Raw genomic sequence first — 65,083 nt, 5'->3', positions numbered from 1 at the left:
TTCTAAATTTAAAAAAGGGGGGCCCGAGGATTAATTTGGGGGAAAACCCCAAGGATTTCAAGTATTTTTTTAACCAGCCCCAAAAAAGGGGGGGCCTAACGCCAATTTTTAAGCCCCCAATTTTTTTCTGTTTTAATATGGGGAAGAATTTTACTCAGGGGTAAAAATACGGCTTTTCCCCGGGAAAAATTTAAAGGGAGGCGGGGGGTTTCAAGGAAATTTTTATTGTGGAAACATTAAAAATGTCGGGTTAAACCCCGGGGTTACAAAAGCCCCCCCAGAAAAAATTTCTTTAAACTTCAGCAAACCAAACTAAAAAACAAAAAAAAATTTTTTTCTTTAAATTAAAAGGGCGAAGTTACCCCCTTTCTAGTCATAAAAAACAGGAAGTTTCGAGGAAAATGCTTGTTTCACGCTCTTGGGGCGCAAATTTTATTTTTTTTTAAAAGAAAACTCTAAAATTTGCCCCTTTTTTTTAATGCTGAAAATTTTCTTAAAAGTTCCAAAGGAATGGGTTTTTTTTTGGGATTTAAGTTATCCCCCTTTTTTATTTAAAAGTTTTTTTTTTTTTCCCTTCTACTTTCATGATTGATTTTTTAACACGCAACAAAACCAGGGGGAAAAAAAACTGTTTTTAACCCCCCCGGGCACAAAAAAATTAACCTTAAAGTTTGCCCAACTTTAACAAAATTTTTTTTTTTTTTTGTTTAAAAATCCTTTCTTCCCCGGAAAACTGTTTATTATTAAATTTAAAGAAAGAAAATAATGGTATGGGGTTCATTTCTGAGAAAATTGGGGGAACAGCCACAAAATGCTAACAAGCCTTTGACTCTTTTACTTTCCCTTTTGGGGGCCCCCGGGTTTTCGGCAGGATTCAAACCGGGGGGAGACCCCGTTTCTAGTATGCTTTTCCCCCCCCACATAAATAGCTCAACTATATTTTTAATTTTAAAAATTTTTTTTTTTTTTTTAAATTTTTTTTCTTTCCTTTAAAATTCGAAAAGATTTGGGAAGGCACGGGGCCCATCAGTTTATTTGTTATTTACTTTTTTAAAGTTTTTTTGGTAATTCTTTGGGAAAAAAAATTTCCCCCCAAAACCCGGGAAAAAAAAAAACACAGGTTTGGATTTAAGGAAAAAAGACCTTACTTTGCAAGGGGGGGCCTTTTGTTTGTCAGTTTTTTTACTTTCCTTTCTTTCCTTTGTGCCCAAAATTTTGGGGATTTACTGAGTTTTTTTGTTTAATAAGTAATTTTGTTTTTTAACCCCCGAATTTGTAAATTTAACCTTAGCCCGGATATTTTAAAGGCCCGAACAAAAAAAAAGGTTTTTTAAAAAATGGCCTTAATTTTCCCCAAATTGCCAAAAATGTTTTTTAGGCAATCTTTCCCCTTTTTTTAAACTTAAAATTTTTTTAAATTTATTTGGTCATTTTTGGGGTTTTAAAAGGGTTTAAGGGGCATATTTTCTAGATAAAACCAAATGTTTTGCTGAGTCGGCAAAGGACAAACGAAAAATTCAATTTTTAACAGAAACGGGAAAAAAAAAAAAATTTTTCCCCCCTTTTTAAGACTACCTTTTTTTGTTAATTCCGGAGCTGGGGGAAAATTTTGAAAGATTCAGTGGCGTTGGGTTAATAAATTTGAAAATTTTTTAAAAGGGCCCCCTCAATTTGGAAACCAAATATTTAAGAAAATTTCCCTTTTGGCCAAAACTCAAACTACCCTAATTCCCTTCCCTTCCCCCCTTTTTTTTTTTTTCAAAGTCCTGAAAAATTTGGAGGAAAGGGCCCATAAATTACGTCTTTTTCCAAACACCCTTAAGGGGGAGGGTTTTCAACCCGAACGGAAAAAAGTTAACCAGTTTGGGTTGAAAATCCACATTTTTTTTTAACCCGAAAAATTAAAAGATCCCAATTTACCAAATTTAAAGAAGAAAGAAAAACCCCAAAAAACCCTTTTAAATTTCGGGAAAAGGGGAACCCCTTTATTTCAAAAAAAAACCCTTTCTGAGGGAAAATTTTTAAATTCTCCCCCCGGGGGGCTTAAAATTTTGAGTTTAAAAAGAAACCCAAAAATGGATTGTCCTTTTACAAAATTTTAAAAAGTGTTGTTAAAAGGAAAGCAAAATTTTTTTTTGTTTAAACCTTTCTTTCCTTTTACTTTCTTTTTTTTTTTTTTTTTTACAAAAGTCCCGTTCTGTTCTTTTCTATTAAATGTAATGGGGGGGTCTTTCAAAAAAGGGAAAAGGTTTTTTAAACCCGCTGACACGGCAAAAAAATAAAATTCTTTTTAAAAGCCTTGCCAACTTTAAAAAACCTAAAATTTTTTTTTTTTAAAAAGCTAAAAAGTCCTTTTTCATTGCTCTAAAAAAAATTGCTTTAAAATTTAAAATTGGAATTTCCCTTCCAAACGGGTTTAAATTTTGAGACTTGGGGGAACTTCCCAAAATGCTAAAATTAATTGTGAAATTTTTGGTTTTAAGCTTCAACAAACAAAAAAATGTTAAAACAAGGGGGGAAACCCCCAATATTTTAGTATTTCCCACTTTGGGCACGGATGCGCTTAACGGGCAAAAATTTCTTTTTTATTTTTTTTTTTTTTTTTTTCCCCTTTCATTTTAAAAAAATTTTTAATTTTTGGGTTAAAAAAACTAAGTGTCCCATTTTTATTTTTCTTTTTTCGTTTTTTTTTTTTTGGTAATTTTTTTGAGACAAAATTTAGAAACAAAGGGGGGAAAGGGAAAAAACCTAAATTAAAGGGAAAACAACGACGGGACTTATTTGCGGGCCCCTTTGTTTGTCACCTTTTTTATTTCCCCTTTTTCTTTAGCCTTTGTGCCTAAAAACTGGCGATTTTTTTCTGTCCCCTTTTTTAACTTTCCCAACAGGATTTGTTTTTCCCCCCTTTTTAAAAATTTAAGCCCGGGGGTCCCTTTTCCCCCCCCGAGAGAAAAAAAAAAAATTGAGGTTTGTTTTAAAAATGGCCCCCTTTTCCCCTTAAATTCAGCCAACAATGAGAGGAAAAAAACGCTGTTTTTAAATCATGAAAACAAAAATTTTTTTTCCGTTTGGGGTTTAAACGGGGCGTTTAACGGATGAATTTCTCTGTAAAACTTTGCTGAAAATTTGGAAAGGCACAACCCTTTAATTGGTTTGTAAAAATTAATGCCCCGGAATTTTTCTTAGCCCCCCATTGATTCGCTTACCAGTTTTTTGTTTTGGCCCCTACTCTAAAATTTCAAATTTTTTTTTCCAGGGGCAATTAAGGTTTAATCCCTTTTTTCCAAATTTCAAAAGTACCCCGGCAGGATTCCCCCAAACCCCCAAGGACAAGCCTTTCCCCTTTTCCCAAAATTTTAGCGGACCCCTGAATGGCCTTTCCTTCAACCAAAAGGCCCTTTTTCTTTTTCAAAGTTTGAAAATTTTCTGGGGGGAAATTTTAGCTTTTTTGAAACCCTTTAAACAAGGTTTCAACCCAATTTTCCTTAAAAGGGAAATTAACAGAGCGGGCCAAATTTGGGGTTTTCCACCAACCCCGGAAAACTTAATATTACCAAAGCCTAAAAAACAACAAAAAAAAAAAAACCCCGTTTTAACCTTTGAAAACTTTTTTTGTTTTTTTTTTAAAAATAACGGAACTGCCTTTTTTTTTGGAAAAATTTAAGTGAAACTTTTTTGGGTTATAATTTTTTTGTTTTTTGTAAAAACCTCTAAAAATTTCCAAAAAATTTTAAAAAATTTTGGAAATTTAAAAAAACGCTTTGTAGTTTTTGACCCCCAAAGCCTTTTTTTCCCTTTTCTTTCCCCATTTTTTTTTTTTCTTTCCCTCGCATTAGGATGATTACCCCTTTCTATTAACAGTAGTCAATTTAAAAGTTTTCACGGGAAAAAATTTTTTTCCCCCTTTTCCCCCAAGGGGAAACAAAAAAATAAATTTAATTTAAAAACCCTTGTCCCTTTTAAAACGCAAATTTTTTTTTTTTGGGAAAATCCTTTTTATTCTTTAACAAACAGGTTTATTTTAAAAGTTGGTTGGAATATATCCCCTGGGGGTTTCATAATTTAGACTTGAAAATCTTCCCTCATTGCAAAAGCCTAACTTGCAAAGGCTTTAAGAATTCTTAACAGAAAACCCCCAAAAGTCCGGTTTCAATCCGGGGGACCCCATTTTTTTAGCCATGCCAAAATTTTTTCCCCCAAATTGGATCCGAGAAAAGTTTGGGGGTAAATTTTTTTTATTTGTTTTTTTTTTTTTTTTTCCCTTTCCCCCCTTTAAAAAACTTTAATTTTAGTCAGGGGGAAAAACTCTTTTAATCGGGGCTTTTTTTGTTACTTTTTTCTTTTTTAAGTTTTTTTTTTTTTGGCAATTTCTTGAAAAAAAATTTAGGAAAAGGGGTTAAAAAACGCTTCAAAATTAAAAAAAAAACCGGGCGCCTAAAATTTCCAAGGGGGGGGATTTTTTTCATTTCTTTTATTCCCTTTTTTTAGCCGCGCCCCGGGGGGACCTTTTTATTTCCCCGAAAAAGACGTTTTAATTGGAAGCTTTTTACCCCCAGTCTTTTAAAATTAACCCACCCCGGTTTTTCCCCCAAAAAATGCAACTAAAGGGTTTTTGTGTTAAAATACTTGTTTTTAAATTCAACCAAAAGGATTTTAGTTAATTTTTAAAAATTTTTTTAAAATTGTTAAATTCGAAGATGGGGTATTTTTTTGGGGTTTAACTATTTCTTTACCAGGTTTTTTCTAACTGCCCTCAAACTTTGTCCATTTTTGGGGGCTTTCTTTAAAAAGCTCAAATTTTTTGAAAAAAGGGTTTTCACGGTTGCTTATCCTCCCAAAATTAATCTCCAGTTTTTTTTAATTCGGGACACAAAAAAATTTGTTTATTGGGGAGGGCTTACTTAAAACCTTAATTTCAAATTCAAATAAGAGGGAATTCAACCTGGGGGAAACCCGGTTTTTTAAGATCCCCTTAACCATCCCAATTTTGGGGGGGCCCTAATTTTCCCTTGAATTCCTTCAATTAAAAACCCCCTTTTTTTTGTTAAAAGAATTTATACAAAAAGGGGAATCCCCTTTTTCTGAACATTTTAAGGGGAAATTTTTTTTTTATTTTTTGAAAAACGATTTTGGGTTTTAAAGACAGTTTTCAACCCCCAAAAAAATTCAAATTAATTTCCCCTGGGAACCAAAGAAAGAACAAAATCCGAAAAAAGAAGAAACCCCCCTTTTTTCTTTTTTTAAAAAAAAAAGGAAGCGTTTGTTAGGGGAAAAAAGTTAAGCAGCCCTTTTCCTTTTTTTTAAAATTTTTTTTTTTTTTTTTAAAAAAACCAAAAAAAGGGATTTCCATTTTTTAAATTTCTAAAAAATTTGTCTTAAATTCCAAAAGGAATCTTTTTTAGTTTTTTTGATTAAAAGCCTTACTTTTTTTTTTAAAAAAAATTTTTTTTTTTTTTTACACGTTCTCAACGGGAAGGGTTTTTCCTTAAATCAAAAAATTCGTTTTCCAGGATAAATGTTTTTTTTCCCCCGTTTGGGGAAAAAAAAGTTTCCTTAAAGCCGTAATTTAAAAAACACTAAATTTTTTGTTTTTTCTTGCAAAAAAGCCTTTTTTTTCCAAAGCAGATTTTTTAAAAAATTTTAAGAAAGTTGGTTTAAAGGTTGCCAAAAAAGGGGTTTAATTCGGACAATTGGGGGGAATTTCCCAAAAATGCCAACCCAATTTGTTTTTAAAATTTGATTTAAGTTCAACAAAGTAAACCAAAAAAGGGGGGGGGGTAACCCCGGGGGAGCCCAAGGGTTTCATCCATTTAAACCATTTTGGCCCCACAAGGGACCCCAACGCCACGTTCTTTGGGGTAATTTTTTTTTTTTTTTTTTTTTTTAACTTTTTTATTTTTGGAAAATTCTGAATTAGAGCAGGAAAGGAAAACTCAGGGGCCCATCTTTTTTTCAAAAATTTTTGTTTAATTTTTCTTTTTGGCCTAAACCCCCCGGAAAAAAATTTCAGGGAAAAAAGGGAGAAAAAAAAAGAAAAAAAAGGTTTAAAGAAAAAACGGGGGCCCCGGGTTTTAAAATAGGTTTTTTTGGTTTTTTACCCTTTTTTTTGGCCTTTTGCTGCCTGGAGGCTGATATTTTACTATTTTCATTAATTGTTTCAAACTTAATTCTGTATTTTTCCCAAATCAAGAAATTTAAGCCGCCTGGCTTTCTTTCCCCAAAACCCAAAAAAAAAAAAGGGGTTTGGTTAAAAGGAACGTTTCCTCTAAAATTCCCCCCAAAACAAGGATTTTAGGCAATTTTGAACCGCTTTTTTAAACAAAAAAAATAGAATTATTTTCATTTTTTGGGGGTTTAAACGGGGGTTTTGTTTTTCTAATCCTAAACCCCTTTTTTTCCCGCCAAAGGACCAACTTTCAAAGGGTTAGTATTGGTTTTGAAAAATTTCAAGGAAGGTTTCTTTGCCTCATTGAGGGCATCTCCATTTTTGGAATTAGGGAAAAAAAGTTTGAAAATTTCCCGGGCCCGGGCGGGGAACCTTAATTTCTAAATTAAACCCGGCCCGGATTGAACCCTTTTGGGGAACCCCCCAATTTTAAGTTTTAAAAATTTTTTTCCCCAAAATTGGGGGGCCCCGGGGCCCTAATTCCTTAAATCCAAACCCCTTTTTCTTTTTGTTTTCTTTGCCTAAAACATTTGGACAAAAACGAAAAATTTTTTTTTTTGAACCTAAAAAAAGGATTTAACGCCCCGTTATTGTAGGTAAAATTAACGCATGTTTGGGGTTTCCCTTTTAGCCCCCCGCCCCAAAAAAAAAAATTAAAAAACCCCCCCTAAAGGGCAAAAAAAAGAAAAAACTCTTTTTAATCGAAAAATTATATTTTTTTTTTTTTAAAAAATTGGGGGTTTCCCAAAGGAAAATTTTAAAAATTTTTGGGTTTTAGGCTTTAAATTTTTTTTTAGAAAAGTAAAACCCAAAATAAAAGTTTTTTAATTCTGTAAATGTCTTTAAAGTTAAAGGAATGGTTTTTGGGCCCTTTTTAAAAGCCATTTTTCCCTTTTTACTTTCTTTTTTTTTTTTTTTCCCCAAAGACCTAATTGCAGTGTTAGTTTTCATTAACAGAGTAATCAGGCGTTTTAGGCAAAAAAATGCTTTTTCAAGTTTTGCCCCCGGGCCCAAAAAAAATGAATTTTTAAAGTTTAAATTTTAAAAAAACCCTGAATTTTTTTTTTCAATCGCGAAAACCCTTTCTTTACCCCAAAAGGCCAGGCTTATAAATTCCAAATTAAAAAATACCTGCAAAGGGTTAAAATTTTGGAAATTTTTTTGGGTCTTGCCCAAAAATGTTAAACTCTGCAAATTTGGATTTGGGGCTTTTTAACACAAAACAAAATAGGGGCGGATTAAACCCTTCGGGGGCCCCAAGTTTCCCGGGTCCTCCGCCAACCCCGGGAAAAAGAACAACCCCAACCCCAAAAAAGCGGGAAATTTTTTTTTTTTTTTTTTTAATTTTCTTTCTTTTTTAAAAAAACTTTTTTATCTTGGAAAAACTAAGGGGTCCCTCTGCTTTTTTTTATTTTTTTTATTTGTTTTTTTTTTGGCAATTCTATGAGAAAAAAAACCCCAAAAAAAAAAGGGTAAGTAAGAAACCCTATGGATTTAAAAAAAACCCCTTTTATTCAAGGGGGAAGTTTTTTTTTTTTTTATTCCCCTTTTCTTTTTGCCCCCCCCCAAAAGGGGGGTCATTTTTTACGACCCCGCTTTTTAATTTCGTTTAAACCACTGAATTTCGGGTTTTCCCCCAAATAATAAATTTAACCCTTTTCCCCCGGGAGTGTTTTCATGCAAAAAAGTTATTGGTTTAAAGGACACGCTTTTCCAATTAAAAAAGGTTTGAAAATCAAAAAATTTTTTTTTTAAATAAGATCATTCATTAAATGTTTCCCCTTTTGGGGGGCATTTTTTAAAGGAGCTACCAATCAAAAAGGGCCTGCGCGGCCCCAAAGGATTAAACTTTCACAACCCCCAATTTTTTAAAAAAAAATTTAATTTCACAATGTTTTACCCCCCATTTTAATTTTTTTTTTTTAATTCCTCACGGGAAAAATTTTCAAATTTTATTGGATGGAAGAAAAGGCATCCTTAATTTGTAAATTTAAAAAATTTTTTTCCCCCGAACCCCCAAACAAGGATTTAAAAGCCACCCCTTAACCCATTTGGCCCCCCTTTGGGTGGGGTGCAAGCCTTTTGCCCTTCTTTCCCTCCCTTTTTCTTCTGGCTAGGCTAAAAAAAATTTACGGGACCCCTTTTTGTTTTTTAACATCCGGACGGGATTTTCCCTTTTGTTATTTTGGGAATTTTAAACCCCAAAACCCTGCGGGTTAAAATCCACGTTTCTAAAAGAAAAAAAAGAATTAAAGTTCTAATCAGCCAACAATGAAAAAAGAACGGAAAAAAACCCGGTTTTTAATCATGAAAACGGTTATAGTTTTATTTTAAAAAAAAGGGCTGCTCGAGGGAAAATTTAAGATTTCATTGTTTTGCGTTAGGGGGGAAATTTATTTTTTAATTTGTGAAAATTTAAAAGGTTGTCAAACAATGTTTTAAAATTTTCAAAAATTAAAAGGAATCTTTTTAAATTTGGGCCTTTGATTCCTAAACCCTTATTTTTTTTTTTTAGTAGTTTTTTTTTTTTTTAACAAGTTTGGATTCTTTGGCCGCCCCTTAAATCAGTCAATGGGGGTTTTTTCCAGGCAAAAAATGCTTTTTTAAGCTCCCACCGCGGAAAAAAATTTAATTTTAAAAAACCCTTTTCCCTTTTTGTAAAAGCTAAAAATTTTTTTTTTTTTCAAGGGCTAAAATTTTTTCTTGCCCAAAGAACCCGGGTTTCCCAATATTAAATTTAAGAAAGTTAAAATTTTCCCTGTGAAAAATTTTTTCAAAATTTAGACAAAAGGAACTTGTAAAATTTTAACAAAAATGTAACGAGCAAATTTGCTTTAACTTTTTAAAGGCGAAAACAATATGGGGATTCAAACCCCTTTTTTAAAACCCCCCAAGATTTCTAGTTGCAAAAATGCCCATAAATTGAGTATAGTTTAGGGGAAAAAATTTTTTTTTTTTTTTTTTTTTAAATTTTCCCCTTTTTTCCGTAAATTCCAAAATTATTGAGTCTTAAAAACTAAGTTCCCTACTTTCATTTTTTTTTTTTTTTGATTTAAGTTTTTTTTGGCGAATTCACGTAGACACAAAATTTCAGAGAAAAGGGGTAAAAAACCCCTTTAAATTTTAAAGGAAAAAAGGGGGCCCTTTTAAAGTTTTCCTTTTTTTTTGGGGTTTTTTTTTTTTTTTTCCCCCTTTTTTACCCTTTTTCTGCCCCCCAAAAGCGGGGGAATTTTTATACCCCCTTTTTAAAAGTTTAATCCCGGGGTTTTTTTATTTACTGAATCTTATTTTAACCCTTAACCCCGGGCTTTCCCCCTGCATAACAAAATAAAGATTTTTTAAAAGGGCCCCAGGTTCCCCTCCAAAAGACCCAAGGATTTTGGGGTTTTTCTTTAACCCATTTTTTTTTTAAATCTTTAGATCAATTCCAGTTAATTTTTGGGTACTCTTTTTTTTAAAATCTTTCCCGGTATTTTTTTTAGCTGAAAATCTTTGGGTTGTCGGGACATTTTGAAATTTTTAATTTAAAAAATTTAACGAAACGGGGTTTAAAGGAACTTATTAATTAGACACACCAGTTTTTTAAACCCGGAGCCAAAGGTTTGAAAATTTTTTTCCCTTAAAGGCTTTCCTTTGAATTTGCAAATTTAAACCCCCGGGCCCGGGGATTCCCCCGGGGAAAAACCAAATTTTTTCGTACCCCTTAAATTTCCCCCCCGACTCTGGCAGGGCCCTTTTCCCCCTGAATTTTTAATTTGGAAAACCCTTTCTTCTTTTTCAAATTGCCAAAACAGGGATGGGGGGGCTAATTTACGGTTTTTTTAAATCTTGGACAAATTTAGCGTTTTTTATCTTGGGGTGAACAGTTCCCAGCTGTCTTTTAAAAAATCCACTTGTTGCTAAAACCCACCCCCGGAAAAAAAGAAAAAATTAACTTTCAAAGCCTGACAAGAACAAAAAGAACAAAACGTGTGTTTTAATCTAAAGGGGAGACTCCAGTTTTTTTTTAAAAATAACAGGGAAGTTTTTTTTGGAAAATTTGCAGTTGGCTTCTTGATGTTTAAATTTATTTTGTTAGAAAAAAGGCCCAAAAACCAAAATATTTCTAACCTTTAACTGAAAATTTGCGAAAAGAAAAACCCTTAATTGATTCTTTTACCCAAACCTTTCTTCCCTTTTTCATAGTTTTTTTTTTTACAAAAGACCGAAATTACTTTTGGGGTTTTTCTTAAAGGAATACGGGGATTTTAGGGGGATAAAGCTTTTTTTCAACCCTTTACACCAGAAAAAAAAAAGAAAATTTCAAAGGGTTTAACTTTTAAAAAAAAATTTTTTGGTAAGGAAAATTTTTATTTTAAAAACAAATTTTCCCCAAATTTCCTTAAAAAGAAGGTATACCCGTGTATCGGGTTTTTCTGAGCTTAAAATTTGTAAAATGCAAAATCCAATTGCGCTAAATTTATTTGGGAAAATTTTCAAGAAAAAAAAAGGGTTGGGGAATTGCCGTCGGGGAACCCCAAGGTTTTTTCCCCCCTTTTTTTTTTTTTTTTTTTTTCCCCCCAAAACCCACGCAAAGTTTAGGCAAAACCCTTTTTTTTTTTTTTTTTTTTTAACCCTTTTTTTCCCAGAAAAAAATTATTAATTTTAGTTTTGGGGAAAAATAAGGGCCCCATATTTTTTTTTTTATTTTTTTTGAAATTTTCTTTTCTAACAGGAGACACTTTCACCCAAAAAAAGGGGTAAGGAAAACGTGATAAGGTTTTAAGGGAAAAAAGGGGCCCCCTTTTTAAAAAAGGGGCCTTTTTTCAGCTTTCTTTACCCCTTTTTTTTACCGCCCCAAGGGGTCGTGCAGTTTTACGACCCCCTTTTAATTGATTCTTTTCCATCACTTAAAAATTTTTGCCATTTTTCACCCAGAATATTTAGTAAATTTTTCAAGGGGTTTTTTCCCCTCACTGGAAAAAAAAAAATGGGGTTTGGAAAATGGCCTTTCAGCTTCCTTCCTTAAAAAACCCTGTTTTTGGGGTTTTTTTTGCCGATTTTTTAAACATTAATAAACAGAAAAGTTATTTTGGCACGGGGGGTTTAAAAAGGCGGACGACTGTTTTTTTTCGGACCCCAAATGTTTGCTGCTCCCCCCTTAAACTTTCCCGCCTTCGTATGGGGGAAAAAAATTTAAACTGTCCAATTGTTCTTTCTCCCATTGTTTTGGTTACCAGTTTTTTTTAATTCCCCTTAGCCCTAGGAAGATTTAAAGTTTTGGGGCTGGGAATTAAGGAAAATCCTTAATTTTCTAAATTTAAACACGGAAGGTTAAACCTGCCGAAACAAGGGTTTAACCCATTTTAACCATTGGGACTTTTTGGGGGGTGAAAATTTTGAATTTAAATTCGACCCCCTTTTCCTTTGTTTGCAAAGTCCGAAGACATTTACTGGACAGGACTAATTTGGGCTTTTTGAAGCCCTTTAAGGCCAGAGGTTTCAAAGCCCTTTTTTGGGGAAAATTAACAGTGTTTGGGCCAAAGCCCCCAAGTTTTAAAACCCCCCGGGAAAAATTAAATTAATTTTTCACCGCAACAAAGAAGCCAAAAAACAAAATGCTCTTTTTTCAAAAAAAGGCATTATCCTCTTTTCATTGCTTCGGGGTTTCTGTTTAAAAAAATGTTTAAGCATGTTGCTTCTTTTGAGGTTTAAAAAATTTTATTTTGTTATTTTTAAAAAGTGAAACATTAAAAGGTTTGTCCCCTTAAGTCAAAATTTGTGTTAAAGCCAAAAAGGAATCCTTTAATTTCACACCAAAAAACCCCCCGTGTTTTTTTTTTTTTAAAAGACGAGGTTAAAATTTGGGGTTTTATTCAAAGCAGAAAGGGGCTTTTCGGGAATAAAGCTGTTTTTCCCGCTGCAAAAGGGAAAAAAATAAAAACCTTAAAAGTTGTCCTTTTTTTTAAAAAACCCTGAAATTTTTGTTTTTTTTAAGGAAAAAGTCCTTTTTGTCTAAACAAACCCTTTCCTTTTTCCAAATTTTTTTAAAAAAAATTTTCCCGGGTTCCCAAAGGGTTAAATTTTAGCTTTCATTCCACATAATCAACAACCCTTCGCGTAAATTTTGTTTAAAACTTCTTAACAAAACCAAAAAAAAAATCAAGTTCAATTTTGTGGGGGAAAAAGGGTTTTTACCCAAAAGCCTTCCCTCCCACAACAGGACCGGCCCCATATCAGGGGAAATTTTTTTTCTTTTTTTTTTTTTTAATTTTTTTTTTTTAAGGGAAATTCTTTTTTTTAATTATGGGGGTAAAGGAAAACCCCACAGCCAATTTTTTTTTGGGAAATTTTTTCGGGTGCGGAAACAAAAAAATTTCCCCCCCCAAACGGGGGAAAAATAAGAAACCAGCTATGGGGTTTTAGGAAAAAACCCCTTTATTTCTTTTACCAGGGTTTTACTTTTTATTTTTTTTTACCTTTTGTCCTCGGGAAAAGGGGGGTCTTTTTTGTGTTCTTTTTTTTTCTTTAAAAATTTTTTTTTAAAAAGAATAAGTAAAATTTTTTAAAAACCGGCGGGCCCCCACCCGGGGCCCCCGAAAAAAAATTGGGGTTTTTTAAAATCCTTTTTAAGCTTCCTCCCAGACCAAAATGATTTTGGGCTTAATCTTTTAACACACTTTTTTAAATCTTATTAAAACAAAAATTTATTTATTTATTTTGGGGGGGTTGAATCTTTACGGCACTGTTTTTTTTCTAAGATAAATGTTTGTGAGGGGCCCAAAGCTTAATTGAAAAAAGGTTTTTGTTTTGAACAAAAATTAACTTAAAGTTTCTTATTCCCTTTTATTGCAAAATCTACCGTTTTTTTAATTGAAAAAAGGGGTTTGAAATTGGGGGGCGAGGGAATTAACTTAACAACCTTGTTTGTAAAGGAAACTAATTTAGGGGGGGGTCAACCCCTTTTTAAAAACCCCCATTTTTAAATCCTCCCTTTAAAAAGGGTATGGGTGGGCCCTAAGGCCCCTTTAACCTTAATTTAAATTTTCTTCTTTTGCAAAGGTTCGAAGGGGGGGGAAAAGGGGGAATAATTCGCTTTTTAACTCCTTAAGGGGGAAAACCCCCCTTCGATTTCTTATGCGTTAACTCTTCTTTTTTGTCAATGTGTTCAAAAAAAGGCGAAAGTTTAAAAACTATTAACCAAGCAAGGAAAGGCCCAACAGAAAGAAAAAAAATTTTACCTAAAAATAAAGGCTATTAGGACTGTAGATATGACAGACAGAGTTTTTAGGATTTATTGCAATAAATCAACACAAAAAATAACAAGGACTCAATCCAATACGGCCAAATTAGATTGAGCGACAACGATTCAGCCATTGAAGCTTTTATAATAATTTCTTATCATTTTGACTCATTAAAATAGCTGACTCTGCACCTGGTTCAACTGTCTATTGTTCTTCTTGGTGTCTGTTTGGCTTATTCGGATTGGTCTAAGACTGGGTGGATGGTTTCCTCTTTCCATCTTTGGGCTTTGCTGATGTAATTTCCTATCTTTTCTGACCTTGCTCTAATCAGCTGGTTTGCTTACCTCCACTGACTCCCTCTTACTCCCATCCAACCAAATCTTGAGTTTCCGTGGGAACCCTTATCATCTCCTTAGACTGGTCTGCTAGTGGAATGTGTTCTCTTTCTATTCTGTTCCCATTTTTTCTATCTGGCCAAGGCTACTAATCCATATATGGGTTTTCCTCTCTTAGGCTTTCCAAACTTTTTACTATAGTGACCTGAAGCTTAAGCTTTAATTAAAAAGAAGTATAGTATGTGCTTTCATTTGATCATTGCTTGCCATGCTTGATTTGTCTTAATTTCTACACTAAAGTTAATTGCTAATATATTCTTGTAATATTTTTGCTAATGCCTTACGTGTGACCTTGCTTGTAGTAAAAGCCTTTTGTTTCCTTTCTGCTGATTCATCAGTCCAGCTGCCTTTAGAGGCCCCTTTTCCATGTTATCTCTTCCTAGCCTTGAATCACAGTTGTCTTCAAACTCTTATCCTGTCCAAAACTGGTTTCGCTGTATCAATTTAGCTGTTCTTTTCTTTACTTTGGAAAATCTGCTGTAAGCCTATAAAATAATGCAATATAACTGATTTTTTAGTTAACCATTTGCTAGACCTATCGTATTTTGCTTTTATATTCTAATTTATGCCTAATCTAATGTTTTAGAAGCTTTTAATTACTTTCTATGGCTCTATACGCTAATTTGCTATTCTCTTATGCTAATAAAAATTTTTCCTTCTACATTCCTCCCTTTTGAGGTTTAATCAAACCTCAACATCTAACCTGATTCCAAAAGAAAGGAAGGGGATGTTGATTCAATTCTTCTTCAGATCCCAATACGGACCCCTCACAGTTCTTCTCAATCCTTCAACACCCATACCCCACCTCTGGTGGCACAGGAGCCAAACATCTCCCCCATCAATCAACCAAGAGGAGTAAAAGACTTCCTGGCCCTACCCAAACAGTCAAAAAATATACATAATCATTCAGAGGTGCAGATAAATGTAAACATCATAGGAATATCATATAATCCATGGAAGTCACAAAATAGTGTTATTTCAAAGCAAAAAATAATAATAATAGTAATAAAACAATTGTCCATAATAAGTGCTTTTTCTTCGCTTGGAGAAATATTTTTCCAGTGAAATTACAATTTTTTCTTCATCCCAGGTACTTCCCTGGGGAGCGGTTACTAGCACTTCACCCAAGGAGTTTCTTCTTATTTGGTATTTCATCATCCACATTGTCATTAAGAAAAGAATAAAAATCTGTAACTGAAGATGTCCGTGGTTCAAGAAATTGGATGCACACTTGTTTGACAGCAACTCTAGTAATAACTAATTAGAAAACTGGTAATAAGCAACATAATACCATTCAAATATATAACAATACCATTAAGAGAGTAATTTCTGCTTCACTAACATGAATCCCCATGATTCCCAGGTTCAAATAAAGCTAATACTAATTATATTGGTTTTACCTTTCCTTTCTAAGATGGATTTGCACTAAACACATAATGTATGTCCCAATTCCTAAATATGGTAGAATATTTAATGTACCTAGTTCTTTGTGTTCATCTACAATCAGACCTATAAATAATATTGTTGGTGGTGATACAGATGGCATTAATATTTAACTTAAATAACTCAAAAGTTCTCAGTTTTAGGTTGTCACCGCTCTGCACAATGATAATCAAAGATAAAGTCCTTACACACCTCACCATGCTCACATCTTAACACACTCATTAATAAAATTGCCCAAATATACACCCAGCTGTGGTCTCAACCTTGAGCCACCTTTATCACATTAATGCAACCATTTTGTGGACAGTAGGTGTCAATCCTCCCTTCAGAAGACATCAGCACTACCTTCCAAAATGCAAATCACTGGGTCATTTTTTTAAGGTCACATTCATTTCAATTTCAATTTCAAGGGTTATACCCAAGCTTCTCATTACGGATTCATATCTTCAGAGATCTTCAGACTTCATCTGGGCTTTTTAATTCACAGACCACACATTCACCACTGTATGTATAAGACACTCCATCTCCTATGGGCCAAATTATTACTTCATTTCACTGATTTCTATAACATATATACTCATCAAGCCATGATGTTAATCATTTGACCTGTATCACCATCAACATGCTAGCCTAAACTGTTTTATCCTATTCTAAAAGTTATGGATGTTCTGACCTATAGTAGGTGTCCCTTATCCCCAAAATACTAGTTATGTGTGTCATCCCATATGCTTACTATTATTCTTTTCAATTAAATAAATGTACCTAAATGTTAAGCTCTACATTATTTGCTATAGTACTACAATTAATAACCTAGAATATCTAAACTGGACTGACCCTAACTAGTAATGGTGCATTGTCCCTGCAATGACAATCACTTAACAATCTCTAATAGATCCCTTTATGTTATATTGGACTCAATTCTAATTAACACATAACAAAATCATTGGTCCTTAAAGGTAACTTATTATCTCATACTAGATATCAGAAGGCATATCAAAACATTTATCTAAAAATATCTATTCTTAACCACTATGAATTTATAATAATCATATAGTATTCCCAATATTACAAACATTCATTAAACACATATTATTTAGGAGTCCCTATATTCTACTTTGCTTACAAATAATTAGCTTTCCCTTCTATACATTTCATACTTTACAGTTCAAATACTTTTAATTTAAAAGATGTTGCTATTTGTCAAACAAGTGGACAGTCAAAGTAGGCTCCAGCAAGCACATTGAGCCCTGCAAAGTAAAAGTATGACAAATTTTCTTCTCTGATAAGGATTAAAGCAGGTGTTGGGGTCCAATATCCCAGGTAAAAAGGACCCAAGCAGGCAGATGTCATCTATGATTCAGAATCCACAATGATCTTTTTGGCTCAAACATCACCAGCATAGTTGAGCTCTTGGCAGCAGGTATCCATGATGCCTGGAATTGTAATCGAAGTGCATTGTCCAGTAGTCAGCTGATCGATGGCTTGATTCATGACTTGATTCCCTCTCTGGTATGGCTGGATTCTCCTTGGAGTCAGATGATTAGTTTATCTGCAGACCTTTATCACAGCCCAATCTCTGGTTCAACTTCAAATGCTGTCATCTACAATGCACTCGGAAAAAACAGCTTTCACCTGCAGATGTAAAGACTTAAAAACGGTCATTTAAATAGTCAGCATATTGATTCTTCATTTTGTAGCTACTTATGGATCCAAAAAATAATATGTCATAAGATGTCAGATCTGTTTCGTTGGGGTACCCCTATTAAAAATATTGCTAGCAGTGAAACAAATGGTCATTTCAATCCAGTCTGTGCTTGTCTAAGTCAATTTGTCTTTAAACAGTCAGAGTAAAAGTTTAAATTGATAAGCACAATGTTCAAGTCCTCCTTTATAGCTGTTTCCGGTTTGGCTGTGGTTGCAATCTCCACTCAATTAAAAATATGTCCCAAGTCATTATATAAATAAAGTCAATCAATGTATCACAAAGGGAAATGTACTCAATAAATCATTACAAAAATTGGTCCCAATAATATTGACATAATATTCAAATTATCTACATTTGTTCCATAATAATTAAAAAATAGTTCCAAAATTTAAACTGGTTTCAAAATGTAAAATTTAAACAAAATTCAACATACTTATACCAATACTTATTATACCAACCCTTCCCCCCTTATTGACACTTGTGTCAATATTGCTGTTTTTATTTTTGCAAGTGGAGGAGATGTGGAGCCAGAGGGTAACTAAAACTGATCCCATTAATATATTAATAAAAGCCAAATTTTATAGCTCCCTTACAGGGAAGACAAATACGTCCAGGGATACAGAACAAACAAAACCAAAGAGAAGGTTGAGTATTTATTAGTTAAAGAGCCATGCTCCGTGGAGGTTGGTGTAAAAATCAAGAAGGCTTCAGTCAATTATAATAAATTTGTCATACTGTTCATTGTACCCCTCCCTTATATGATCGCCAAGTATACCAGCAACCTCCAGAGAACATCTCATAGTTAGCATAGCAAGTAGAGTGAAGAAAGAAATCCACAATCTGGACGGGTAAATTCTTAATCTTTTTCCTTTGTAACATTAAATATATATATATATATAAAAAAATTAGACTCCATATTTCCTCTCCCATGTATCTATTTATAAAGCATTGTTCAAATGTACAAAGTCCTAATAACATTTTTCTTTTTACACAAGGTGTTCATTTTTGAGTATATTTGGACCATATCTAAGATTAACAAGGTCAGTGAAGTAAAATATTTTATCCCTTCCCACTCAAAGCCCCTTAAATTATTTCAAAGGTTATTTAGCAGCAAGAAATAATCTTGGACTCCATCTCTATCTCCTTATAAAAAGCTTAAGGTTTCTATACATGTATCCTAAATAATAGTTATTTCTTTCTTTTTATTACTAATTATTTAATTAAAATACCACATACATTTGGATCTTAGTTTTTAGAATCTTAATAAAATTATTATTATTAAAATGTCTCATTCAATATTTCATTAATGCATCAAAAATATAAAAGTGAACCTTCCATTAGTTTTGTTGTGATGCCAGTATTCCACTATATTTCACACAAACATGTCAATATTACACACAAAGGAAATGAGGAAAGAAATCAATATATCAGAATGCCCTATAATGCAAAATGTTCCTTTATTTATTTACTATGAGGCCCTCTAAGAAATTTGCACATTCCTACCCATATTTAGAATGAAGAACCCACTTCTTTATCAGGTAAATTTTTCCCAGAATCTCAAACTAAGAAAATACTTTAAATCTACTTCAGGTACATACACTGATTTCGTTTCCTCATAACCTACTGCTAAAGTCACTTGATCTTGCACATTCTTTCATTGTTATCTTTCAGATGTTTTATTACATGTTTTTCAGAATGTTGACTCCAAAGAGCACAGTCTGTTTTTCTCTTAGTTAACCCCCCTTTTTCCCTCTTTTTTTAGCATATTTTAGCATGGAAAACTACCTGGACTGGAAGCCACTGTTTTTCTTCAGCTTCATTTACTATATTAAAGAATGTCTCCTTCAATTGAATTTTTATTCCTTTTAATTCAAATCCTCCCTTTTATCAGAGTCTGGCCAGTACTCAAATGAAAGGGGTGCTCTCATAGTATCATGCCTAATCTGGAGACTTTCCACCACCTATTCATATCTTTTTAATTTAGAATTAAGAGCTCTTTTAATTTCAACATTTACATTTACATTCTCACACACATTAATTTCAATTATTTCATCTTTGCAAACAACACCACATATTTTTACACATACTTTTAAACACACTTAAACTTATTTATTTAACATGCACACATAGGGATCCCTTTAATACACTATATAACATACATAAAATCACCCAAACCATTGTTTTAACACATTCAACCTTACCCCAGTTTTGTTACTTATTATTTATTGTTACACACTATATTTGGAAACAATGCAGCAAAGGAATCAGAAAGAGAAAATGAATTCTGAAGAAGAGAAGGTTCCATTCTCACTTAACATTACCAATCAGGACAAACGAATATAAAACAGCCTCTCATGACGTTAGCTGATGTTAACCCTAGGAAACATAACACGATCCTACTCAGCTCGAAACGGCGCTGGTTTCAAGATCAAGGAGACTCTATTGGCGGAATGACTCAGCGACAACGAGGAATTCCTTCCGTGGCGATCCTATTCCTGCGTCAATTAGGGCAAATCCAACTATCGAGAAATCACGCGGTTCAATACCACAGCAAGACAGCACTCCCATCAAAAAGACTAAACGGTCATTGAGAATATTAACTCAAAACAAATAACATGTAAGTTTCAACACAAATCACAAATAAACTTGAATCTTGGCATAAGTGCTAACCACTGCGCCACCACACACTCCACTGTAATATTCCCCATAATGCAAAATTTCACATACACCCATCACAAGAAAAGAAAAGGACAGAAGGAAATTGAAAGACATTGTTTCCCTTGAATGTTATAGTTATCAAAAGTGCACTTTTCCTTAAGACTTGATCATGGTCCGAAGGAAAGATGCCTCGCATATTTTATAAACATTATTTATTATTATAAGTGAATGCATTTTTCATTTTATCAAATGTTACAAATACTCAAATTTATTTTAACCCATATTTACTCAGAGCTCTGGAAATTTATATGCACACGGCAGCTTCAGCAAATCATAATTGAACTATGTTACCCAGAAGTCTCCATGTTTTTGCTTTCTTATTCCCAAACACACGCACGCACCCACAGAACAAATAACAGGCACGCTCACACATTTTTAGCACAAACATATTTACACACACACAGAGAACAATTAATGCTCACGCTTACACATAATATACATGCACACACATTGAATAAGTTCAGCACAGACATATTCACATACACAGACATTAGCGAGCGCCAGGTACCTTTGAAGTTAAATACAGTGCACTTTTCTTTTTTTGCGTATGATATTCTTTTCAACGCTTGTTATTCTTTCCCCACAAATATAAGTACAGATATATACATATTTACACACAAATCTATATACTCAAACATTTTTCTATCGCTTAATCTTTCTTTTTGGTTCTATCCTCCTACATTTTTCTGAAGGCTGCTTTACTTATCAGACTGTAAAATGACTTGAATTGTTTTTACAGGGGAGTAACATGAAGCGCAACTATTTGAATCAAATTAACCTTTTCAAAATTTCACATTTAAATATCCGAATTCTTATTATAGTACTTTTCTAATTTACCAAATGCTCGCACTTCTTCTAATTGTCTATATTTACGTTAATTACGGTTTCTTGATAATTTTACGAAATCCTACTGCTGCAAGGAAGGAAACCCATGCCAACTAAAAGTACTTAAATCATGACATTAAATTTATTTTTAAGAAATTATGTCACTTTAGCTACGTTAATGCTTTTCTGGATATATTTTTGTAATATATTCTTTCTCTGAACTTTAATTTATATTCATCTTAATTAACTGCTTTGGCTTTCATATGCTTATTTGCTGTACCTCCTGACAGTGACAGCGTCTTGATAAAAAATCTCCTCAATGTATCTTCCATGAAGAAATGCTTTGGTTACAAAATCTCACTCACACTTGTTATGTGCTTGATTACTTTATTGTATCTCCCGGTACCCACTATTTGGGTCCGGAGCTCGCTTGCATTCACACTTGTCTCCGATCTTGTGGCTTATCTTACTACCACTAAGAAATAACGGAGCTTATGCAGTCACTCACACAATCATTCATTCTTTATTCGAGGGTGGGGCAATTATATATATATATATATATATATATATATATATATATATATATATATATATATATATATATATATATATATATATATATATATATATATATATATATATATATATGTCTGGCTATACTTCACCTAGCTGCTTTTGGTATTTGATGGTTCAATCCTAATTTTTTTTTTTTTCATTGTTATTTCTAATTTGGTCACAAAATCAGTTTCATCCACTATCTCAAATGCTCTTCCTGTCCCGTTTCTTTCTTTTCTTCTGAATCTTCCCCCTTATTTGTCACCGTTATTTGTACTTTAAATTTTCTTTTTCCTTCTATCAGGGGAAACACATATGACACACCTAAAGGTAGTGTCAATGAGATTTCACCCCCTATCTCTCCATTCCCAAAGCACCAACTCACTCTTTCTAATATGTTTCTTTTCATTGCTGCCCCCATAAACATTTGCATTATGTTCAATTCAGTTCTCCTCTTATTTTTTCTTTGTTTGCTAACATCTTTTATTTTATGATTTTTATGTGCTCTATCATTTCTTTGCATAATTCCAGGGTAAATGAACCTTTTTGGGGCCAGCGGTTTTGAAAACTTTTTGTTCTCTTATGCCATTTTTGAGATGATTTTTCAATAAGATCTTTGTGGAGGGGGTTGTTACACTCCAATATATCCACGGGCAACTCGCTCGCACTCATTTTAACTCCCTATCGCCAATCTTAATTTTGATTTCCTATTTAAATTAGGTTTGATTTCACACAGGACCTTTCTTTTTGCATAGATTTTGCTGCCTAACTTTTCCACCACTTACAACCACAGTAATAAATCTTGTACTATCCTTCTCCTGAGTGTCAACCTTCCAGTATTTACACAGCACTCTTCCTGTAATTCAATCTACAGCTCCTGCTATTTTTCTTGTTTCTCCTCAATAATCTGCAATATTTTTATTTCTCCTCCACTCTTACGTATATATTTATCTATTTATAGCACTGTTCTTTTTTTCTCCTTCGAACACACGTTGTAAAAATGTTCGATCCTATTCTGTCTTCTTTATTTCACAACTTATATCTTCCGCGATAATATTTTCTCCATACACGTCTCCAAATGGTATATAAGGTCAAAACTATATAGTATATCTAAACAAAATACCTCTTTCTCTATTCCTTACTGAGTGTCTTAGCTCTACACTTCCTCCTTTAATTCTATGATATTTATTTACAGCTACTTTTATACGCTTAGGTTTCTCTATCTTCTCTTAGTCAATATAGTTTATTTTACACATAAAAAGTTACACCCTAAAAATCCACATTCATACTCAATCACTCTTTTTAGCACCTAGTGTACTAATCCCTAATGCCCTGTTTTGCCCTGAAATAGTTTTTGTACCTCTGTACCATTCATTCTTCTACAATCTGCACCTGTGTGCTTCACGCGCCGCATCGCCTTTTTTAAAGTGCTCCAAGCATTCTGCGCACCTTTATGTGCTTCAACGATTGCCGCAACGCTTTTTTCTAAAAAAACGCTCCAATCACACAGCACTTGAGTACATAGTACTTGTGTGCCTCCCTACCTACCCAAAAGAGAAATCATAAAATAAAATAAAGTTCTAATTCCCTTATCTGTCCCTTGTACTAGCACACTCACTCCACCTGTTACCACACGGATCCCTTTCACCAGCTCTCTATACGAACTTGAAAGCGTTTATCAGAACAGGAATTTCTGCCAATACGTTGCCAATCCCCTTCTCTAATTCAGGGCAACAACGATAGGTCTCCAAGCGCACCTGAATTAACTCCTTTACTGTGGCACAATCAGAAGGAACTGCTCTCAGCGTTTCCCAAAGATTGTCTCTCTCTCTCGAGACAAGCGGGAATTTTCACGACATCTCACCCGTCTCACTGGAGAATATACAGCCACAGCAAAGATGCCAGCTCAGGAATTTCACACCTATCTATACTCGGAAAGCCGTCGTCACGGTAACTTTAGTATACTCTGGGTTCGCCGTTACTAGTGCAATCCTCATATTTGATAGGATTTCAACACCACCCGTTACAATGTAGGCCTCCGTCCCCCGGATCGGAGGGAGCTATATTCTGCACCGTGCAGTCCCCTGTCCCCCGGATCAGGGCGTTTTCTATTAATAACCAAATACCAATAACCAAAAACTCAAATTCTCATTATTTTACTGCACTCTCATTCTTACACACACATTCATATATGCTGTACAGTCTCCACACATCCCATTAAGTCTGTCTGCCCATCCTTTATTCCTACCTGTTCATTTTAGAAAGGCCAAATGCTGCTTGTCTCCGTTGGAGGGGCAGATGCTCTCAAAACTTTACACAAATTAGTTTAGCGAAAATATCGCTTACCTTATAGTTGGCCACCAACTGTGCCCGTTTCGTAGAGCATTGCCCCTGGCTCTGGATTCACACAGCTGCCTTATTAGTCTATCACGTCGGAAGGTCACCAATCTGTCGTGGCGAAAAATTCATCATCAGAAGGCTTTTTACCAAAAAAGTAAAGGCTATTAGGACTCAAGATAGACAGACAGAGTTTTAAGGATTTATTGCAATAAATCAACACAAAAAACAACAAGGACTCAATCCAATACGGCCAAATTAGATTCAGCGATGATCATTTCAGCCATTAAAGCTTTTATAACAATTTCTTATCATTTTGGCTCATTCAATTAGCTGACTCTGCACCTGGTTCAACTGTCCATTGTTCCTCTTGGTATCTGTTTGGTTTATTCTGATTGGTCTAAGACTGGGTGGATGGTTTCCTCTTTCCATCTTTGGGCTTTCCTGATGTAATTTCCTATCTTTTCTGACCTTGCTTTAATGAGCTGGTTTGCTTACCTCCGCTGACTCCCTCTTACTCCCATCCAACCAAATCTTGAGTTTCCATGGGAACCATTATCATCTCCTTAGATTGGTCTGCTAGTGGAATGTGTTCTCTTTCTATTCTGTTCCCATTTTTTCTAACTGGCCAAGGTTACTAATCCATATATGGGTTTTCCTCTCTTAGGCTTTCCAAACTTTTTACTATAGTGACCTGAAGCTTAAGCTTTAATTAAAAAGAAGTATAGTATGTGCTTTCATTTGATCATTGCTTGACATGCTTGATTTGTCTTAATTTCTACACTAAAGTTAATTGTTAATATATTCTTATAATATTTTTGCTAATGCCTGCATTTGCTAAGATTTTCTCTTCATGAATACAGTGTGACCTTGCTTGTAGCAAAGGACTTTGTTGCCTTACTGCTGATTCAGCAACTAAGCTGAATACAGAGTTTTTTTCTGTAAGTTATCTCTTCCTAGCCTTGAATGACAGGTGTCCTCAACTCTTATCCTGTCCAAAACTGGTTTCGCTGTGTCTTTTAGCTGTTCTTTTCTTTACTTTGGAAAATTTGCTGTAAGACTAAAAAATAATGCAATATAACTGATTTTTTAGTTAACCATTTGCTAGACCTATCGTAATTTGCTTTTATATTCTAATTTATGTTTAATCTAATGTTTTAGATGCTTTTAATTACTTTCTATGGCTCTATATGCTAATTTGCTATTCTCTTATTCTAATAAAAATTTTTCCTTCTACACAATCTATCTATCTATCTATCTATCTATCTATCTATCTATCTATCTATCTATCTATCTATCTATCTATCTATCTATCTATCTATCATTTCCGAGTACATCATGTGGTTTTCCTTGTCCATGAATCTGAGGATACCTTCTGTGCAGCATATAGAAGAAGCGTGATGAAAATGAAAATCAATTTATTCTAAGCAATCCACTCTTTAATCATTGTTTGATAATTTCTCTCCTTCATTTCTTTTCATATCACAGTGAAGAGACGGAAAGGCTCGTTCTTTTTTTTGGCAAAACGTTCATGTCTCCACACAGACAATGGCTAAGCGTTACGTTCAAGACTGGATCAAATATAAAGTCTCAATTGTCACACATTTCTGTACTTTGAGCAGTTGTTTCCTGCACTCTCTGCAATCATTTATTGAAACCTGGGATATCAGACAAATGAAAAGTTCAGAATGAGCACGATGTGGACATTTTGTTACTTGCTAGACTCTTGCAGTGTGTAGGACTATTTATTTTTGGAAAGAGCTTTGACGAATACGATCGCTAGACTTATCTTGCAAATTTTCAGATTAAGAAGTCATTTCCTTCAAAGGAAAAGGAGTAAACCGCCCAACGAGGGGCTCGAACCCACGACCCTGAGATTAAGAGTCTCATGCTCTACCGACTGATCTAGCCAGGCCACAGAAACGAATGTACCATGTGCCTCTGTCAGATTTATATGGAAGTGAATTAATCTGGCTTCGCACGCCTGCTCACTAGTGCTGCGGATGAGTCACAGACGTTGCATTTTTAAAAGAAACAATTTCCACGTTTGCAACAGAAGTTAACCATCCTCCTGCTCCTGAGAGATTGTAGCGATCCATCGATAATCTGCGCTATTGTCAACTTCACGCAGTAATGTTCACGGATGAGGCAATCCCGTCCTATTTGTGGCCTGTTGAGTGTCAGCTTACCCTACAGTTACAGCTGAGAGGTATGAAATTAAAGCGGCTCGTGGATACACTTCAATGTTAACTGCCCACGAGAGAACTGTGACCTTGAACTTATTTTACCACATGGTTTCTTTCCTAAGACTGACTGTTATATATTTTGTTTTCTTCCCTTCCAGGAAAGTTAAATGGGGCAATGGATTTTATATTTATTCATTTGTTTATTTCCTTCTCTCTCTCTCTCTCTCTCTCTCTCTCTCTCTCTCTCTCTCTGTCTATCTCTCTGTGTGTTTTTGAAACTTTGACATGTACAGTTTGCTTAGAATGAAAGGATAAAACGTGAATACAATTCTATCATTTAAAATAGATTGTAAAGAGAGAGTATCGCTGTCTTGCACAGAGGACTTTGCTATAAATTGATCACAGACTGAGGGCTGCACTTGAGTGTTCTGGATGGACTGTCATTTTTGTCTACTCTCAGTGAATGATGGAGCGATATTCATTTCAATTAAAGTTGCCGAGGCAAAACTGAATAGAAAGTTTGTTGAATGTTAAATAAATTTTTTTTCTCTAATACTCAATTAGTTTTAATTTAAATGTAAAATCATGCAGGGTGAATGAAAAAACCCTAAGGTAAGTATGCGATGGAAACAAACCTTAAACAAGTAACCAGTGTTGATAATATTGCTGCTGGCCCGTACGGGATCGAACGCTTGCGCGACCTTGGCGTTATTAGCACCACGCTCTAACCAACTGAGCTAACCGGACAAACTGCCCCACCAAACCTCTTGTTAAAAAATCTGTCCTTTCACTGCTTTAAATTTGCGATCGATCTATCTATCTATCTATCTATCTATCTATCTATCTATCTATCTATCTATCTATCTATCTATCTATCTATTAATCTTTCTATCATTTCCGAGTTCATCATGTGGTTTTCCTTGCCCATGAATCCGAAGATACCTTCTGTGCAGCATATAGAAGAAGCGTGTGAAAATGAAAATCAATTTATTCTAAGCAATCCACTCTTTATTCATTGTTTGATAATTTCTCTCCTTCATTTCTTTTCATATCACAGTAAAGAGACGGAAAGGGTCGTTCTTTTTTTTTTTTTTTTGGCAAAACGTTCATGTCTCCACACAGACAATGGCTAAGCGTTACGTTCAAGACTGGATCAAATCTAAAGTCTCAATTTTCACATATTTCTGTACTTTGCGCAGTTGTTTCCTGCACTCTCTGCAATCATTTATTGAAACCTTGGATATCAGACAAATGAAAAGTTCAGATTGAGCACGATGTGGACATTTTGTTACTTGCTAGACTCTTGCAGCGTGTAGCACTATTTAATTTTGGAAAGAGCTTTGACGAATACAATCGCTAGACTTATCTTGCGAATTTTCAGATGAAGTCATTTCCTTCAAAGGAAAATGAGTAAACCGCCCAACGTGGGGCTCGAACCCACGACCCTGAGATTAAGAGTCTCATGCTCTACCGACTGAGCTAGCCGGGCCACAGAAATGGGTGTACCACGTGCCTCTGTCAGATTTATATGGAAGTGAATTAATCTGGCTTCGCTCGCCTGCTCACTAGTGCTGCGGATGAGTCACAGACGTTGCATTTTTAAAAGAAACAATTTAAACGTTTGCAACAGAAGTTAACCATCCTCCTGCTCCTGAGAGATTGTAGCGATCCATCGATAATCTGCGCTATTGTCAACTTCACGCAGTAATGTGGACGGATGAGGCAATCCCGTCCTATTTGTGGCCTGTTGAGTGTCAGCTTACCCTACAGTTACAGCTGAGAGGTATGAAATTAAAGCGGCTCGTGGATACACTTCAATGTTAACTGCCCACGAGAGAACTGTGACCTTGAACTTATTTTACCACATTGTTTCTTTCCTAAGACTGACTGTTATATATTTTGTTTTCTTCCCTTCCAGGAAAGTTAAATGGGGCAATGGATTTTATATTTATTCATTTGTTTATTTCCTTCTCTCTCTCTCTCTCTCTCTCTGTCTATCTCTCTGTGTATTTTTGAAACTTTGACATGTACAGTTTGCTTAGAATGAAAGGGTAAAACGTGAATATAATTCTATCGTTTAAAATAGATTGTAAAGAGAGAATATCGCTGTCTTGCACAGAGGACTTTGCTATAAATTGCTCACAGACTGAGGGCTGCACTTGAGTGTTCTGGATGGACGGATATATTCCTTAACTTTCTTAACTGTTTGTCGAAATTATAAGCAGCCTCAACGCAGCAAGCTGAGACATGCTTAAGAATTTTTACCACGATAACAGAGACAGCTTCCTGTTATTTATGACAATAGAAACTGGGGAGTAACTCTCGCTCTTTCCTGATTAAAACGAGCACGTTTTGTTCTTTCTGTTGCTTCTTCTCAGTTGCTTGGCTGATATAGTTAACTTTGAATTCTTTCTCGGGGTCTGGCTGTGTAGCTAACACATGTGGACTTTGCAACCAAGACATGCTGTTAACTGTTCTACTCTCACAGAAAATCGAGTCGCTTGAAATCCTCTGCCTCCTTAAGGATCTTCAGAAATAGACCGTAATATTACCGCTCCTGCTCCAGTCCAAATGTCTTCAGAGCACATATTGACAAACAGAAGAAAGGGCGATTCGACGATTGAAGGAATTCAGGCGCGATTGCAGGGACCTACCGTCAGTAGTCGTGGCCGAGTGGTTAAGGCGATGTACTCAAAATCCATTGGGGTTTCCCCACGCAGGATCGAGTCCTGCCGGCTCCGTAGTTTAAACTTTAGCAAATTCAAGGTATTAAGCCTTAACTTGTCACTCGCCAATACAATTTGCAAATCTTGTCAGTAGCTCACGGCTCAATTAACAAAAACTGGTAGATGCTGCAATCAATGGGAGGCATAAGAACACATTCCGTTGACAGCTTACCAGTTTCTGTTCACAACACGAAAACTGAACGCGCTTGTGCAAAGTTAAGTGTCCTGTCGGCACAGACTGCAGCAAAGCATTTGAGTGCAGTCTAGAAAATGATCAGCTGAAGTTCAAACGCCATACGTTGCAAACCCCCAAAGCAGTGACCAACATAACTATACTGATATTGATACTAATGATTTAAAAAACAGTCGTGTTCAAAGATTAAGCCTCAAAATCACTTGTTGGTCTGAATTTGGAGAGGAAGACTGTAAGGCCATTTTAACACAAACCTCATTTATTTCTTTTTGTTGCAGTGCTACGGGTGAAAGTCACTGCCAGGGTCTGAAGGCTTAAATTTACTAATGATTCTGGGTGTAAAATGACAGAATTCACATGTGATGTGAAACGAATCTAATAAGAACGGGGATCAGTAAATCATGCATGTCAGCCTTCTTCTTAGGCAGCAAAGGCTAAAGAAGAGGAGAAGTAAAGAAGAGCTGGCAAACAATCGGCTCTGCACTTGCAACACTACACGTCGCCCGTCGTTGTTTTCCTTAATATCCGTATCAGCTGTGTTTCTTACTTATCTCCCTTTGTTCTCGGGTGAAATTGTGTGTCTCAACATAGAATTCAGCCAAAAAAGAAAACTTAAATCGAGAAATAAGTAACAAATGAAAGCATGATGGGACCACTGTAGTTTCATTCCATAGACTCAATAATTAACAGGAATTTTCAGAAGTGAAAGAAAGAGAAAATTAATGAAAAAAAAAACAAAGAAAAAAATAAATTTACCGCCTAAAGCTATATCGCTGGCAGCTGAGATCTGTAGTCATGGCCGAGTGGTTAAGGCGATGGACTAGAAATTCATTGGGTCTCCATCATGCCAAGCTCTATATTTAAGTACGGACACTTCATCAACACTCATATCGTCATCAATTGTTCTGTTTAATTGCTGCCTTGTTACAGAGCAATCTGTTACACGTCACGACGGCAGGCAGGCTTTCACTTTTCTCTATGTCTTTCACTGGCCAAAGCAAAGAGAATAAAACCTGAGAGCTGCGCTCCACCTCCGCCTTCTGCAATGAAACGGACAAAGCTAACCTGTTCCTTGCAAAGTTTCAAGGCACATCCGAGTGCCAAGATGAAAATGAACTAGAAGCAGTATGACAAACTGCAGGCACCGCTGAGACTCAAACTCAGGATCTCCTGTTTACTAGACAGGCGCTTAAAACAACTAAGCCACGGCACCTGACGTTATGAAGAGACTCTAGCAGTGTGACGTCATACGCCTAAATAGCAGTTAACATGTAACCAATGTCCACCTCTTGGTAATTCAATAACAAAAAAAAAATAAAAACATCTGAAATGTGAACACACTTTCAGTAACTGCAGTTCCACGATTTGAGACTTTTGTAAGGAGAGAAGTTTGCCATATGTTGTTTGAATCCAATGTTCAAAGGAAGCCCTCGGAGAAGAGAAAACGTTCACACAATCCGTGAAAAGCACAACAGACTTGCGATCCAGGAAAAAAGCAGTCATCTTCTTCAAAGGCACCTTAAATCATTTCTTCATCGAGGTTTTCCATTCTCTTTTGTCGACTTCGATTAAGGACTTAAAATATATCAATGAAAAAGGGCAAGTTTTCCACGCAGTCTTATTTCAAGTTCACTTTGCCACGTGTTCAGCAGAAAAGAAACGCAAGGAAGCAGAGCGAAGAAGGCACCGCTGAGATTCGAACTCAGGATCTCCTGTTTACAAGACAGGCGCTTTAACCAGCTAAGCCACGGCCCCATGTCAAAAGCTCATTTGTCAAGTTTCCATTTCACTCAGTAAAATAGAATGTTTAAGGCAGAACATTTCGATTCTAAAATATGGACTAAGATACTGCCTTTGAGCAACAGGTGTTGCGCGGACTGAGAAAGTAACTTAAGAGGCAACCGTTGCGTCTTTTACGGAAAGCAGCGTCGGAATATTTTCTTCTTGAATTTGATCTGCTGGCACAGATAGCAGCAGAAAGGATAATAGACTCTAAGATTGAAAGTCACGACAAGGGTGGGATTCGAACCCACGCGTGCAGAGCACAATGGATTAGCAGTCCATCGCCTTAACCACTCGGCCACCTTGTCACGTGAGCAAACGGCGATCCTTCCAGGCATTCCTCCTAAATTTAAATTCACTGATCCGGTAACGCATCATGCCAAGCTCTATATTTAAGTACGGACACTTCATCAACACTCATATCGTCATCAATTGTTCTGTTTAATTGCTGCCTTGTTACAGAGCAATCTGTTACACGTCACGACGGCAGGCAGGCTTTCACTTTTCTCTATGTCTTTCACTGGCCAAAGCAAAGAGAATAAAACCTGAGAGCTGCGCTCCACCTCCGCCTTCTGCAATGAAACGGACAAAGCTAACCTGTTCCTTGCAAAGTTTCAAGGCACATCCGAGTGCCAAGATGAAAATGAACTAGAAGCAGTATGACAAACTGCAGGCACCGCTGAGACTCAAACTCAGGATCTCCTGTTTACTAGACAGGCGCTTAAAACAACTAAGCCACGGCACCTGACGTTATGAAGAGACTCTAGCAGTGTGACGTCATACGCCTAAATAGCAGTTAACATGTAACCAATGTCCACCTCTTGGTAATTCAATAACAAAAAAAAAAAATAACATCTGAAATGTGAACACACTTTCAGTAACTGCAGTTCCACGATTTGAGACTTTTGTAAGGAGAGAAGTTTGCCATATGTTGTTTGAATCCAATGTTCAAAGGAAGCCCTCGGAGAAGAGAAAACGTTCACACAATCCGTGAAAAGCACAACAGACTTGCGATCCAGGAAAAAAGCAGTCATCTTCTTCAAAGGCACCTTAAATCATTTCTTCATCGAGGTTTTCCATTCTCTTTTGTCGACTTCGATTAAGGACTTAAAATATATCAATGAAAAAGGGCAAGTTTTCCACGCAGTCTTATTTCAAGTTCACTTTGCCACGTGTTCAGCAGAAAAGAAACGCAAGGAAGCAGAGCGAAGAAGGCACCGCTGAGATTCGAACTCAGGATCTCCTGTTTACAAGACAGGCGCTTTAACCAGCTAAGCCACGGCCCCATGTCAAAAGCTCATTTGTCAAGTTTCCATTTCACTCAGTAAAATAGAATGTTTAAGGCAGAACATTTCGATTCTAAAATATGGACTAAGATACTGCCTTTGAGCAACAGGTGTTGCGCGGACTGAGAAAGTAACTTAAGAGGCAACCGTTGCGTCTTTTACGGAAAGCAGCGTCGGAATATTTTCTTCTTGAATTTGATCTGCTGGCACAGATAGCAGCAGAAAGGATAATAGACTCTAAGATTGAAAGTCACGACAAGGGTGGGATTCGAACCCACGCGTGCAGAGCACAATGGATTAGCAGTCCATCGCCTTAACCACTCGGCCACCTTGTCACGTGAGCAAACGGCGATCCTTCCAGGCATTCCTCCTAAATTTAAATTCACTGATCCGGTAACGCATCATGCCAAGCTCTATATTTAAGTACGGACACTTCATCAACACTCATATCGTCATCAATTGTTCTGTTTAATTGCTGCCTTGTTACAGAGCAATCTGTTACACGTCACGACGGCAGGCAGGCTTTCACTTTTCTCTATGTCTTTCACTGGCCAAAGCAAAGAGAATAAAACCTGAGAGCTGCGCTCCACCTCCGCCTTCTGCAATGAAACGGACAAAGCTAACCTGTTCCTTGCAAAGTTTCAAGGCACATCCGAGTGCCAAGATGAAAATGAACTAGAAGCAGTATGACAAACTGCAGGCACCGCTGAGACTCAAACTCAGGATCTCCTGTTTACTAGACAGGCGCTTAAAACAACTAAGCCACGGCACCTGACGTTATGAAGAGACTCTAGCAGTGTGACGTCATACGCCTAAATAGCAGTTAACATGTAACCAATGTCCACCTCTTGGTAATTCAATAACAAAAAAAAAAAAAAACATCTGAAATGTGAACACACTTTCAGTAACTGCAGTTCCACGATTTGAGACTTTTGTAAGGAGAGAAGTTTGCCATATGTTGTTTGAATCCAATGTTCAAAGGAAGCCCTCGGAGAAGAGAAAACGTTCACACAATCCGTGAAAAGCACAACAGACTTGCGATCCAGGAAAAAGCAGTCATCTTCTTCAAAGGCACCTTAAATCATTTCTTCATCGAGGTTTTCCATTCTCTTTTGTCGACTTCGATTAAGGACTTAAAATATATCAATGAAAAAGGGCAAGTTTTCCACGCAGTCTTATTTCAAGTTCACTTTGCCACGTGTTCAGCAGAAAAGAAACGCAAGGAAGCAGAGCGAAGAAGGCACCGCTGAGATTCGAACTCAGGATCTCCTGTTTACAAGACAGGCGCTTTAACCAGCTAAGCCACGGCGCCCCATGTCAAAAGCTCATTTGTCAAGTTTCCATTTCACTCAGTAAAATAGAATGTTTAAGGCAGAACATTTCGATTCTAAAATATGGACTAAGATACTGCCTTTGAGCAACAGGTGTTGCGCGGACTGAGAAAGTAACTTAAGAGGCAACCGTTGCGTCTTTTACGGAAAGCAGCGTCGGAATATTTTCTTCTTGAATTTGATCTGCTGGCACAGATAGCAGCAGAAAGGATAATAGACTCTAAGATTGAAAGTCACGACAAGGGTGGGATTCGAACCCACGCGTGCAGAGCACAATGGATTAGCAGTCCATCGCCTTAACCACTCGGCCACCTTGTCACGTGAGCAAACGGCGATCCTTCCAGGCATTCCTCCTAAATTTAAATTCACTGATCCGGTAACGCATCATGCCAAGCTCTATATTTAAGTACGGACACTTCATCAACACTCATATCGTCATCAATTGTTCTGTTTAATTGCTGCCTTGTTACAGAGCAATCTGTTACACGTCACGACGGCAGGCAGGCTTTCACTTTTCTCTATGTCTTTCACTGGCCAAAGCAAAGAGAATAAAACCTGAGAGCTGCGCTCCACCTCCGCCTTCTGCAATGAAACGGACAAAGCTAACCTGTTCCTTGCAAAGTTTCAAGGCACATCCGAGTGCCAAGATGAAAATGAACTAGAAGCAGTATGACAAACTGCAGGCACCGCTGAGACTCAAACTCAGGATCTCCTGTTTACTAGACAGGCGCTTAAAACAACTAAGCCACGGCACCTGACGTTATGAAGAGACTCTAGCAGTGTGACGTCATACGCCTAAATAGCAGTTAACATGTAACCAATGTCCACCTCTTGGTAATTCAATAACAAAAAAAAAATAAAAACATCTGAAATGTGAACACACTTTCAGTAACTGCAGTTCCACGATTTGAGACTTTTGTAAGGAGAGAAGTTTGCCATATGTTGTTTGAATCCAATGTTCAAAGGAAGCCCTCGGAAGAGAAAACGTTCACACAATCCGTGAAAAGCACAACAGACTTGCGATCCAGGAAAAAAGCAGTCATCTTCTTCAAAGGCACCTTAAATCATTTCTTCATCGAGGTTTTCCATTCTCTTTTGTCGACTTCGATTAAGGACTTAAAATATATCAATGAAAAAGGGCAAGTTTTCCACGCAGTCTTATTTCAAGTTCACTTTGCCACGTGTTCAGCAGAAAAGAAACGCAAGGAAGCAGAGCGAAGAAGGCACCGCTGAGATTCGAACTCAGGATCTCCTGTTTACAAGACAGGCGCTTTAACCAGCTAAGCCACGGCGCCCATGTCAAAAGCTCATTTGTCAAGTTTCCATTTCACTCAGTAAAATAGAATGTTTAAGGCAGAACATTTCGATTCTAAAATATGGACTAAGATACTGCCTTTGAGCAACAGGTGTTGCGCGGACTGAGAAAGTAACTTAAGAGGCAACCGTTGCGTCTTTTACGGAAAGCAGCGTCGGAATATTTTCTTCTTGAATTTGATCTGCTGGCACAGATAGCAGCAGAAAGGATAATAGACTCTAAGATTGAAAGTCACGACAAGGGTGGGATTCGAACCCACGCGTGCAGAGCACAATGGATTAGCAGTCCATCGCCTTAACCACTCGGCCACCTTGTCACGTGAGCAAACGGCGATCCTTCCAGGCATTCCTCCTAAATTTAAATTCACTGATCCGGTAACGCATCATGCCAAGCTCTATATTTAAGTACGGACACTTCATCAACACTCATATCGTCATCAATTGTTCTGTTTAATTGCTGCCTTGTTACAGAGCAATCTGTTACACGTCACGACGGCAGGCAGGCTTTCACTTTTCTCTATGTCTTTCACTGGCCAAAGCAAAGAGAATAAAACCTGAGAGCTGCGCTCCACCTCCGCCTTCTGCAATGAAACGGACAAAGCTAACCTGTTCCTTGCAAAGTTTCAAGGCACATCCGAGTGCCAAGATGAAAATGAACTAGAAGCAGTATGACAAACTGCAGGCACCGCTGAGACTCAAACTCAGGATCTCCTGTTTACTAGACAGGCGCTTAAAACAACTAAGCCACGGCACCTGACGTTATGAAGAGACTCTAGCAGTGTGACGTCATACGCCTAAATAGCAGTTAACATGTAACCAATGTCCACCTCTTGGTAATTCAATAACAAAAAAAAAATAAAAACATCTGAAATGTGAACACACTTTCAGTAACTGCAGTTCCACGATTTGAGACTTTTGTAAGGAGAGAAGTTTGCCATATGTTGTTTGAATCCAATGTTCAAAGGAAGCCCTCGGAGAAGAGAAAACGTTCACACAATCCGTGAAAAGCACAACAGACTTGCGATCCAGGAAAAAAGCAGTCATCTTCTTCAAAGGCACCTTAAATCATTTCTTCATCGAGGTTTTCCATTCTCTTTTGTCGACTTCGATTAAGGACTTAAAATATATCAATGAAAAAGGGCAAGTTTTCCACGCAGTCTTATTTCAAGTTCACTTTGCCACGTGTTCAGCAGAAAAGAAACGCAAGGAAGCAGAGCGAAGAAGGCACCGCTGAGATTCGAACTCAGGATCTCCTGTTTACAAGACAGGCGCTTTAACCAGCTAAGCCACGGCGCCCATGTCAAAAGCTCATTTGTCAAGTTTCCATTTCACTCAGTAAAATAGAATGTTTAAGGCAGAACATTTCGATTCTAAAATATGGACTAAGATACTGCCTTTGAGCAACAGGTGTTGCGCGGACTGAGAAAGTAACTTAAGAGGCAACCGTTGCGTCTTTTACGGAAAGCAGCGTCGGAATATTTTCTTCTTGAATTTGATCTGCTGGCACAGATAGCAGCAGAAAGGATAATAGACTCTAAGATTGAAAGTCACGACAAGGGTGGGATTCGAACCCGCGTGCAGAGCACAATGGATTAGCAGTCCATCGCCTTAACCACTCGGCCACCTTGTCACGTGAGCAAACGGCGATCCTTCCAGGCATTCCTCCTAAATTTAAATTCACTGATCCGGTAACGCATCATGCCAAGCTCTATATTTAAGTACGGACACTTCATCAACACTCATATCGTCATCAATTGTTCTGTTTAATTGCTGCCTTGTTACAGAGCAATCTGTTACACGTCACGACGGCAGGCAGGCTTTCACTTTTCTCTATGTCTTTCACTGGCCAAAGCAAAGAGAATAAAACCTGAGAGCTGCGCTCCACCTCCGCCTTCTGCAATGAAACGGACAAAGCTAACCTGTTCCTTGCAAAGTTTCAAGGCACATCCGAGTGCCAAGATGAAAATGAACTAGAAGCAGTATGACAAACTGCAGGCACCGCTGAGACTCAAACTCAGGATCTCCTGTTTACTAGACAGGCGCTTAAAACAACTAAGCCACGGCACCTGACGTTATGAAGAGACTCTAGCAGTGTGACGTCATACGCCTAAATAGCAGTTAACATGTAACCAATGTCCACCTCTTGGTAATTCAATAACAAAAAAAAATAAAAACATCTGAAATGTGAACACACTTTCAGTAACTGCAGTTCCACGATTTGAGACTTTTGTAAGGAGAGAAGTTTGCCATATGTTGTTTGAATCCAATGTTCAAAGGAAGCCCTCGGAGAAGAGAAAACGTTCACACAATCCGTGAAAAGCACAACAGACTTGCGATCCAGGAAAAAGCAGTCATCTTCTTCAAAGGCACCTTAAATCATTTCTTCATCGAGGTTTTCCATTCTCTTTTGTCGACTTCGATTAAGGACTTAAAATATATCAATGAAAAAGGGCAAGTTTTCCACGCAGTCTTATTTCAAGTTCACTTTGCCACGTGTTCAGCAGAAAAGAAACGCAAGGAAGCAGAGCGAAGAAGGCACCGCTGAGATTCGAACTCAGGATCTCCTGTTTACAAGACAGGCGCTTTAACCAGCTAAGCCACGGCGCCCCATGTCAAAAGCTCATTTGTCAAGTTTCCATTTCACTCAGTAAAATAGAATGTTTAAGGCAGAACATTTCGATTCTAAAATATGGACTAAGATACTGCCTTTGAGCAACAGGTGTTGCGCGGACTGAGAAAGTAACTTAAGAGGCAACCGTTGCGTCTTTTACGGAAAGCAGCGTCGGAATATTTTCTTCTTGAATTTGATCTGCTGGCACAGATAGCAGCAGAAAGGATAATAGACTCTAAGATTGAAAGTCACGACAAGGGTGGGATTCGAACCCACGCGTGCAGAGCACAATGGATTAGCAGTCCATCGCCTTAACCACTCGGCCACCTTGTCACGTGAGCAAACGGCGATCCTTCCAGGCATTCCTCCTAAATTTAAATTCACTGATCCGGTAACGCATCATGCCAAGCTCTATATTTAAGTACGGACACTTCATCAACACTCATATCGTCATCAATTGTTCTGTTTAATTGCTGCCTTGTTACAGAGCAATCTGTTACACGTCACGACGGCAGGCAGGCTTTCACTTTTCTCTATGTCTTTCACTGGCCAAAGCAAAGAGAATAAAACCTGAGAGCTGCGCTCCACCTCCGCCTTCTGCAATGAAACGGACAAAGCTAACCTGTTCCTTGCAAAGTTTCAAGGCACATCCGAGTGCCAAGATGAAAATGAACTAGAAGCAGTATGACAAACTGCAGGCACCGCTGAGACTCAAACTCAGGATCTCCTGTTTACTAGACAGGCGCTTAAAACAACTAAGCCACGGCACCTGACGTTATGAAGAGACTCTAGCAGTGTGACGTCATACGCCTAAATAGCAGTTAACATGTAACCAATGTCCACCTCTTGGTAATTCAATAACAAAAAAAAAAAAACATCTGAAATGTGAACACACTTTCAGTAACTGCAGTTCCACGATTTGAGACTTTTGTAAGGAGAGAAGTTTGCCATATGTTGTTTGAATCCAATGTTCAAAGGAAGCCCTCGGAGAAGAGAAAACGTTCACACAATCCGTGAAAAGCACAACAGACTTGCGATCCAGGAAAAAGCAGTCATCTTCTTCAAAGGCACCTTAAATCATTTCTTCATCGAGGTTTTCCATTCTCTTTTGTCGACTTCGATTAAGGACTTAAAATATATCAATGAAAAGGGCAAGTTTTCCACGCAGTCTTATTTCAAGTTCACTTTGCCACGTGTTCAGCAGAAAAGAAACGCAAGGAAGCAGAGCGAAGAAGGCACCGCTGAGATTCGAACTCAGGATCTCCTGTTTACAAGACAGGCGCTTTAACCAGCTAAGCCACGGCGCCCCATGTCAAAAGCTCATTTGTCAAGTTTCCATTTCACTCAGTAAAATAGAATGTTTAAGGCAGAACATTTCGATTCTAAAATATGGACTAAGATACTGCCTTTGAGCAACAGGTGTTGCGCGGACTGAGAAAGTAACTTAAGAGGCAACCGTTGCGTCTTTTACGGAAAGCAGCGTCGGAATATTTTCTTCTTGAATTTGATCTGCTGGCACAGATAGCAGCAGAAAGGATAATAGACTCTAAGATTGAAAGTCACGACAAGGGTGGGATTCGAACCCACGCGTGCAGAGCACAATGGATTAGCAGTCCATCGCCTTAACCACTCGGCCACCTTGTCACGTGAGCAAACGGCGATCCTTCCAGGCATTCCTCCTAAATTTAAATTCACTGATCCGGTAACGCATCATGCCAAGCTCTATATTTAAGTACGGACACTTCATCAACACTCATATCGTCATCAATTGTTCTGTTTAATTGCTGCCTTGTTACAGAGCAATCTGTTACACGTCACGACGGCAGGCAGGCTTTCACTTTTCTCTATGTCTTTCACTGGCCAAAGCAAAGAGAATAAAACCTGAGAGCTGCGCTCCACCTCCGCCTTCTGCAATGAAACGGACAAAGCTAACCTGTTCCTTGCAAAGTTTCAAGGCACATCCGAGTGCCAAGATGAAAATGAACTAGAAGCAGTATGACAAACTGCAGGCACCGCTGAGACTCAAACTCAGGATCTCCTGTTTACTAGACAGGCGCTTAAAACAACTAAGCCACGGCACCTGACGTTATGAAGAGACTCTAGCAGTGTGACGTCATACGCCTAAATAGCAGTTAACATGTAACCAATGTCCACCTCTTGGTAATTCAATAACAAAAAAAAATAAAAAACATCTGAAATGTGAACACACTTTCAGTAACTGCAGTTCCACGATTTGAGACTTTTGTAAGGAGAGAAGTTTGCCATATGTTGTTTGAATCCAATGTTCAAAGGAAGCCCTCGGAGAAGAGAAAACGTTCACACAATCCGTGAAAAGCACAACAGACTTGCGATCCAGGAAAAAGCAGTCATCTTCTTCAAAGGCACCTTAAATCATTTCTTCATCGAGGTTTTCCATTCTCTTTTGTCGACTTCGATTAAGGACTTAAAATATATCAATGAAAAAGGGCAAGTTTTCCACGCAGTCTTATTTCAAGTTCACTTTGCCACGTGTTCAGCAGAAAAGAAACGCAAGGAAGCAGAGCGAAGAAGGCACCGCTGAGATTCGAACTCAGGATCTCCTGTTTACAAGACAGGCGCTTTAACCAGCTAAGCCACGGCGCCCCATGTCAAAAGCTCATTTGTCAAGTTTCCATTTCACTCAGTAAAATAGAATGTTTAAGGCAGAACATTTCGATTCTAAAATATGGACTAAGATACTGCCTTTGAGCAACAGGTGTTGCGCGGACTGAGAAAGTAACTTAAGAGGCAACCGTTGCGTCTTTTACGGAAAGCAGCGTCGGAATATTTTCTTCTTGAATTTGATCTGCTGGCACAGATAGCAGCAGAAAGGATAATAGACTCTAAGATTGAAAGTCACGACAAGGGTGGGATTCGAACCCACGCGTGCAGAGCACAATGGATTAGCAGTCCATCGCCTTAACCACTCGGCCACCTTGTCACGTGAGCAAACGGCGATCCTTCCAGGCATTCCTCCTAAATTTAAATTCACTGATCCGGTAACGCATCATGCCAAGCTCTATATTTAAGTACGGACACTTCATCAACACTCATATCGTCATCAATTGTTCTGTTTAATTGCTGCCTTGTTACAGAGCAATCTGTTACACGTCACGACGGCAGGCAGGCTTTCACTTTTCTCTATGTCTTTCACTGGCCAAAGCAAAGAGAATAAAACCTGAGAGCTGCGCTCCACCTCCGCCTTCTGCAATGAAACGGACAAAGCTAACCTGTTCCTTGCAAAGTTTCAAGGCACATCCGAGTGCCAAGATGAAAATGAACTAGAAGCAGTATGACAAACTGCAGGCACCGCTGAGACTCAAACTCAGGATCTCCTGTTTACTAGACAGGCGCTTAAAACAACTAAGCCACGGCACCTGACGTTATGAAGAGACTCTAGCAGTGTGACGTCATACGCCTAAATAGCAGTTAACATGTAACCAATGTCCACCTCTTGGTAATTCAATAACAAAAAAAAAATAAAAAAACATCTGAAATGTGAACACACTTTCAGTAACTGCAGTTCCACGATTTGAGACTTTTGTAAGGAGAGAAGTTTGCCATATGTTGTTTGAATCCAATGTTCAAAGGAAGCCCTCGAGAAGAGAAAACGTTCACACAATCCGTGAAAAGCACAACAGACTTGCGATCCAGGAAAAAGCAGTCATCTTCTTCAAAGGCACCTTAAATCATTTCTTCATCGAGGTTTTCCATTCTCTTTTGTCGACTTCGATTAAGGACTTAAAATATATCAATGAAAAAGGGCAAGTTTTCCACGCAGTCTTATTTCAAGTTCACTTTGCCACGTGTTCAGCAGAAAAGAAACGCAAGGAAGCAGAGCGAAGAAGGCACCGCTGAGATTCGAACTCAGGATCTCCTGTTTACAAGACAGGCGCTTTAACCAGCTAAGCCACGGCGCCCATGTCAAAAGCTCATTTGTCAAGTTTCCATTTCACTCAGTAAAATAGAATGTTTAAGGCAGAACATTTCGATTCTAAAATATGGACTAAGATACTGCCTTTGAGCAACAGGTGTTGCGCGGACTGAGAAAGTAACTTAAGAGGCAACCGTTGCGTCTTTTACGGAAAGCAGCGTCGGAATATTTTCTTCTTGAATTTGATCTGCTGGCACAGATAGCAGCAGAAAGGATAATAGACTCTAAGATTGAAAGTCACGACAAGGGTGGGATTCGAACCCACGCGTGCAGAGCACAATGGATTAGCAGTCCATCGCCTTAACCACTCGGCCACGTGAGTAAACGGCGATCCTTCTAGGCATTCCTCCTAAATTTAAATTCACTGATCCGGTACGCATCATGCCAAGCTCTATATTTAAGTACGGACACTTCATCAACACTCATATCGTCATCAATTGTTCTGTTTAATTGCTGCCTTGTTACAGAGCAATCTGTTACACGCGTCACGACGGCAGGCAGGCTTTCACTTTTCTCTATGTCTTTCACTGGCCAAAGCAAAGAGAATAAAACCTGAGAGCTGCGCTCCACCTCCGCCTTCTGCAATGAAACGGACAAAGCTAACCTGTTCCTTGCAAAGTTTCAAGGCACATCCGAGTGCCAAGATGAAAATGAACTAGAAGCAGTATGACAAACTGCAGGCACCGCTGAGACTCAAACTCAGGATCTCCTGTTTACTAGACAGGCGCTTAAAACAACTAAGCCACGGCACCTGACGTTATGAAGAGACTCTAGCAGTGTGACGTCATACGCCTAAATAGCAGTTAACATGTAACCAATGTCCACCTCTTGGTAATTCAATAACAAAAAAAAATAAAAACATCTGAAATGTGAACACACTTTCAGTAACTGCAGTTCCACGATTTGAGACTTTTGTAAGGAGAGAAGTTTGCCATATGTTGTTTGAATCCAATGTTCAAAGGAAGCCCTCGGAGAAGAGAAAACGTTCACACAATCCGTGAAAAGCACAACAGACTTGCGATCCAGGAAAAAGCAGTCATCTTCTTCAAAGGCACCTTAAATCATTTCTTCATCGAGGTTTTCCATTCTCTTTTGTCGACTTCGATTAAGGACTTAAAATATATCAATGAAAAAGGGCAAGTTTTCCACGCAGTCTTATTTCAAGTTCACTTTGCCACGTGTTCAGCAGAAAAGAAACGCAAGGAAGCAGAGCGAAGAAGGCACCGCTGAGATTCGAACTCAGGATCTCCTGTTTACAAGACAGGCGCTTTAACCAGCTAAGCCACGGCGCCCCATGTCAAAAGCTCATTTGTCAAGTTTCCATTTCACTCAGTAAAATAGAATGTTTAAGGCAGAACATTTCGATTCTAAAATATGGACTAAGATACTGCCTTTGAGCAACAGGTGTTGCGCGGACTGAGAAAGTAACTTAAGAGGCAACCGTTGCCTTTTACGGAAAGCAGCGTCGGAATATTTTCTTCTTGAATTTGATCTGCTGGCACAGATAGCAGCAGAAAGGATAATAGACTCTAAGATTGAAAGTCACGACAAGGGTGGGATTCGAACCCACGCGTGCAGAGCACAATGGATTAGCAGTCCATCGCCTTAACCACTCGGCCACCTTGTCACGTGAGCAAACGGCGATCCTTCCAGGCATTCCTCCTAAATTTAAATTCACTGATCCGGTAACGCATCATGCCAAGCTCTATATTTAAGTACGGACACTTCATCAACACTCATATCGTCATCAATTGTTCTGTTTAATTGCTGCCTTGTTACAGAGCAATCTGTTACACGTCACGACGGCAGGCAGGCTTTCACTTTTCTCTATGTCTTTCACTGGCCAAAGCAAAGAGAATAAAACCTGAGAGCTGCGCTCCACCTCCGCCTTCTGCAATGAAACGGACAAAGCTAACCTGTTCCTTGCAAAGTTTCAAGGCACATCCGAGTGCCAAGATGAAAATGAACTAGAAGCAGTATGACAAACTGCAGGCACCGCTGAGACTCAAACTCAGGATCTCCTGTTTACTAGACAGGCGCTTAAAACAACTAAGCCACGGCACCTGACGTTATGAAGAGACTCTAGCAGTGTGACGTCATACGCCTAAATAGCAGTTAACATGTAACCAATGTCCACCTCTTGGTAATTCAATAACAAAAAAAAATAAAAAACATCTGAAATGTGAACACACTTTCAGTAACTGCAGTTCCACGATTTGAGACTTTTGTAAGGAGAGAAGTTTGCCATATGTTGTTTGAATCCAATGTTCAAAGGAAGCCCTCGGAGAAGAGAAAACGTTCACACAATCCGTGAAAAGCACAACAGACTTGCGATCCAGGAAAAAGCAGTCATCTTCTTCAAAGGCACCTTAAATCATTTCTTCATCGAGGTTTTCCATTCTCTTTTGTCGACTTCGATTAAGGACTTAAAATATATCAATGAAAAAGGGCAAGTTTTCCACGCAGTCTTATTTCAAGTTCACTTTGCCACGTGTTCAGCAGAAAAGAAACGCAAGGAAGCAGAGCGAAGAAGGCACCGCTGAGATTCGAACTCAGGATCTCCTGTTTACAAGACAGGCGCTTTAACCAGCTAAGCCACGGCGCCCCATGTCAAAAGCTCATTTGTCAAGTTTCCATTTCACTCAGTAAAATAGAATGTTTAAGGCAGAACATTTCGATTCTAAAATATGGACTAAGATACTGCCTTTGAGCAACAGGTGTTGCGCGGACTGAGAAAGTAACTTAAGAGGCAACCGTTGCGTCTTTTACGGAAAGCAGCGTCGGAATATTTTCTTCTTGAATTTGATCTGCTGGCACAGATAGCAGCAGAAAGGATAATAGACTCTAAGATTGAAAGTCACGACAAGGGTGGGATTCGAACCCACGCGTGCAGAGCACAATGGATTAGCAGTCCATCGCCTTAACCACTCGGCCACCTTGTCACGTGAGCAAACGGCGATCCTTCCAGGCATTCCTCCTAAATTTAAATTCACTGATCCGGTAACGCATCATGCCAAGCTCTATATTTAAGTACGGACACTTCATCAACACTCATATCGTCATCAATTGTTCTGTTTAATTGCTGCCTTGTTACAGAGCAATCTGTTACACGTCACGACGGCAGGCAGGCTTTCACTTTTCTCTATGTCTTTCACTGGCCAAAGCAAAGAGAATAAAACCTGAGAGCTGCGCTCCACCTCCGCCTTCTGCAATGAAACGGACAAAGCTAACCTGTTCCTTGCAAAGTTTCAAGGCACATCCGAGTGCCAAGATGAAAATGAACTAGAAGCAGTATGACAAACTGCAGGCACCGCTGAGACTCAAACTCAGGATCTCCTGTTTACTAGACAGGCGCTTAAAACAACTAAGCCACGGCACCTGACGTTATGAAGAGACTCTAGCAGTGTGACGTCATACGCCTAAATAGCAGTTAACATGTAACCAATGTCCACCTCTTGGTAATTCAATAACAAAAAAAAAAAATAAAAAAACATCTGAAATGTGAACACACTTTCAGTAACTGCAGTTCCACGATTTGAGACTTTTGTAAGGAGAGAAGTTTGCCATATGTTGTTTGAATCCAATGTTCAAAGGAAGCCCTCGAGAAGAGAAAACGTTCACACAATCCGTGAAAAGCACAACAGACTTGCGATCCAGGAAAAAGCAGTCATCTTCTTCAAAGGCACCTTAAATCATTTCTTCATCGAGGTTTTCCATTCTCTTTTGTCGACTTCGATTAAGGACTTAAAATATATCAATGAAAAAGGGCAAGTTTTCCACGCAGTCTTATTTCAAGTTCACTTTGCCACGTGTTCAGCAGAAAAGAAACGCAAGGAAGCAGAGCGAAGAAGGCACCGCTGAGATTCGAACTCAGGATCTCCTGTTTACAAGACAGGCGCTTTAACCAGCTAAGCCACGGCGCCCCATGTCAAAAGCTCATTTGTCAAGTTTCCATTTCACTCAGTAAAATAGAATGTTTAAGGCAGAACATTTCGATTCTAAAATATGGACTAAGATACTGCCTTTGAGCAACAGGTGTTGCGCGGACTGAGAAAGTAACTTAAGAGGCAACCGTTGCGTCTTTTACGGAAAGCAGCGTCGGAATATTTTCTTCTTGAATTTGATCTGCTGGCACAGATAGCAGCAGAAAGGATAATAGACTCTAAGATTGAAAGTCACGACAAGGGTGGGATTCGAACCCACGCGTGCAGAGCACAATGGATTAGCAGTCCATCGCCTTAACCACTCGGCCACCTTGTCACGTGAGCAAACGGCGATCCTTCCAGGCATTCCTCCTAAATTTAAATTCACTGATCCGGTAACGCATCATGCCAAGCTCTATATTTAAGTACGGACACTTCATCAACACTCATATCGTCATCAATTGTTCTGTTTAATTGCTGCCTTGTTACAGAGCAATCTGTTACACGTCACGACGGCAGGCAGGCTTTCACTTTTCTCTATGTCTTTCACTGGCCAAAGCAAAGAGAATAAAACCTGAGAGCTGCGCTCCACCTCCGCCTTCTGCAATGAAACGGACAAAGCTAACCTGTTCCTTGCAAAGTTTCAAGGCACATCCGAGTGCCAAGATGAAAATGAACTAGAAGCAGTATGACAAACTGCAGGCACCGCTGAGACTCAAACTCAGGATCTCCTGTTTACTAGACAGGCGCTTAAAACAACTAAGCCACGGCACCTGACGTTATGAAGAGACTCTAGCAGTGTGACGTCATACGCCTAAATAGCAGTTAACATGTAACCAATGTCCACCTCTTGGTAATTCAATAACAAAAAAAAATAAAAAACATCTGAAATGTGAACACACTTTCAGTAACTGCAGTTCCACGATTTGAGACTTTTGTAAGGAGAGAAGTTTGCCATATGTTGTTTGAATCCAATGTTCAAAGGAAGCCCTCGGAGAAGAGAAAACGTTCACACAATCCGTGAAAAGCACAACAGACTTGCGATCCAGGAAAAAGCAGTCATCTTCTTCAAAGGCACCTTAAATCATTTCTTCATCGAGGTTTTCCATTCTCTTTTGTCGACTTCGATTAAGGACTTAAAATATATCAATGAAAAAGGGCAAGTTTTCCACGCAGTCTTATTTCAAGTTCACTTTGCCACGTGTTCAGCAGAAAAGAAACGCAAGGAAGCAGAGCGAAGAAGGCACCGCTGAGATTCGAACTCAGGATCTCCTGTTTACAAGACAGGCGCTTTAACCAGCTAAGCCACGGCGCCCCATGTCAAAAGCTCATTTGTCAAGTTTCCATTTCACTCAGTAAAATAGAATGTTTAAGGCAGAACATTTCGATTCTAAAATATGGACTAAGATACTGCCTTTGAGCAACAGGTGTTGCGCGGACTGAGAAAGTAACTTAAGAGGCAACCGTTGCGTCTTTTACGGAAAGCAGCGTCGGAATATTTTCTTCTTGAATTTGATCTGCTGGCACAGATAGCAGCAGAAAGGATAATAGACTCTAAGATTGAAAGTCACGACAAGGGTGGGATTCGAACCCACGCGTGCAGAGCACAATGGATTAGCAGTCCATCGCCTTAACCACTCGGCCACCTTGTCACGTGAGCAAACGGCGATCCTTCCAGGCATTCCTCCTAAATTTAAATTCACTGATCCGGTAACGCATCATGCCAAGCTCTATATTTAAGTACGGACACTTCATCAACACTCATATCGTCATCAATTGTTCTGTTTAATTGCTGCCTTGTTACAGAGCAATCTGTTACACGTCACGACGGCAGGCAGGCTTTCACTTTTCTCTATGTCTTTCACTGGCCAAAGCAAAGAGAATAAAACCTGAGAGCTGCGCTCCACCTCCGCCTTCTGCAATGAAACGGACAAAGCTAACCTGTTCCTTGCAAAGTTTCAAGGCACATCCGAGTGCCAAGATGAAAATGAACTAGAAGCAGTATGACAAACTGCAGGCACCGCTGAGACTCAAACTCAGGATCTCCTGTTTACTAGACAGGCGCTTAAAACAACTAAGCCACGGCACCTGACGTTATGAAGAGACTCTAGCAGTGTGACGTCATACGCCTAAATAGCAGTTAACATGTAACCAATGTCCACCTCTTGGTAATTCAATAACAAAAAAAAAATAAAAACATCTGAAATGTGAACACACTTTCAGTAACTGCAGTTCCACGATTTGAGACTTTTGTAAGGAGAGAAGTTTGCCATATGTTGTTTGAATCCAATGTTCAAAGGAAGCCCTCGGAGAAGAGAAAACGTTCACACAATCCGTGAAAAGCACAACAGACTTGCGATCCAGGAAAAAGCAGTCATCTTCTTCAAAGGCACCTTAAATCATTTCTTCATCGAGGTTTTCCATTCTCTTTTGTCGACTTCGATTAAGGACTTAAAATATATCAATGAAAAAGGGCAAGTTTTCCACGCAGTCTTATTTCAAGTTCACTTTGCCACGTGTTCAGCAGAAAAGAAACGCAAGGAAGCAGAGCGAAGAAGGCACCGCTGAGATTCGAACTCAGGATCTCCTGTTTACAAGACAGGCGCTTTAACCAGCTAAGCCACGGCGCCCCATGTCAAAAGCTCATTTGTCAAGTTTCCATTTCACTCAGTAAAATAGAATGTTTAAGGCAGAACATTTCGATTCTAAAATATGGACTAAGATACTGCCTTTGAGCAACAGGTGTTGCGCGGACTGAGAAAGTAACTTAAGAGGCAACCGTTGCGTCTTTTACGGAAAGCAGCGTCGGAATATTTTCTTCTTGAATTTGATCTGCTGGCACAGATAGCAGCAGAAAGGATAATAGACTCTAAGATTGAAAGTCACGACAAGGGTGGGATTCGAACCCACGCGTGCAGAGCACAATGGATTAGCAGTCCATCGCCTTAACCACTCGGCCACCTTGTCACGTGAGCAAACGGCGATCCTTCCAGGCATTCCTCCTAAATTTAAATTCACTGATCCGGTAACGCATCATGCCAAGCTCTATATTTAAGTACGGACACTTCATCAACACTCATATCGTCATCAATTGTTCTGTTTAATTGCTGCCTTGTTACAGAGCAATCTGTTACACGTCACGACGGCAGGCAGGCTTTCACTTTTCTCTATGTCTTTCACTGGCCAAAGCAAAGAGAATAAAACCTGAGAGCTGCGCTCCACCTCCGCCTTCTGCAATGAAACGGACAAAGCTAACCTGTTCCTTGCAAAGTTTCAAGGCACATCCGAGTGCCAAGATGAAAATGAACTAGAAGCAGTATGACAAACTGCAGGCACCGCTGAGACTCAAACTCAGGATCTCCTGTTTACTAGACAGGCGCTTAAAACAACTAAGCCACGGCACCTGACGTTATGAAGAGACTCTAGCAGTGTGACGTCATACGCCTAAATAGCAGTTAACATGTAACCAATGTCCACCTCTTGGTAATTCAATAACAAAAAAAATAAAAAACATCTGAAATGTGAACACACTTTCAGTAACTGCAGTTCCACGATTTGAGACTTTTGTAAGGAGAGAAGTTTGCCATATGTTGTTTGAATCCAATGTTCAAAGGAAGCCCTCGGAGAAGAGAAAACGTTCACACAATCCGTGAAAAGCACAACAGACTTGCGATCCAGGAAAAAGCAGTCATCTTCTTCAAAGGCACCTTAAATCATTTCTTCATCGAGGTTTTCCATTCTCTTTTGTCGACTTCGATTAAGGACTTAAAATATATCAATGAAAAAGGGCAAGTTTTCCACGCAGTCTTATTTCAAGTTCACTTTGCCACGTGTTCAGCAGAAAAGAAACGCAAGGAAGCAGAGCGAAGAAGGCACCGCTGAGATTCGAACTCAGGATCTCCTGTTTACAAGACAGGCGCTTTAACCAGCTAAGCCACGGCGCCCCATGTCAAAAGCTCATTTGTCAAGTTTCCATTTCACTCAGTAAAATAGAATGTTTAAGGCAGAACATTTCGATTCTAAAATATGGACTAAGATACTGCCTTTGAGCAACAGGTGTTGCGCGGACTGAGAAAGTAACTTAAGAGGCAACCGTTGCGTCTTTTACGGAAAGCAGCGTCGGAATATTTTCTTCTTGAATTTGATCTGCTGGCACAGATAGCAGCAGAAAGGATAATAGACTCTAAGATTGAAAGTCACGACAAGGGTGGGATTCGAACCCACGCGTGCAGAGCACAATGGATTAGCAGTCCATCGCCTTAACCACTCGGCCACCTTGTCACGTGAGCAAACGGCGATCCTTCCAGGCATTCCTCCTAAATTTAAATTCACTGATCCGGTAACGCATCATGCCAAGCTCTATATTTAAGTACGGACACTTCATCAACACTCATATCGTCATCAATTGTTCTGTTTAATTGCTGCCTTGTTACAGAGCAATCTGTTACACGTCACGACGGCAGGCAGGCTTTCACTTTTCTCTATGTCTTTCACTGGCCAAAGCAAAGAGAATAAAACCTGAGAGCTGCGCTCCACCTCCGCCTTCTGCAATGAAACGGACAAAGCTAACCTGTTCCTTGCAAAGTTTCAAGGCACATCCGAGTGCCAAGATGAAAATGAACTAGAAGCAGTATGACAAACTGCAGGCACCGCTGAGACTCAAACTCAGGATCTCCTGTTTACTAGACAGGCGCTTAAAACAACTAAGCCACGGCACCTGACGTTATGAAGAGACTCTAGCAGTGTGACGTCATACGCCTAAATAGCAGTTAACATGTAACCAATGTCCACCTCTTGGTAATTCAATAACAAAAAAAAATAAAAACATCTGAAATGTGAACACACTTTCAGTAACTGCAGTTCCACGATTTGAGACTTTTGTAAGGAGAGAAGTTTGCCATATGTTGTTTGAATCCAATGTTCAAAGGAAGCCCTCGGAGAAGAGAAAACGTTCACACAATCCGTGAAAAGCACAACAGACTTGCGATCCAGGAAAAAGCAGTCATCTTCTTCAAAGGCACCTTAAATCATTTCTTCATCGAGGTTTTCCATTCTCTTTTGTCGACTTCGATTAAGGACTTAAAATATATCAATGAAAAAGGGCAAGTTTTCCACGCAGTCTTATTTCAAGTTCACTTTGCCACGTGTTCAGCAGAAAAGAAACGCAAGGAAGCAGAGCGAAGAAGGCACCGCTGAGATTCGAACTCAGGATCTCCTGTTTACAAGACAGGCGCTTTAACCAGCTAAGCCACGGCGCCCATGTCAAAAGCTCATTTGTCAAGTTTCCATTTCACTCAGTAAAATAGAATGTTTAAGGCAGAACATTTCGATTCTAAAATATGGACTAAGATACTGCCTTTGAGCAACAGGTGTTGCGCGGACTGAGAAAGTAACTTAAGAGGCAACCGTTGCGTCTTTTACGGAAAGCAGCGTCGGAATATTTTCTTCTTGAATTTGATCTGCTGGCACAGATAGCAGCAGAAAGGATAATAGACTCTAAGATTGAAAGTCACGACAAGGGTGGGATTCGAACCCACGCGTGCAGAGCACAATGGATTAGCAGTCCATCGCCTTAACCACTCGGCCACCTTGTCACGTGAGCAAACGGCGATCCTTCCAGGCATTCCTCCTAAATTTAAATTCACTGATCCGGTACGCATCATGCCAAGCTCTATATTTAAGTACGGACACTTCATCAACACTCATATCGTCATCAATTGTTCTGTTTAATTGCTGCCTTGTTACAGAGCAATCTGTTACACGTCACGACGGCAGGCAGGCTTTCACTTTTCTCTATGTCTTTCACTGGCCAAAGCAAAGAGAATAAAACCTGAGAGCTGCGCTCCACCTCCGCCTTCTGCAATGAAACGGACAAAGCTAACCTGTTCCTTGCAAAGTTTCAAGGCACATCCGAGTGCCAAGATGAAAATGAACTAGAAGCAGTATGACAAACTGCAGGCACCGCTGAGACTCAAACTCAGGATCTCCTGTTTACTAGACAGGCGCTTAAAACAACTAAGCCACGGCACCTGACGTTATGAAGAGACTCTAGCAGTGTGACGTCATACGCCTAAATAGCAGTTAACATGTAACCAATGTCCACCTCTTGGTAATTCAATAACAAAAAAAAATAAAAAAACATCTGAAATGTGAACACACTTTCAGTAACTGCAGTTCCACGATTTGAGACTTTTGTAAGGAGAGAAGTTTGCCATATGTTGTTTGAATCCAATGTTCAAAGGAAGCCCTCGGAGAAGAGAAAACGTTCACACAATCCGTGAAAAGCACAACAGACTTGCGATCCAGGAAAAAGCAGTCATCTTCTTCAAAGGCACCTTAAATCATTTCTTCATCGAGGTTTTCCATTCTCTTTTGTCGACTTCGATTAAGGACTTAAAATATATCAATGAAAAAGGGCAAGTTTTCCACGCAGTCTTATTTCAAGTTCACTTTGCCACGTGTTCAGCAGAAAAGAAACGCAAGGAAGCAGAGCGAAGAAGGCACCGCTGAGATTCGAACTCAGGATCTCCTGTTTACAAGACAGGCGCTTTAACCAGCTAAGCCACGGCGCCCCATGTCAAAAGCTCATTTGTCAAGTTTCCATTTCACTCAGTAAAATAGAATGTTTAAGGCAGAACATTTCGATTCTAAAATATGGACTAAGATACTGCCTTTGAGCAACAGGTGTTGCGCGGACTGAGAAAGTAACTTAAGAGGCAACCGTTGCGTCTTTTACGGAAAGCAGCGTCGGAATATTTTCTTCTTGAATTTGATCTGCTGGCACAGATAGCAGCAGAAAGGATAATAGACTCTAAGATTGAAAGTCACGACAAGGGTGGGATTCGAACCCACGCGTGCAGAGCACAATGGATTAGCAGTCCATCGCCTTAACCACTCGGCCACCTTGTCACGTGAGCAAACGGCGATCCTTCCAGGCATTCCTCCTAAATTTAAATTCACTGATCCGGTAACGCATCATGCCAAGCTCTATATTTAAGTACGGACACTTCATCAACACTCATATCGTCATCAATTGTTCTGTTTAATTGCTGCCTTGTTACAGAGCAATCTGTTACACGTCACGACGGCAGGCAGGCTTTCACTTTTCTCTATGTCTTTCACTGGCCAAAGCAAAGAGAATAAAACCTGAGAGCTGCGCTCCACCTCCGCCTTCTGCAATGAAACGGACAAAGCTAACCTGTTCCTTGCAAAGTTTCAAGGCACATCCGAGTGCCAAGATGAAAATGAACTAGAAGCAGTATGACAAACTGCAGGCACCGCTGAGACTCAAACTCAGGATCTCCTGTTTACTAGACAGGCGCTTAAAACAACTAAGCCACGGCACCTGACGTTATGAAGAGACTCTAGCAGTGTGACGTCATACGCCTAAATAGCAGTTAACATGTAACCAATGTCCACCTCTTGGTAATTCAATAACAAAAAAAAAAAAAAACATCTGAAATGTGAACACACTTTCAGTAACTGCAGTTCCACGATTTGAGACTTTTGTAAGGAGAGAAGTTTGCCATATGTTGTTTGAATCCAATGTTCAAAGGAAGCCCTCGGAGAAGAGAAAACGTTCACACAATCCGTGAAAAGCACAACAGACTTGCGATCCAGGAAAAAGCAGTCATCTTCTTCAAAGGCACCTTAAATCATTTCTTCATCGAGGTTTTCCATTCTCTTTTGTCGACTTCGATTAAGGACTTAAAATATATCAATGAAAAAGGGCAAGTTTTCCACGCAGTCTTATTTCAAGTTCACTTTGCCACGTGTTCAGCAGAAAAGAAACGCAAGGAAGCAGAGCGAAGAAGGCACCGCTGAGATTCGAACTCAGGATCTCCTGTTTACAAGACAGGCGCTTTAACCAGCTAAGCCACGGCGCCCCATGTCAAAAGCTCATTTGTCAAGTTTCCATTTCACTCAGTAAAATAGAATGTTTAAGGCAGAACATTTCGATTCTAAAATATGGACTAAGATACTGCCTTTGAGCAACAGGTGTTGCGGACTGAGAAAGTAACTTAAGAGGCAACCGTTGCGTCTTTTACGGAAAGCAGCGTCGGAATATTTTCTTCTTGAATTTGATCTGCTGGCACAGATAGCAGCAGAAAGGATAATAGACTCTAAGATTGAAAGTCACGACAAGGGTGGGATTCGAACCCACGCGTGCAGAGCACAATGGATTAGCAGTCCATCGCCTTAACCACTCGGCCACCTTGTCACGTGAGCAAACGGCGATCCTTCCAGGCATTCCTCCTAAATTTAAATTCACTGATCCGGTAACGCATCATGCCAAGCTCTATATTTAAGTACGGACACTTCATCAACACTCATATCGTCATCAATTGTTCTGTTTAATTGCTGCCTTGTTACAGAGCAATCTGTTACACGTCACGACGGCAGGCAGGCTTTCACTTTTCTCTATGTCTTTCACTGGCCAAAGCAAAGAGAATAAAACCTGAGAGCTGCGCTCCACCTCCGCCTTCTGCAAAAAGTTTCAAGGCACATCCGAGTGCCAAGATGAAAATGAACTAGAAGCAGTATGACAAACTGCAGGCACCGCTGAGACTCAAACTCAGGATCTCCTGTTTACTAGACAGGTGCTTAAAACAACTAAGCCACGGCACCTGACGTTATGCAGAAGAGACTCTAGCAGTGTGACGTCATACGCCTAATCAACTCGGATCATAGCAGTTAACATGTAACCAATGTCCACCTCTTGGTAATTCAATAACAAAAAAAATAAAAAACATCTGAAATGTGAACACACTTTCAGTAACTGCAGTTCCACGATTTGAGACTTTTGTAAGGAGAGAAGTTTGCCATATGTTGTTTGAATCCAATGTTCAAAGGAAGCCCTCGGAGAAGAGAAAACGTTCACACAATCCGTGAAAAGCACAACAGACTTGCGATCCAGGAAAAAGCAGTCATCTTCTTCAAAGGCACCTTAAATCATTTCTTCATCGAGTAATTAGCTTAACTTTATGAAATTGACAAATTATGTTGACATTTCTTCGAGATTAGAGAGCTTTAGAAGAACAGAAGGCTGTTTAAAACATGCTTCGAAAGACCTAATTAATGCTGCATGAATTCAGCCTGTAAATCATTGAACGTTACGATTCAAGAGAGGAGCTCCAGCGCATCTCAATTAATGCATACGTTCAAAGGCACCTTAAATCATTTCTTCATCGAGGTTTTCCATTCTCTTTTTTCCATTCTCTTTGTCGACTTGATTAAGGACTTAAAATATATCAATGAAAAGGGCAAGTTTTCCACGCAGTCTTATTTCAAGTTCACTTTGCCACGTGTTCAGCAGAAAAGAAACGCAAGGAAGCAGAGCGAAGAAGGCACCGCTGAGATTCGAACTCAGGATCTCCTGTTTACAAGACAGGGCTTTAACCAGCCAAGCCACGCCCCATGTCAAAAGCTCATTTGTCAAGTTTCCATTTCACTCAGTAATAGATAGAATGTTTACTTAAGTGAATACCTAAAACGTTCAACATCAAACGTAAAGAAAGCTGCCATTGGTAATCACTTTAAGGCAGAACATTTCGATTCTAAAATATGGACTAAGATACTGCCTTTGAGCAACAGGTGTTGCGCGGACTGAGAAAGTAACTTAAGAGGCAAACCGTTGCGTCTTTTACGGAAAGCAGCGTGAATATTTTCTTCTTGAATTTGATCTGCTGGCACAGAAAGCAGCAGAAAGGATAATAGACTCTAAGATTGAAAGTCACGACAAGGGTGGGATTCGAACCCACGCGTGCAGAGCACAATGGATTAGCAGTCCATCGCCTTAACCACTCGGCCACCTTGTCACGTGAGCAAACGGCGATCCTTCCAGGCATTCCTCCTAAATTTAAATTCACTGATCCGGAACGCATCATGCCAAGCTCTATATTTAAGTACGGACACTTCATCAACACTCATATCGTCATCAATTGTTCTGTTTAATTGCTGCCTTGTTACAGAGCAATCTGTTACACGTCACGCGGCAGGCAGGCTTTCACTTTTCTCTATGTCTTTCACTGGCCAAAGCAAAGAGAATAAAACCTGAGCTGCGCTCCACCTCCGCCTTCTGCAATGAAACGGACAAAGCTAACCTGTTCCTTGCAAAGTTTCAAGGCACATCCGAGGTGCCAAGATGAAAATGAACTAGAAGCAGTATGACAAACTGCAGGCACCGCTGAGACTCAAACTCAGGATCTCCTGTTTACTAGACAGGCGCTTAAAACAACTAAGCCACGGCACCTGACTGACGTTATGAAGAGACTCTAGCAGTGTGATGCCATACGCCTAAATAGCAGTTAACATGTAACCACAATGTCCACCTCTTGGTAATTCAATAACAAAAAAAAAATAAAAACATCTGAAATGTGAACACACTTTCAGTAACTGCAGTTCCACGATTTGAGACTTTTGTAAGGAGAGAAGTTTGCCATATGTTGTTTGAATCCAATGTTCAAAGGAAGCCCTCGGAGAAGAGAAAACGTTCACACAATCCGTGAAAAGCACAACAGACTTGCGATCCAGGAAAAAGCAGTCATCTTCTTCAAAGGCACCTTAAATCATTTCTTCATCGAGGTTTTCCATTCTCTTTTGTCGACTTCGATTAAGGACTTAAAATATATCAATGAAAAGGGCAAGTTTTCCACGCAGTCTTATTTCAAGTTCACTTTGCCACGTGTTCAGCAGAAAAGAAACGCAAGGAAGCAGAGAAGGCACCGCTGAGATTCGAACTCAGGATCTCCTGTTTACAAGACAGGCGCTTTAACCAGCTAAGCCCTGCGCCCCATGTCAAAAGCTCATTTGTCAAGTTTCCATTTCACTCAGTAAAATAGAATGTTTAAGGCAGAACATTTCGATTCTAAAATATGGACTAAGATACTGCCTTTGAGCAACAGGTGTTAGTGGACTGAGAAAGTAACTTAAGAGGCAACCGCATGCGTCTTTACGAAAGCAGCGTCGAATATTTTCTTCTTGAATTTGATCACTGCTGGCACAGATAGAAGCAGAAAGGATAATAGACTCTAAGATTGAAAGTCACGACAAGGGTGGGATTCGAACACCGTGCAGAGCACAATGGATTAGCAGTCCATCGCCTTTAACCACTCGGCCACCTTGTCACGCGTGAGCAAGCGGCGATCCTTCCAGGCATTCCTCCTAAATTTAAATTCACTGATCCGGTAACGCATCATGCCAAGCTCTATATTTAAGCACGGACACTTCATCAACACTCATATCGTCATCAATTGTTCTGTTTAATTGCTGCCTTGTTACAGAGCAATCTGTTACCGCCGCGGCGGCAGGCAGGCTTTCACTCTTCTCTATGTCTCTTCACTGGCCAAAGCAAAGAGAATAAAACCTGAGCTGCGCTCCACCTCCGCCTTCTGCAAATGAAACGGACAAAGCTAACCTGTTCCTTGCAAAGTTTCAAGGCACATCCGAGTGCCAAGATGAAAATGAACTAGAAGCAGTATGACAAACTGCAGGCACCGCTGAGACTCAAACTCAGGATCTCCTGTTTACTAGACAGGCGCTTAAAACAACTAAGCCACGGCACCTGACGTTATGAAGAGACTCTAGCAGTGTGGCGTCATACGCCTAAATAGCAGTTAACATGTAACCAATGTCCACCTCTTGGTAATTAACAACAAAAAAAAAAAATAAAACATCTGAAATGTGAACACACTTTCAGTAACTGCAGTTCCACCATTTGAGACTTTTGTAAGGAGAGAAGTTTGCCATATGTTGTTTGAATCCAATGTTCAAAGGAAGCCCTGGAGAAAGGAAAAGCGTTCACACAATCCGTGAAAAGCACAACAGACTTGCGATCCAGGAAAAAAGTCAGTCATCTTCTTCAAAGGCACCTTAAATCATTTCTTCTTCGAGGTTTTCCATTCTCTTTTGTCGACTTCGATTAAGGACTTAAAATATATCAATGAAAAGGGCAAGTTTTCCACGCAGTCTTATTTCAAGTTCACTACGCCACGTGTTCAGCAGAAAGAAACGCGAAGAAGCAGAGCGAAGAAGGCACCGCTGAGATCTGAACTCAGGATCTCCTGTTTACAAGAGGCTTTAACCAGCCAAGCCACGCGCCCCATGTCAAAAGCTCATTTGTCAAGTTTCCATTTCCACTCAGTAAAATAGAATGTTTAAGGCAGAACATTTCGATTCTAAAATATGGACTAAGATACTGCCTTTGAGCAACAGTGGTAGCGCGTTGACTGAGAAAGTAACTTAAGAGGCAACCGCTAAGGCGTCTTTTACGAAAGCAGCGTCGGAATATTTTCTTCTTGAATTTGATCTGCTGGCACAGATAGCAGCAGAAAGGATAATAGACTCTAAGATTGAAAGTCACGACAAGGGTGGGATTGAACCCACGCAGGCAGAGCACAATGGATTAGCAGTCCATCGCCTTAACCACTTTCGGCCACCTTGTCACGTGAGCAAGCTACGATCCTTCCAGGCATTCCTCCTAAATTTAAATTCACTGATCCGTAACGCATCATGCCAAGCTCTATATTTAAGTACGGACACTTCATCAACACTCATATCGCCATCAATTGTTCTGTTTAATTGCTGCCTTGTTACAGAGCAATCTGTTACACGTCGTGACGGCAGGCAGGCTTTCACTTTCTCTATGTCTTTCACTGGCCAAAGCAAAGAGAATAAAACCTGAAGAGCTGCGCTCCACCTCCGCCTTCTGCAATGAAACGGACAAAGCTAACATGTTCCTTGTAAAGTTTCAAGGCACATCCGAGTGCCAAGATGAAAATGAACTAGAAGCAGTATGACAAACTGCAGGCACCGCTGAGACTCAAACTCAGGATCTCCTGTTTACTAGACAGGCGCTTAAAACAACTAAGCCACGGCACCTGACGTTATGAAGAGACTCTAGCAGTGTGACGTCATACGCCCTAAATAGCAGTTAATATGTAACCAATGTCCACCCTCTTGGTAATTCAATAACAAAAAAAATAAAAAACATCTGAAATGTGAACACACTTTCAGTAACTGCAGTTCCACGATTTGAGACTTTTGTAAGGAGAGAAGTTTGCCATATGTTGTTTGAATCCAATGTTCAAAGGAAGCCCTCGGAGAAGAGAAACGTTCACACAATCCGTGAAAAGCACAACAGACTTGCGATCCAGGAAAAAGCAGTCATCTTCTTCAAAGGCACCTTAAATCATTTCTTCATCGAGGTTTTCCATTCTCTTTGTCGATCTCGATTAAGGACTTAAAATATATCAATGAAAAGGGCAAGTTTTCCACGCAGTCTTATTTCAAGTTCACTTTGCCACGTGTTCAGCAGAAAAGAACGCAAGGAAGCAGAGCAAGAAGGCACCGCTGAGATTCGAACTCAGGATCTCCTGTTTACAAGACAGGCGCTTTAACCAGCTAAGCCACGGCGCCCCATGTCAAAAGCTCATTTGTCAAGTTTCCATTTCACTCAGTAAAATAGAATGTTTAAGGCAGAACATTTCGATTCTAAAATATGGACTAAGATACTGCCTTTGAGCAACAGGTGTTGCGGACTGAGAAAGTAACTTAAGAGGCAACCGCTTGCGTCTTTACGGAAAGCAGCGTCGGAATATTTTCTTCTTGAATTTGATCTGCTGGCACAGATAGCAGCAGAAAGGATAATAGACTCTAAGATTGAAAGTCACGACAAGGGTGGGATTCGAACCCACGCAGTGCAGAGCACAATGGATTAGCAGTCCATCGCCTTAACCACTCGGCCACCTTGTCACGTGAGCAAACGGCGATCCTTCCAGGCATTCCTCCTAAATTTAAATTCACTGATCCGTAACGCATCATGCCAAGCTCTATATTTAAGTACGGACACTTCATCAACACTCATATCGTCATCAATTGTTCTGTTTAATTGCTGCCTTGTTACAGAGCAATCTGTTACCGTCACGGCGGCAGGCAGGCTTTCACTTTTCTCTATGTCTTTCACTGGCCAAAGCAAAGAGAATAAAACCTGAGAGCTGCGTGCCACCTCCGCCTTCTGCAATGAAACGGACAAAGCTAACCTGTTCCTTGCAAAGTTTCAAGGCACATCCGAGTGCCAAGATGAAAATGAACTAGAAGCAGTATGACAAACTGCAGGCACCGCTGAGACTCAAACTCAGGATCTCCTGTTTACTAGACAGGCGCTTAAAACAACTAAGCCCACGGCACCTGACGTTATGAAGAGACTCTAGCAGTGTGGACGTCACACGCCTAAATAGCAGTTAACATGTAACCAATGTCCACCTCTTGGTAATTCAATAACAACAAAAAAATATAAAAACATCTGAAATGTGAACACACTTTCAGTAACTGCAGTTCCACGATTTGAGACTTTTGTAAGGGAGAGAAGTTTGCCATATGTTGTTTGAATCCAATGTTCAAAGGAAGCCCTCGAGAAGAGAAAACGTTCACACAATCCGTGAAAAGCACAACAGACTTGGACGATCCAGGAAAAAGCAGTCATCTTCTTCAAAGGCACCTTAAATCATTTCTTCATCGAGGTTTTCCATTCTCTTTTGTCGACTTCGATTAAGGACTTAAAATATATCAATGAAAAAGGGCAAGTTTTCCACGCAGTCTTATTTCAAGTTCACTTTGCCACGTGTTCAGCAGAAAAGAAACGCAAGGAAGCAGAGCGAAGAAGGCACCGCTGAGATTCGAACTCAGGATCTCCTGTTTACAAGACAGGCGCTTTAACCAGCTAAGCCACTGCGCCCCATGTCAAAAGCTCATTTGTCAAGTTTCCATTTCACTCAGTAAAATAGAATGTTTAAGGCAGAACATTTCGATTCTAAAATATGGACTAAGATACTGCCTTTGAGCAACAGGTGTTGCGCGGACTGAGAAAGTAACTTAAGAGGCAACCGTTGCCTTTTACGGAAAGCAGCGTCGGAATATTTTCTTCTTGAATTTGATCTGCTGGCACAGATAGCAGCAGAAAGGATAATAGACTCTAAGATTGAAAGTCACGACAAGGGTGGGATTCGAACCCACGCGTGCAGAGCACAATGGATTAGCAGTCCATCGCCTTAACCACTCGGCCACCTTGTCACGTGAGCAACGCGGCGATCCTTCCAGGCATTCCTCCTAAATTTAAATTCACTGATCCGGTAACGCATCATGCCAAGCTCTATATTTAAGTACGGACACTTCATCAACACTCATATCGTCATCAATTGTTCTGTTTAATTGCTGCCTTGTTACAGAGCAATCTGTTACACGTCACGACGGCAGGCAGGCTTTCACTTTTCTCTATGTCTTTCACTGGCCAAAGCAAAGAGAATAAAACCTGAGAGCTGCGCTCCACCTCCGCCTTCTGCAATGAAACGGACAAAGCTAACCTGTTCCTTGTAAAGTTTCAAGGCACATCCGAGTGCCAAGATGAAAATGAATTAGAAGCAGTATGACAAACTGCAGGCACACGCTGAGACTCAAACTCAGGATCTCCTGTTTACCAGACAGGCGCTTAAAACAACTAAGCCACGGCACCTGACGTTATGAAGAGACTCTAGCAGTTGGACGTCATACGCCTAAATAGCAGTTAACATGTAACCAATGTCCACCTCTTGGTAATTCAATAACAAAAAAAAAATAAAAACATCTGAAATGTGAACACACTTTCAGTAACTGCAGTTCACGATTTGAGACTTTTGTAAGGAGAGAAGTTTGCCATATGTTGTTTGAATCCAATGTTCAAAGGAAGCCCTCGGAGAAGAGAAAACGTTCACACAATCCGTGAAAAGCACAACAGACTTGCGATCCAGGAAAAAAGCAGTCATCTTCTTCAAAGGCACCTTAAATCATTTCTTCATCGAGGTTTTCCATTCTCTTTTTTTCGACTTGACATTAAGGACTTAAAATATATCAATGAAAAGGGCAAGTTTTCCACGCAGTCTTATTTCAAGTTCACTTTGCCACGTGTTCAGCAGAAAAGAAACGCAAGGAAGCAGAGAGCGAAGAAGGCACCGCTGAGATTCGAACTCAGGATCTCCTGTTTACAAGACAGGCGCTTTAACCAGCTAAGCCACGGCGCCCCATGTCAAAAGCTCATTTGTCAAGTTTCCATTTCACTCAGTAAAATAGAATGTTTAAGGCAGAACATTTCGATTCTAAAATATGGACTAAGATACTGCCTTTGAGCAACAGGTGTCATGGACTGAGAAAGTAACTTAAGAGGCAACCGCTATGTCTTTACGGAAAGCAGCCGGAATATTTTCTTCTTGAATTTGATCTGCTGGCACAGAATAGCAGCAGAAAGGATAATAGACTCTAAGATTGAAAGTCACGACAAGGGTGGGATTCGAACCCACGCGTGCAGAGCACAATGGATTAGCAGTCCATCGCCTTAACCACTCGGCCACCTTGTCACGTGAGCAAACGGCGATCCTTCCAGGCATTCCTCCTAAATTTAAATTCACTGATCCGTTACGCATCATGCCAAGCTCTATATTTAAGTCACGGACACTTCATCAACACTCATATCGTCATCAATTGTTCTGTTTAATTGCTGCCTTGTTACAGAGCAATCTGTTACACGCCACGGACGGCAGGCAGGCTTTCACTTTTCTCTATGTCTTTCACTGGCCAAAGCAAAGAGAATAAAACCTGAGAGCTGCGCTCCACCTCCATTCTCCTGCAATGAACGGACAAAGCTAACCTGTTCCTTGCAAGTTTCAAGGCACATCCGAGTGCCAAGATGAAAATGAACTAGAAGCAGTATGACAAACTGCAGGCACCGCTGAGACTCAAACTCAGGATCTCCTGTTTACTAGAACAGGCGCTTAAAACAACTAAGCCACGGCACCTGACGTTATGAAGAGACTCTAGCAGTGTGACGTCATGCCTAAATAGCAGTTAACATGTAACCAATGTCCACCTCTTGGTAATTCAATAACAAAAAAAAAAAATAAAAAAACATCTGAAATGTGAACACACTTTCAGTAACTGCAGTTCCACGATTTGAGACTTTTGTAAGGAGAGAAGTTTGCCATATGTTGTTTGAATCCAATGTTCAAAGGAAGCCCTCGAAGAAGAGAAAACGTTCACACAATCCGTGAAAAGCACAACAGACTTTGCGATCCAGGAAAAAAGCAGTCATCTTCTTCAAAGGCACCTTAAATCATTTCTTCTCATCGAGGTTTTCCATTCTCTTTTGTCGACTTCGATTAAGGACTTAAAATATAGATCAATGAAAAGGGCAAGTTTTCCACGCAGTCTTATTTCAAGTTCACTTTGCCACGTGTTCAGCAGAAAAGAAACGCAAGGAAGCAGAGAGCGAAGAAGGCACCGCTGAGATTGAAACTCAGGATCTCCTGTTTACAAGACAGGCGCTTTAACCAGCTAAAGCCACGCCCCATGTCAAAAGCTCATTTGTCAAGTTTCCATTTCACTCAGTAAAATAGAATGTTTAAGGCAGAACATTTCGATTCTAAAATATGGACTAAGATACTGCCTTTGAGCAACAGGTGTTGCTGGACTGAGAAAGTAACTTAAGAGAAATCGTTGTGTTTAGAGGGAGGTGGGGTGTTTAACGGAAACCCCCCCCCCCCCCCCCCCCCCCCCCCCCCCCCCCCCCCCCCCCCCCCCCCCCCCCCCCCCCCCCCCCCCCCCCCCCCCCCCCCCCCCCCCCCCCCCCCCCCCCCCCCCCCCCCCCCCCCCCCCCCCCCCCCCCCCCCCCCCCCCCCCCCCCCCCCCCCCCCCCCCCCCCCCCCCCCCCCCCCCCCCCCCCCCCCCCCCCCCCCCCCCCCCCCCCCCCCCCCCCCCCCCCCCCCCCCCCCCCCCCCCCCCCCCCCCCCCCCCCCCCCCCCCCCCCCCCCCCCCCCCCCCCCCCCCCCCCCCCCCCCCCCCCCCCCCCCCCCCCCCCCCCCCCCCCCCCCCCCCCCCCCCCCCCCCCCCCCCCCCCCCCCCCCCCCCCCCCCCCCCCCCCCCCCCCCCCCCCCCCCCCCCCCCCCCCCCCCCCATTCAATTTTTCTTTTATTTGTTTGCTCAAGAAGTTCAAAAGGGAAAATTTCAGGTTTGCCCCTTTTCCACCCAAAAGCAAAGACAATAAAGCAGCCCCGGTTTTCCACCCCCTTTTTCCCCCCAAAAAACCAAAACTTTTCCCTTTCAAATTTACACCCGGGTACCAAAAAAAAATAATGGAATTAAAACTCGGGCCCCCCCCGGGGTTCAGTGCCTGTAAAAGGTTTAAAAAAACTTTTTTGGGGAGGGGGGGTTTTTTCAAAAGTTTCTGGAAAACGTTTGACTGCCCCAAAAATGCTGCAGGAAGGAAAAGTTTAAAATTTTAAAAAAAAAATTTGGGATTCAAAACCCAAAAACAAAGGAACCCAAACCCGGCAGGGGGGAAAAAAAACCACCCTTCGGGTACCCCAAATTTTAAACCCCCTTTTTAGACCCCCCTTTTAAAAAAATTTATTCTTAAATATCCGCACAATTGTCCCAGGTTTGCAAAGGAAATTTTTAAAACCCAAAGGGGTTTTTCCCCCAAGGGAAGGTTCGCCCCTTTTCCCACGGGCCCAAAAGGCCTAAAAAACCCCCCCCCCCCTTTAAAAGGGGCCCAAATCAGTTTTTTTGAAAATTTTTCCCAAAAACTCATGCCAAATTAAACTCCTCGGGTTGCTCTCAGGCCGGGCCCCCCTTTGGATCTCCCCGACGGGAGTTTTTCCTTTAAAGGGCCAAGCAAAAAAAACTTTTGCCCCCCTGACGAAAGAACAAAGTAACTCTTGGAATTCAAACAAAAAAAAAAAAATATAAAAGGATTTTAACAAGGCACCCCACATCGGGGGTTTGGGGAAGAAGGGTTTTTTATTTTTTAAAAAGGCCAAGAAGCCCCCCAAAGGTCCTTTTCCCCCTAAAAGAAGAACACCCCAAAAAGTCACTCTTAAAATAAAAATTTTTAGATTTTTTTTTCTTTTGTTTTTAAAAGATTAAAATTTGGGGAAAAGGGGGAAAGAGGCTTTGTAAAGCTAATTTAATTCCCTTTTTGAAAGGGCCCCGGCCCGCAAAAAAAAACAAAAAACAAAAAAAAATTTCATTCTTTAAGGGTTAAAAATTTTAAAGAAAAAGGGGGGCCCCAAAAAAAACCCGTTTAAACTTTCCTTTTCCTCTGTAAAAAGTTTTTTAAGGACTTTTTTTTTAAAAGACCAAAAAAATTTTGGAAAACTTTTTAAAAAAAAGTTTAAAAAACGGTTTTGGGGGGGGGGGTTTTAAAAATTTTAAATTTTTCTTTTTGATTCTAAAATAAAAAAGTAAAATTAAGGTTTAAAGCAAAAAAATTTGGGTGTTTAGGTGAAGGGGTTTAAAAAACCTAAATTTTTTTCGAATTGTCCGGCCCAAAAAGCCATTTTTTCCCCAATTTAAACATGGCTGGACCAAAAAAAAAAAGGGTCTAACTAAACTTAGGCAAATTTTTCGTTTCTTCTGTTTCCAAATTAAATCACGGCGAAAGTGGGCAGTTTTTTTTATGTTTTCACAAAAAAAGAAAATAAAGGGGTCGCTTCCGGTTCTCACTAAACGGAAAATAAAAGTTCCTTCGTTTCAGGCAACCAGACCAATAAAACCTGAAAGTAGCCTCGGCACCCCCAACTAAGCCTGTTTAAAGACAGGGTTTAAGGGGTCTGAAGAATGGGGTTTTTTGGAAACACTAAAAATTTTTTTTTTAAGTTTTGGGAAAATGTAGGGGGGGTTCCCAAAATTTTTAAAAAAAAAGGGGTGATTGAAAAGCTGAGAAAAAAATTGATTAAGTTAAAGCCAATGTGGGGAAAATCCCCCATTTTTAAATTTAAACATGGCTGTACGCAAAACCCTTCTTTTTTCCCAATTTTCAAATAAATTGTTTAAGACCCTTTCCGCTCCTTTAAAAAAGAATTACTACCCTACGACAATTTTCCCCCCCCGGCAGGCACTTTTTCCCCTTTCCCCACGGCCAAAGAAAAAAAAAAAGCGGAAACTCCCCCCCCCCCATTTCACAAAAAGGGCAAAGCAAAACAGTTTTTTGCAAATTTAAAATTTTCCATGCCAAATTAACATCCTAAAAGTTTAAACTCGGAGGCAAATTGAACCAACCCCCTTTTTAAAAGACGGGTTTTAACCCTCAACCAGGCCCGTTCAAAAAAAGCCTACTTTTAAAGAACGCCTAAAAAAAATTTTCCCTAAAAAAATTAACCCAAAATTCAATAAAAAAAAAAAAAAAAAAAATTTTAACTCCCCCCCAAGATCAGGGCGGGTAAAATTTTTGTTTGTTTTTGTTAATTCAAGGAAAGCCCCCATGAAGAGAAACCTCATTCCCAAAAAAAAGCGGGACAAAAGGCACTTTCTTTTTTAAAAAAAAATTTTATCTTTTTTTTTTTTCTTTTTGGGAAAAAAAAATGAAAAAAAAAAAGGCAATTTGGGAAG

The 65,083-nt window shown here is 39.4% G+C and overlaps 69 non-coding genes across 69 annotated transcripts; 1 reads left to right on the top strand and 68 right to left on the bottom strand.

The window, feature by feature from the left end:
- Positions 1-25,209: 25,209 nt before the first annotated feature.
- Positions 25,210-25,282, bottom strand: trnak-cuu. The gene has a single exon. It is a non-coding gene; the product is annotated as a tRNA-Lys (tRNA).
- Positions 25,283-26,969: 1,687 nt separating this feature from the next.
- On the bottom strand, positions 26,970-27,042 carry trnak-cuu. Its single transcript has one exon. It is a non-coding gene; the product is annotated as a tRNA-Lys (tRNA).
- A 1,170-nt stretch (positions 27,043-28,212) lies between these two features.
- On the top strand, positions 28,213-28,294 carry trnal-caa. The gene has a single exon. It is a non-coding gene; the product is annotated as a tRNA-Leu (tRNA).
- Positions 28,295-29,611: 1,317 nt separating this feature from the next.
- trnat-agu lies at positions 29,612-29,685 on the bottom strand. Its single transcript has one exon. It is a non-coding gene; the product is annotated as a tRNA-Thr (tRNA).
- Positions 29,686-30,153: 468 nt separating this feature from the next.
- On the bottom strand, positions 30,154-30,227 carry trnat-ugu. The gene has a single exon. It is a non-coding gene; the product is annotated as a tRNA-Thr (tRNA).
- Positions 30,228-30,480: 253 nt separating this feature from the next.
- On the bottom strand, positions 30,481-30,562 carry trnas-gcu. The gene has a single exon. It is a non-coding gene; the product is annotated as a tRNA-Ser (tRNA).
- A 363-nt stretch (positions 30,563-30,925) lies between these two features.
- trnat-agu lies at positions 30,926-30,999 on the bottom strand. Its single transcript has one exon. It is a non-coding gene; the product is annotated as a tRNA-Thr (tRNA).
- A 467-nt stretch (positions 31,000-31,466) lies between these two features.
- On the bottom strand, positions 31,467-31,540 carry trnat-ugu. The gene has a single exon. It is a non-coding gene; the product is annotated as a tRNA-Thr (tRNA).
- Positions 31,541-31,793: 253 nt separating this feature from the next.
- Positions 31,794-31,875, bottom strand: trnas-gcu. Its single transcript has one exon. It is a non-coding gene; the product is annotated as a tRNA-Ser (tRNA).
- Positions 31,876-32,238: 363 nt separating this feature from the next.
- Positions 32,239-32,312, bottom strand: trnat-agu. Its single transcript has one exon. It is a non-coding gene; the product is annotated as a tRNA-Thr (tRNA).
- Positions 32,313-32,778: 466 nt separating this feature from the next.
- On the bottom strand, positions 32,779-32,852 carry trnat-ugu. Its single transcript has one exon. It is a non-coding gene; the product is annotated as a tRNA-Thr (tRNA).
- A 255-nt stretch (positions 32,853-33,107) lies between these two features.
- On the bottom strand, positions 33,108-33,189 carry trnas-gcu. The gene has a single exon. It is a non-coding gene; the product is annotated as a tRNA-Ser (tRNA).
- A 363-nt stretch (positions 33,190-33,552) lies between these two features.
- On the bottom strand, positions 33,553-33,626 carry trnat-agu. The gene has a single exon. It is a non-coding gene; the product is annotated as a tRNA-Thr (tRNA).
- A 466-nt stretch (positions 33,627-34,092) lies between these two features.
- Positions 34,093-34,166, bottom strand: trnat-ugu. The gene has a single exon. It is a non-coding gene; the product is annotated as a tRNA-Thr (tRNA).
- Positions 34,167-34,420: 254 nt separating this feature from the next.
- Positions 34,421-34,502, bottom strand: trnas-gcu. The gene has a single exon. It is a non-coding gene; the product is annotated as a tRNA-Ser (tRNA).
- A 363-nt stretch (positions 34,503-34,865) lies between these two features.
- On the bottom strand, positions 34,866-34,939 carry trnat-agu. Its single transcript has one exon. It is a non-coding gene; the product is annotated as a tRNA-Thr (tRNA).
- Positions 34,940-35,407: 468 nt separating this feature from the next.
- trnat-ugu lies at positions 35,408-35,481 on the bottom strand. The gene has a single exon. It is a non-coding gene; the product is annotated as a tRNA-Thr (tRNA).
- Positions 35,482-35,735: 254 nt separating this feature from the next.
- On the bottom strand, positions 35,736-35,815 carry trnas-gcu. Its single transcript has one exon. It is a non-coding gene; the product is annotated as a tRNA-Ser (tRNA).
- A 363-nt stretch (positions 35,816-36,178) lies between these two features.
- Positions 36,179-36,252, bottom strand: trnat-agu. The gene has a single exon. It is a non-coding gene; the product is annotated as a tRNA-Thr (tRNA).
- Positions 36,253-36,718: 466 nt separating this feature from the next.
- trnat-ugu lies at positions 36,719-36,792 on the bottom strand. Its single transcript has one exon. It is a non-coding gene; the product is annotated as a tRNA-Thr (tRNA).
- A 255-nt stretch (positions 36,793-37,047) lies between these two features.
- On the bottom strand, positions 37,048-37,129 carry trnas-gcu. Its single transcript has one exon. It is a non-coding gene; the product is annotated as a tRNA-Ser (tRNA).
- Positions 37,130-37,492: 363 nt separating this feature from the next.
- trnat-agu lies at positions 37,493-37,566 on the bottom strand. Its single transcript has one exon. It is a non-coding gene; the product is annotated as a tRNA-Thr (tRNA).
- Positions 37,567-38,029: 463 nt separating this feature from the next.
- Positions 38,030-38,103, bottom strand: trnat-ugu. Its single transcript has one exon. It is a non-coding gene; the product is annotated as a tRNA-Thr (tRNA).
- A 255-nt stretch (positions 38,104-38,358) lies between these two features.
- Positions 38,359-38,440, bottom strand: trnas-gcu. Its single transcript has one exon. It is a non-coding gene; the product is annotated as a tRNA-Ser (tRNA).
- Positions 38,441-38,803: 363 nt separating this feature from the next.
- trnat-agu lies at positions 38,804-38,877 on the bottom strand. The gene has a single exon. It is a non-coding gene; the product is annotated as a tRNA-Thr (tRNA).
- Positions 38,878-39,344: 467 nt separating this feature from the next.
- On the bottom strand, positions 39,345-39,418 carry trnat-ugu. Its single transcript has one exon. It is a non-coding gene; the product is annotated as a tRNA-Thr (tRNA).
- Positions 39,419-39,673: 255 nt separating this feature from the next.
- On the bottom strand, positions 39,674-39,755 carry trnas-gcu. Its single transcript has one exon. It is a non-coding gene; the product is annotated as a tRNA-Ser (tRNA).
- A 363-nt stretch (positions 39,756-40,118) lies between these two features.
- On the bottom strand, positions 40,119-40,192 carry trnat-agu. The gene has a single exon. It is a non-coding gene; the product is annotated as a tRNA-Thr (tRNA).
- Positions 40,193-40,660: 468 nt separating this feature from the next.
- On the bottom strand, positions 40,661-40,734 carry trnat-ugu. The gene has a single exon. It is a non-coding gene; the product is annotated as a tRNA-Thr (tRNA).
- Positions 40,735-40,982: 248 nt separating this feature from the next.
- Positions 40,983-41,070, bottom strand: trnas-gcu. The gene has a single exon. It is a non-coding gene; the product is annotated as a tRNA-Ser (tRNA).
- A 356-nt stretch (positions 41,071-41,426) lies between these two features.
- trnat-agu lies at positions 41,427-41,500 on the bottom strand. The gene has a single exon. It is a non-coding gene; the product is annotated as a tRNA-Thr (tRNA).
- A 466-nt stretch (positions 41,501-41,966) lies between these two features.
- Positions 41,967-42,040, bottom strand: trnat-ugu. The gene has a single exon. It is a non-coding gene; the product is annotated as a tRNA-Thr (tRNA).
- Positions 42,041-42,293: 253 nt separating this feature from the next.
- trnas-gcu lies at positions 42,294-42,375 on the bottom strand. The gene has a single exon. It is a non-coding gene; the product is annotated as a tRNA-Ser (tRNA).
- Positions 42,376-42,738: 363 nt separating this feature from the next.
- On the bottom strand, positions 42,739-42,812 carry trnat-agu. Its single transcript has one exon. It is a non-coding gene; the product is annotated as a tRNA-Thr (tRNA).
- A 467-nt stretch (positions 42,813-43,279) lies between these two features.
- On the bottom strand, positions 43,280-43,353 carry trnat-ugu. The gene has a single exon. It is a non-coding gene; the product is annotated as a tRNA-Thr (tRNA).
- A 255-nt stretch (positions 43,354-43,608) lies between these two features.
- Positions 43,609-43,690, bottom strand: trnas-gcu. The gene has a single exon. It is a non-coding gene; the product is annotated as a tRNA-Ser (tRNA).
- Positions 43,691-44,053: 363 nt separating this feature from the next.
- trnat-agu lies at positions 44,054-44,127 on the bottom strand. The gene has a single exon. It is a non-coding gene; the product is annotated as a tRNA-Thr (tRNA).
- A 470-nt stretch (positions 44,128-44,597) lies between these two features.
- Positions 44,598-44,671, bottom strand: trnat-ugu. The gene has a single exon. It is a non-coding gene; the product is annotated as a tRNA-Thr (tRNA).
- A 255-nt stretch (positions 44,672-44,926) lies between these two features.
- On the bottom strand, positions 44,927-45,008 carry trnas-gcu. Its single transcript has one exon. It is a non-coding gene; the product is annotated as a tRNA-Ser (tRNA).
- A 363-nt stretch (positions 45,009-45,371) lies between these two features.
- On the bottom strand, positions 45,372-45,445 carry trnat-agu. Its single transcript has one exon. It is a non-coding gene; the product is annotated as a tRNA-Thr (tRNA).
- Positions 45,446-45,912: 467 nt separating this feature from the next.
- On the bottom strand, positions 45,913-45,986 carry trnat-ugu. The gene has a single exon. It is a non-coding gene; the product is annotated as a tRNA-Thr (tRNA).
- Positions 45,987-46,241: 255 nt separating this feature from the next.
- Positions 46,242-46,323, bottom strand: trnas-gcu. The gene has a single exon. It is a non-coding gene; the product is annotated as a tRNA-Ser (tRNA).
- A 363-nt stretch (positions 46,324-46,686) lies between these two features.
- trnat-agu lies at positions 46,687-46,760 on the bottom strand. Its single transcript has one exon. It is a non-coding gene; the product is annotated as a tRNA-Thr (tRNA).
- A 467-nt stretch (positions 46,761-47,227) lies between these two features.
- Positions 47,228-47,301, bottom strand: trnat-ugu. Its single transcript has one exon. It is a non-coding gene; the product is annotated as a tRNA-Thr (tRNA).
- Positions 47,302-47,556: 255 nt separating this feature from the next.
- Positions 47,557-47,638, bottom strand: trnas-gcu. Its single transcript has one exon. It is a non-coding gene; the product is annotated as a tRNA-Ser (tRNA).
- Positions 47,639-48,001: 363 nt separating this feature from the next.
- trnat-agu lies at positions 48,002-48,075 on the bottom strand. Its single transcript has one exon. It is a non-coding gene; the product is annotated as a tRNA-Thr (tRNA).
- A 466-nt stretch (positions 48,076-48,541) lies between these two features.
- trnat-ugu lies at positions 48,542-48,615 on the bottom strand. Its single transcript has one exon. It is a non-coding gene; the product is annotated as a tRNA-Thr (tRNA).
- A 255-nt stretch (positions 48,616-48,870) lies between these two features.
- trnas-gcu lies at positions 48,871-48,952 on the bottom strand. Its single transcript has one exon. It is a non-coding gene; the product is annotated as a tRNA-Ser (tRNA).
- A 363-nt stretch (positions 48,953-49,315) lies between these two features.
- Positions 49,316-49,389, bottom strand: trnat-agu. Its single transcript has one exon. It is a non-coding gene; the product is annotated as a tRNA-Thr (tRNA).
- A 466-nt stretch (positions 49,390-49,855) lies between these two features.
- trnat-ugu lies at positions 49,856-49,929 on the bottom strand. Its single transcript has one exon. It is a non-coding gene; the product is annotated as a tRNA-Thr (tRNA).
- A 254-nt stretch (positions 49,930-50,183) lies between these two features.
- On the bottom strand, positions 50,184-50,265 carry trnas-gcu. The gene has a single exon. It is a non-coding gene; the product is annotated as a tRNA-Ser (tRNA).
- Positions 50,266-50,627: 362 nt separating this feature from the next.
- On the bottom strand, positions 50,628-50,701 carry trnat-agu. The gene has a single exon. It is a non-coding gene; the product is annotated as a tRNA-Thr (tRNA).
- A 468-nt stretch (positions 50,702-51,169) lies between these two features.
- On the bottom strand, positions 51,170-51,243 carry trnat-ugu. Its single transcript has one exon. It is a non-coding gene; the product is annotated as a tRNA-Thr (tRNA).
- A 255-nt stretch (positions 51,244-51,498) lies between these two features.
- On the bottom strand, positions 51,499-51,580 carry trnas-gcu. Its single transcript has one exon. It is a non-coding gene; the product is annotated as a tRNA-Ser (tRNA).
- A 363-nt stretch (positions 51,581-51,943) lies between these two features.
- Positions 51,944-52,017, bottom strand: trnat-agu. The gene has a single exon. It is a non-coding gene; the product is annotated as a tRNA-Thr (tRNA).
- A 466-nt stretch (positions 52,018-52,483) lies between these two features.
- trnat-ugu lies at positions 52,484-52,557 on the bottom strand. Its single transcript has one exon. It is a non-coding gene; the product is annotated as a tRNA-Thr (tRNA).
- A 253-nt stretch (positions 52,558-52,810) lies between these two features.
- trnas-gcu lies at positions 52,811-52,892 on the bottom strand. The gene has a single exon. It is a non-coding gene; the product is annotated as a tRNA-Ser (tRNA).
- Positions 52,893-54,407: 1,515 nt separating this feature from the next.
- On the bottom strand, positions 54,408-54,489 carry trnas-gcu. Its single transcript has one exon. It is a non-coding gene; the product is annotated as a tRNA-Ser (tRNA).
- A 360-nt stretch (positions 54,490-54,849) lies between these two features.
- On the bottom strand, positions 54,850-54,923 carry trnat-agu. Its single transcript has one exon. It is a non-coding gene; the product is annotated as a tRNA-Thr (tRNA).
- A 794-nt stretch (positions 54,924-55,717) lies between these two features.
- Positions 55,718-55,797, bottom strand: trnas-gcu. Its single transcript has one exon. It is a non-coding gene; the product is annotated as a tRNA-Ser (tRNA).
- Positions 55,798-56,161: 364 nt separating this feature from the next.
- On the bottom strand, positions 56,162-56,235 carry trnat-agu. Its single transcript has one exon. It is a non-coding gene; the product is annotated as a tRNA-Thr (tRNA).
- A 796-nt stretch (positions 56,236-57,031) lies between these two features.
- Positions 57,032-57,114, bottom strand: trnas-gcu. The gene has a single exon. It is a non-coding gene; the product is annotated as a tRNA-Ser (tRNA).
- A 362-nt stretch (positions 57,115-57,476) lies between these two features.
- trnat-agu lies at positions 57,477-57,550 on the bottom strand. Its single transcript has one exon. It is a non-coding gene; the product is annotated as a tRNA-Thr (tRNA).
- Positions 57,551-58,013: 463 nt separating this feature from the next.
- Positions 58,014-58,087, bottom strand: trnat-ugu. Its single transcript has one exon. It is a non-coding gene; the product is annotated as a tRNA-Thr (tRNA).
- A 253-nt stretch (positions 58,088-58,340) lies between these two features.
- On the bottom strand, positions 58,341-58,423 carry trnas-gcu. Its single transcript has one exon. It is a non-coding gene; the product is annotated as a tRNA-Ser (tRNA).
- A 908-nt stretch (positions 58,424-59,331) lies between these two features.
- On the bottom strand, positions 59,332-59,405 carry trnat-ugu. The gene has a single exon. It is a non-coding gene; the product is annotated as a tRNA-Thr (tRNA).
- A 253-nt stretch (positions 59,406-59,658) lies between these two features.
- Positions 59,659-59,740, bottom strand: trnas-gcu. Its single transcript has one exon. It is a non-coding gene; the product is annotated as a tRNA-Ser (tRNA).
- Positions 59,741-60,649: 909 nt separating this feature from the next.
- Positions 60,650-60,723, bottom strand: trnat-ugu. The gene has a single exon. It is a non-coding gene; the product is annotated as a tRNA-Thr (tRNA).
- A 251-nt stretch (positions 60,724-60,974) lies between these two features.
- trnas-gcu lies at positions 60,975-61,056 on the bottom strand. Its single transcript has one exon. It is a non-coding gene; the product is annotated as a tRNA-Ser (tRNA).
- Between the last annotated feature and the right edge of the window lie 4,027 nt (positions 61,057-65,083).

Source organism: Polypterus senegalus, unplaced genomic scaffold (genome assembly GCF_016835505.1).
Source record: "Polypterus senegalus isolate Bchr_013 unplaced genomic scaffold, ASM1683550v1 scaffold_4464, whole genome shotgun sequence".
NCBI lineage: Eukaryota > Metazoa > Chordata > Cladistia > Polypteriformes > Polypteridae > Polypterus > Polypterus senegalus.
This window is presented reverse-complemented; position numbering and strand designations above follow the sequence as displayed.